Source organism: Triticum aestivum, chromosome 2D, assembly GCF_018294505.1.
Source record: "Triticum aestivum cultivar Chinese Spring chromosome 2D, IWGSC CS RefSeq v2.1, whole genome shotgun sequence".
Classification (NCBI taxonomy): domain Eukaryota; kingdom Viridiplantae; phylum Streptophyta; class Magnoliopsida; order Poales; family Poaceae; genus Triticum; species Triticum aestivum.
In genome coordinates, this window is record NC_057799.1 from 59,826,376 (window position 1) to 59,898,464 (window position 72,089).

At 47.2% G+C, this 72,089-nt stretch overlaps 1 non-coding gene and 1 pseudogene across 1 annotated transcript; both read left to right on the top strand.

Annotated features, from left to right (window-relative positions):
- Positions 1–20,640: 20,640 nt before the first annotated feature.
- On the top strand, positions 20,641–20,789 carry LOC123056393 (uncharacterized; annotated as a pseudogene).
- Positions 20,790–24,581: 3,792 nt separating this feature from the next.
- On the top strand, positions 24,582–24,742 carry LOC123056389 (U1 spliceosomal RNA). Its single transcript, XR_006426770.1, has one exon. It is a non-coding gene; the product is annotated as a U1 spliceosomal RNA (small nuclear RNA).
- The last annotated feature ends 47,347 nt before the right edge of the window (positions 24,743–72,089 follow it).

Genomic DNA, 72,089 nt, shown 5'->3' on the forward strand with positions numbered 1-72,089 from the left:
TCCATTTAATCTCAATGGCTCGCCGATCATTGGGCAAGTCAATCAAAGTCCATACTTTGTTCTCATACATGGATCTTATCTCAGATTTCATGGCCTCAAGCCATTTTGCGGAATCTGGGCTCACCATCGCTTCTTCATAGTTCGTAGGTTCGTCATGGTCTAGTAACATAACCTCCAGAACAGGATTACCGTACCACTCTGGTGCGGATCTTACTCTGGTTGACCTACGAGGTTCAGTAATAACTTGATATGAAGTTCCATGATCATCATCATTAACTTCCTCACTAATTGGTGTAGGAGTCACAGGAACAGATTTCTGTGATGAACTACTTTCCAATAAGGGAGCAGGTACAGTTACCTCATCAAGTTCTACTTTCCTCCCACTCACTTCTTTCGAGAGAAACTCCTTCTCTAGAAAGGATCCATACTAAGCAACGAATGTCTTGCCTTCGGATCTGTGATAGAAGGTGTACCCAACTGTCTCCTTTGGGTATCCTATGAAGACACATTTCTCCGATTTGGGTTTGAGCTTATCAGGATGAAACTTTTTCACATAAGCATCGCAACCCCAAACTTTAAGAAACGACAACTTTGGTTTCTTGCCAAACCACAGTTCATAAGGCGTCGTCTCAACGGATTTTGATGGTGCCCTATTTAACGTGAATGTAGCTGTCTCTAATGCATAACCCCAAAACGATAGTGGTAAATTGGTAAGAGACATCATAGATTGCACTATATCCAATAAAGTACGGTTATGACGTTCGGACACACCATTATGCTGTGGTGTTCCAGGTGGCGTGAGTAGTGAAACTATTTCACATTGTTTTAACTGAAGGCCAAACTCGTAACTCAAATACTCTTCTCTACGATCAGATCGTAGAAACTTTATTTTCTTGTTACGATGATTTTCCACTTCACTCTGAAATTCTTTGAACTTTTCAAATGTTTCAGACTTATGTTTCATTAAGTAGATATACCCATATCTGCTCAAATCATCTGTGAAGGTGAGAAAATAACGATATCCGCCACGAGCCTCAATATTCATCGGACCACATACATCTGTATGTATGATTTCCAACAAATCTGTTGCTCTCTCCATAGTTCCGGAGAACGGCGTTTTAGTCATCTTGCCCATGAGGCACGGTTCGCAAGCATCAAGTGATTCATAATCAAGTGATTCCAAAATCCCATCAGTATGGAGTTTCTTCATGCGCTTTACACCAATATGACCTAAACGGCAGTGCCACAAATAAGTTGCACTATCATTATTAACTTTGCATCTTTTGGCTTCAATATTATGATTATGTGTATCACTACGATCGAGATCCAACAAACCATTTTCGTTGGTGTGTATGACCATAGAAGGTTTTTATTCATGTAAACAGAACAACAATTGTTCTCTAACTTAAATGAATAACCGTATTGCAATAAACATGATCAAATCATATTCATGCTCAACGCAAACACCAAATAACACTTATTTAGTTTCAACACTAATCCCGAAAGTACAGGGAGTGTGCGATGATGATCATATCAATCTTGGAACTACTTCCAACACACATCGTCACCTCGCCTTTTACTAGTCTCTGTTTATTCTGCAACTCCCGTTTCGAGTTACTACTCTTAGCAACTGAACCAGTATCAAATACCGAGGGGTTGCTATAAACACTAGTAAAGTACACATCAATAACATGTATATCCAATATACCTTTGTTCACTTTGCCATCCTTCTTATCCACCAAATAGTTGGGGTAGTTCCGCTTCCAGTGACCAGTCCCTTTGCAGTAGAAGCACTTAGTCTCAGGCTTAGGACCAGACTTAGGCTTCTTCACTTGAGCAGCAACTTGCTTGCCGTTCTTCTTGAAGTTCCCCTTCTATCCCTTTGCCCTTTTCTTGAAACTAGTGGTCTTGTTAACCATCAACACTTGATGCTCTTTCTTGATTTCTACCTTCGTCGATTTCAGCATCACGAAGAGCTCGGGAATTACTTTCGTCATCCCTTGCATACTATAGTTCATCACGAAGTTCTACTAACTTGGTGATGGTGACTAGAGAATTCTGTCAATCACTATTTTATCTGGAAGATTAACTCCCACTTGATTCAAGCGATTGTAGTACCCAGACAATCTGAGCACATGCTCACTAGTTGAGCGATTCTCCTCCATCTTTTAGCTATAGAACTTGTTGGAGACTTCATATCTCTCAACTCGGGTATTTGCTTGAAATATTAACTTCAACTCCTGGAACATCTCATATGGTCCATGACGTTCAAAACGTCTTTGAAGTCCCGATTCTAAGCCGTTAAGCATGGTGCACTAAACTATCAAGTAGTCATCATATTGAGCTAGCCAAACGTTCATAACGTCTGCATCTGCTCCTGCAATAGGTCTGTCACCTAGCGGTGCATCAAGGACATAATTTTTCTGTGCAGCAATGAGGATAATCCTCAGATCACGGATCCAATCCGCATCTTTGCTACTAACATCTTTCAACATAATTTTTCTCTAGGAACATATCAAAAATAAACACAGGGAAGCAACAACGCGAGCTATTGATCTATAACATAATTTGCAAAATACTATCAGGACTAAGTTCATGATAAATTTAAGTTCAATTAATCATATTACTTAAGAACTCCCACTTAGATAGACATCCCTCTAATCCTCTAAGTGATCACGTGATCCATATCAACTAAACCATGTCCGATCATCACGTGAGATGGAGTAGTTTCAATGGTGAACATCACTATGTTGATCATATCTACTATATGATTCACGCTCGACCTTTCGGTCTCCGTGTTCCGAGGCCATATCTGTTATATGCTAGGCTCGTCAAGTTTAACCTGAGTATTCCGCGTGTGCAACTGTTTTGCACCCGTTGTATTTGAACGTAGAGCCTATCACACCCGATCATCACGTGGTGTCTCAGCACGAAGAACTTTCGCAACGGTGCATACTCAGGGAGAACACTTATACTTTGATAATTTAGTGAAGGATCATCTTATAATGCTACCGTCAAACAAAGCAAGATAAGATGCATAAAGGATTAACATCACATGCAATCAATATAAGTGATATGATATGGCCATCATCATCTTGTGCTTGTGATCTCCATCTCCGAAGCACCGTGCTTGTGATCTCCATCTCCGAAGCACCGTCATGATCACCATCGTCACCGGCGCGACACCTTGATCTCCATCGTAGCATCGTTGTCGTCTCGCCAACTTATTGCTTTTACGACTATCGCTACCGCTTAGTGATAAAGTAAAACTATTACATGGCGATTGCATCTCATACAATAAAGCGACAACCATATGGCTCCTGCCAGTTGCCGATAACTCGGTTACAAAACATGATCATCTCATACAACACATTATATCACATCATGTCTTGACCATATCACATCACAACATGCCCTGCAAAAACAAGTTAGACGTCCTCTACTTTGTTGTTGCATATTTTACGTGGCTGCTACGGGCTTAGCAAGAACCGTTCTTACCTACGCATCAAAACCACAACGATAGTTTGTCAAGTTGGTGCTGTTTTAACCTTCGCAAGGACCGGGCGTAGCCACACTCGGTTCAACTAAAGTGAGAGAGACAGACACCCGCCGGTCACCTTTAAGCAACGAGTGCTCGCAACGGTGAAACCAGTCTCGCGTAAGCGTACGCGTAATGTCGGTCCGGGCCGCTTCATCTCACAATACCGCTGAACCAAAGTATGACATGCTGGTAAGCAGTATGACTTATATCGCCCACAACTCACTTGTGTTCTACTCGTGCATAGCATCAACGCATAAAACCAGGCTCGGATACCACTGTTGGGGAACGTAGTAATTTCAAAAAAATTTCCTACGCACACGCAAGATCATGGTGATGCATAGCAACGAGAGGGGAGAGTGTTGTCCACGTACCCTCGTAGACCGACAGCGGAAGCGTTATCACAACGCGGTTGATGTAGTCGTACGTCTTCACGATCCGACCGATCAAGTACCGAACGTACGGCACCTCCGAGTTCTACACACGTTCAGCTCGATGACGTCCCTCGAACTCCGATCCAGCCGAGTGTTGAGGGAGAGTTTCGTCAGCACGACGGCGTGGTGACGATGATGATGTTCCACCGACGCAGGGCTTCGCCTAAGCTCCGCAACGGTATTATCGAGGTGTAATATGGTGGAGGGGGGCACCGCACACGGCTAAGAGATCTCAAGGATCAATTGTTGTGTCTCTGGGGTGCCCCCTGCCCCCGTATATAAAGGAGCAAGGGGGAGGCAGCCGGCCAAGGGGAGAGGCGCGCCATAGGGGGGAGTCCTACTCCCACCGGGAGTAGGACTCCTCCTTTCCTTGTGGGAGTAGGAGAAGGGAAGGGGGAAGGAGAAAGAAGGAAGGGTGCGCCCCCCTTCCCTAGTCCAATTCGGACCAGACCATGGGGAGGGGTGCGGCCACCTTTTGAGGCCTTTCTCTCCTTTCCCGTATGGCCCATTAAGGCCCAATACGAATTCCCGTAACTCTCCGGTACTCCGAAAAACACCCGAATCACTCGGAACCTTTCCGAAGTCCGAATATAGTCGTCCAATATATCGATCTTTACGTCTCGACCATTTCGAGACTCCTCGTCATATCCCCGATCTCATCCGGGACTCCGAACTCCTTCGGTACATCAAAACTCAATAAAACTGTCATCGTAACGTTAAGCGTGCGGACCCTACGGGTTCGAGAACTATGTAGACATGACCGAGACACGTCTCCGGTCAATAACCAATAGCGGGACCTGGATGCCCATATTGGCTCCCACATATTCTACGAAGATCTTTATCGGTCAGACCGCATAACAACATACGTTGTTCCCTTTGTCATCGGTATGTTACTTGCCCGAGATTTGATCGTCGGTATCTCGATACCTAGTTCAATCTCGTTACCGGCAAGTCTCTTTACTCGTTCCGTAACACATCATCCCGCAACTAACTCATTAGTCACAATGCTTGCAAGGCTTATAGTGATGTGCATTACCGAGTGGGCCCAGAGATACCTCTCCGACAATTGGAGTGACAAATCCTAATCTCGAAATACGCCAACCCAACAAGTACCTTTGGAGACACCTGTAGAGCACCTTTATAATCACCCATTTACGTTGTGACGTTTGGTAGCACACAAAGTGTTCCTCCGGTAAACGGGAGTTGCATAATCTCATAGTCATAGGAACATGTATAAGTCATGAAGAAAGCAATAGCAACATACTAAACGATCGAGTGCTAAGCTAACGGAATGGGTCAAGTCAATCACGTCATTCTCCTAATGAGGTGATCTCGTTAATCAAATGACAACTTATGTCTATGGCTAGGAAACATAACCATCTTTGATTAACGAGCTAGTCAAGTAGAGGCATACTAGTGACACTCTGTTTGTCTATGTATTCACACATGTATTATGTTTCCGGTTAATACAATTCTAGCATGAATAATAAACATTTATCATGATATAAGGAAATAAATAATACTTTATTATTGCCTCTAGGGCATATTTCCTTCAAGCTGTAGCTTCTGTTGATCATCGAAGTGCTCCACTCCCCCTTGAACAAGGACACGGACCTTGTTGCGGTTGGCATGCCCGTTGGCAGCAGCATGGAAGAAACGGCAGTTCTCATCACCTGAGACACACCATCGTAATTTAGCTCTCCTTCGCCATAAGGCAGATTGCCATTGTATTAACTAGTCGGCTTTGGCTACCGCGAACTTTCTCAAAACTGTCTCGAGCAAGGACAGAAGGCGTCGCTCCTCCACAGCATTGAGATAATCCACAACATCCTTATTGGTCAGCAAGTCCAAGCCCGCTCTGTTCCTTTTCCAGTGTCTGAGGGCGGCACGAACTCTTCTCATTTTGAAGTTGATAAGAGAGGCAGCAGAGGGGATCTGCCTAGTACCACGTCTCCAACTATTAGCAATGACAGCCCTGGTCTCCTCCATTTGAAGCCAATGATTCTCCATTCGGAAAAACCGACTCGGAGGCCTCAAAATGTCAAAGACCACAAGAACAGGCACATGATCCGAGGTGACAGAAGGAACCACCGAAGCCGAAGACTGGGCAAAAGCCAGGAGCCAGTGAGCATTCACAAGAACTCGGTCCAGCCGAACCAAAGTTGGATGTTCTCTCTTGTTAGACCAAGTGAAGCTGCGATTAGAAATCTCCACATCATCCAAACCATGACCTCTGATCCAGTCATTGAACAGTTCCATCATAGCCCAGTCCACCCGACCACGCGATTTTTCATCCTGGAATCGATACATGTTGAAATCGCCAAGAACCAACCAAGGTTCAGGCACTACCTGAACTGTGTTATCCACTGCTTCGAAGAAAGCTGGTCTCTCTTGGGCAACGCAAGGCGCGTACACTGTGGTTATAATGTAAGCAGAATTGGATGATGCAGAAGTCATCCTGACAGTTATATGGTACTTGGACGTAGCAAGCGTCTGTCCGGAAACAACGGACGAATCCCAGGCCATGAGCAGACCACCAGAGGAGCCGGAGGAGGGCAGGACGGCTTGCTGATCGAGATACGCAGGCAGGAAGCTGCGTAATTTCTTGGCAGCAAGGGCTTCTAGCTTAGTTTCCTGCAAACAAAGGATACTAGGGCGACAGGAGGTTATAACATCTCGAACCAAAGAACACTTATTCTCATCACCCAGGCCCCGAACATTCCAGTCAAGGATTTTCATGGATAAAGGTGCAAACTGCCCGTGCATAAGGAGTAGGAGGACCATCATGAGAGGAAATGAAATGCATATACTTCCGAACAAAGTAGCAGATAGCGAAAGAGCAACATACACGGTACAGACCGACAAAGCACAGGATCACCCTGATGCAGCAACATAGAGAGACACTAAACAGACACCAAGAACGACTCGAGCTAAGGTTAACAGCATGCAAAGGACTAGGCCTACTACGCATGCCGACGCTAACAACAGCTGAACACACTATCTTAAGCAGAGCATAATGCAACCTACACATCAGGAGCAGAAGCGTCGCCCATGGAGGAAGCAAAAGAAGCGTCGAAGGCCACAGCAGGGCCTGCGCTGGCCGAAGCAGAGGAAGAAGCTTCAGCAAATATGGCATCCGCATTAAGGTCACAACACTTGGTCAGCTGCTTGAGCTTGGCCCTGGTCAGCGGCCGTGGGGTTCTGGAGAACTGGAGGTCCAGGATGTCGGCGACTGGGACTACCTTGGCCTTCTTGCGACGGCTGATGGAGGAGCTTGGGCGCCGGCTGGAGCTGCCGGAGCATGCGGCAGAAACGGCGGCCTTCCTCTTGGAAGCGCGCTCCACTGAGCCGACGCGCACGCCATTGTACATCTGCAGGATACGAGGGCTGCGACGCGTGGCAGTGGGAGACGCCGCCTTCGTTGGGGCAGTGTGAGACGCCTCCTTGCCGGGGCAGCCGAGCCGTCGCCGACGGCGATGCCCGTCGCCTGGAGGGGCCAATCCGAGCCTGTGGCCGAGCCCACAGCGAGGGCCAGATCCACATTGGCCTGGCCAGCGGGAGGGGGGAAGGCTGTGGCACCGGCTGGAGCTGGGGCGCCAAGAAGCTGCAGCGTGGGAGGATAGGCGCGGAGATCTCTAGCAGCAGGCTGAGGTGGCGGCGTGCGGCAGGAGCAGAAGACCGCCGCCACATGAGCAGGGAGCGTGGCGCACGCTCCGTGCTTTAGGTTGGTGGAGACGACAGGAGAGCGGTCGCAGCTGAGCAGGCCCTCGCGGAGGGCAGGCGCATGTTTGAAGGGCCTGGAGCAGATGGGCCGGGTGGCAAGGACCTGATGGGCTTGGACACGCGCATGAGCAGGGAAATAGGCTTCGGAAGGAAGGATGTCACAGTTGGCAGCGAGCAGGGGCCCAACAGTGGGAAGCAGCCCGGGAGGCACGATGGGTTTAGGTGGGTGTAAGCTTTCGACAGACGGCAGGAGAGGCAGAGTGCGAGGGCACATCAAGCCGGCCTCATCGTGCGGCCAGAATTTAAAGAGAAGGGAGCGGCAGCTTTCCCACGCAATGAGCTCAGAGCCACTGCCCGGACCTAGATCGATCCCTCAGAAGAACGATAGCGGCTCAGCTCGAGCTTGAAGGAGAAGGTCATGGCGTTCGGGTCGAAGGAGACTTTAGCCCGAGGCAGGACGGCATCCACAGCCAGGATGATAGGGCTGAGACAACCCCGAGCCTCGTCCTCGTGCACGAGCTGCTCGATCGAGGGCAGGGTGAAGGTGGCCCCCTTGATGAGCTTGGGCTTGAAGGAGAGCTTGAGCATGGCCATGAAGTCGTCAACGGAGGCGATGTGGGGCTGCAGAAAGGCACGGTATGCCCGAGTAGCCGTGCCATCATCATCCTGAAGCTGCCCCGACGCCCGGCGGTCGCGCGGCTGCTGAGGAGCCTGCCGAAGCGCCGTCCTTGGGAGAGCGGGCGTAGCACTGGAGCTGCCACCCTCACCATCAAAGCGGCGGGCGGATGGAGGCTGCGGCGGTGCCAACGGGGCTCCAAGAGACCGGGCCACGTCCCAGATCTCGTTGATGAGCACGTCGGCGTAGGCGCCGGCGCCGTCGAAGCGATGAAAGGCGAGGTGGTGGGGGATATGCTGGAGCGCCTCCACCTTGACGAGCACGAAGACGCTAGAGAAATCATTGCCATGCAGGCATGCATGCTCCACCCGAAGGATGCTTGCAAAGCCGGCGACGGAGGCCACAACCCCGCGCCTGTTCCATAGCTCCAGAGGAAGCTTTTCCAGCGAAAGGTTGACGACGTGCCGGTAGGAGAAGGAGAAAGCGTTGTCCCCCGCCCCATGGTGCAGGAGACGGACCGTGTGGGAGCCGACGTAGATCGGGCTCGCACGAAAGGCCGTGGCTTGCTCCTCCTCCCGTTGGAACAAGGCGTATGTCGTGCCTACAGAAGACCCCGCGAAACAAACCGCCGCGATCCCGAGACGCTGGCGGAACACACGACGGAGCCATGGCAGGAACTTGGGCTTGGGGGGGGGGGGGATGTTGATGAGGCAAACTAGGGTGTGCTGATTAGGAACGAAGGGGAAGTGGACGTTAAGCGAGGTGGGCCATCCGCAAACAACCGGCTCCATTGGAGCGGCGGGAGCAGAGCTGACTGGGGAATGGAGAAAGGGGACAATGGCAGTCGAAGGAGAGGGGTCGGTGCTAGGCAGCGCGATGGGCTGCGACACAGGAGGGGAGCGGGTACTAATAGCCGCAGAGCTGGGCCTAGGGTTAGAGCAATAAACACAAATAGAGCATTGGAAGCTAAGGTGCCCAACCCGACGACACAGCCAGCAGACAGCGGGATCTCGACAATCCCGGCGTTTATGGCTAAGAGAGAGGCAGCGGAAGCAGCGCCGGTGTAAATCATTGGGTTTGCCATATCTAAAAAGCGGATTTGGCGCGGCACGCGAGCAGGGCCGGTCCTAAGATTTTAGGGGCCCGGGGCGAAGCTTAAGCTCGGGGCCCCTTAGAGCATGTCACCAAAACCGATTTCCTGGCCATTCCCCCCGCTTTCATTTGATCCCAAGATTAAATCTCACAGAAATTACAGACGAGGATGAAAAATTTGAAGCGCTGCCAAATCCAGCGCCCTCCAGAAAATCACGGACCGGTTTCTTTTCATTGATGAGCGCTTGCATCTGCTCTTGCAGAGAACAAACACTATCCAATCTAATCGGAAAAGCATCTATACATTGCAATTAGCACCGGAGGTAGAGACTTTTAGACAGATGTTGTAACTGTTAATTTTTATGTATTTCCCGTAAGCATCGTACAAAGACCTATGTCTTGGACGTGCCCTTAGTAATTGGAAATTAGAGCAAATCTATAAAAATACCTCGATAAAATCTTATTGATTCACGTTTAACTAGTAATGACAAACCCCGATGAGATCTATCCCTAATACCTAATCGATCTATCATCAATTACCTATTTCAGCAATGAAAACTAAATATTGATTATCGTTCATATTTTTTAGTAATTACAATGAAAAAATCGCTAGGGCATGGGTACCTGTTCAAGAATCAGCTTCTAATCTCTTGGTGGAGGGACCAGTGATGGGCATCTTTGGCTGAAGCTGTTTGCAGCCGTATGCGCGATTGGCATCCCTCGTCGCCTGCCGGTCAACTGTTTCTCGCGGTCATGACGCCTAAAAGGAGGAGGAGATGACGATCAGGGCGAGGCTGCGGCGTGACCGGCGAAAGGGCAGGGAAGCATCCTGTGGCAGCCGCCGACATCCGCGAGATCATAACTGATGCGTCACTAGCCACGGAATCGATCCACGATCGCTCCTATCTCTTTTTTTGAGACAAACGATCGCTCCTATCTGCTCCGCAAGGACTGGACATGCATTATAATCGTGTGTACCCATTAACTTGGGCCAAAATACACATTTTTCACCGCCACAGCAGGCCTACAACACACATATCCCTGGGTGGGGGCCCCTCCCTTTTGGGGGCCCGGGGCGGCCGCCCCCCCGGCCCCCCCAACCCCCCCATCAGGACCGGGCCTGCACGAGAGGGATTGCCTGGAGAAGGAGGAGATAGCAGAGCTTCTCTATAGGTTGCATGGCGAGGCGAGGAGGGTTTGGCGATTTGGGAGTCGTGCGGGAGGGCGAGAGGCGCAACGGGCCACGAGGATGCGACAAGCACGCAGCCCTGGCCCGCCGGGGATTGGGCAGAAGCCTGCGGCGCAGGCAGGCGGGATGGATTTAACGCATCCGGGCTGACAAGCACTTGATCACCGGACGCCGCATGCACAGGAGAGAGAGGGGAGGCGGGGGGCGAGCGTGCGAGCTCGTGCCAACCCTCCCGAAATCCTGGGCGCGAGGAGCGTGCATGGGGGTGGCAATCGATTGCATGGGATGGGGCCCGAGCACAGAGGGCAGCGCGGAGTTAGCCATCCATGCAGAAGAGTGGACGCGCGGGTGAGACAAAGATATAGCGGAAGAGGACAGGTTAGAAAGGGACATGCTGACACGGAGTAACCCGGACGTCCAGCATCCCCGGAGCACGATCTCCTTGGCAATGCATGCATGGGCAACTTGGAAGAAAAAACAACCACGCTGGCGCGGCCTGACAAGGTAGCCGTTAGCGAAGCCACCAAACCAGCTGACCAGGAGGGAGGCGAAAAAGTCTGGCGAGAGAGAGACGCCGTCGTTGAGCACGACGGCAAGAACGCCGGCGGGGCGGCTACGGCCCGCTACGACCTCGACAGTGGCGCAGCCATATTTGACAAGCATTTCATCCTGGAACCGCATTCCATCCATGGGGCGAGCGAAAAACAAGCAGATAGACCGACGTCACAGCAAAGCAGCGGCGCCACAAACTCTACGGCGGCAACCCGACCTAAGGCGACGACGCAGCAAGCAAGAGTGGAAATGGCGAGAGAGCCAAAGCATGCATCAAAAGCAACGGGCAGAACGCACCAAGACCAGAAAGAGAGAGAGAGAGAGGAAGGTCACGAGCCTGGGATGAAAGAGAAACCATCAACGAGGTGAGAGAGGCAAAACCCCAGCCAGGCGGCGAGGCACACCGTGACTGTTGTGGTCGCCGCAGCCGAAGCAGCATGCGGCGAGAAGGTGGACGCCGTGCCCGGGCGGGCGGCGGCCTATTGTGGTGGCCGCCGGCCCCGGAACGGTGGCCGGCGGGGTGTGCACTCGCCTCCTAGTACTCACCTCCGTGCTTCCTCCCCATGGATCGGCTTGGGTCCGTTCACTTTCTTCAGGTACTTTTCCAGGAAATCCAGTTCTATGTTTTTTGTTTGGCATGAACGAATGAAGTGATTACCTTGTACGGTTGTACCGGAGTATGATCGCAGCAGCTCAGCAGTGAGCATGCACCCTGCAGCAACAATTAGCTAGTTACTTTAACAAGCCCAATCTATATTTCATAAAATTTTCAACTGTTATCGGCTGAGTTTTACTTGCATTCAGAAATTGTTCTTTCTTCACTTTCCTACATGCAACAGCTTATCAATGTTGTATGCTTCGTCTCTTTGATTCACCGCATATTGTAATAGTACTGCAATATAATTGTCCATATACTTTTCACTGACTTGAAATGTAGGAGTACTTGTCTTACAGTATTTAGGATTTTTTTTTTGTAATTTAGGCTCAAATTCGGTGTTGTCCTTTTTGCACAGATTTGGCTTTGGTGCCGGTCAAATTTAACTGTTGTTACGCTAATGTTTTCTTAGGTTACTTGTATGTAGATTGTATTAGTATTAGTTTTTGCAGTGCAATGTAAGCTCTTTTTACAGTGCAAATATTGAAGATTTACATATTGTAGTACAGTATTAGTCTTTCTTGTCCAAATCGTAATGTTTCTCTGTACTTGTTAATCTTTTCAGTCTGAACTTATTCACTCGGTTCAGGATTTTTGTTTTGTAATAACATCATGGATGATGCATTTTTTTTATATTTGAGTGTAAGCTTTTTTTAGAAGTGTTGGCATACATGAACTACAGTGTCCAAGCAATTGTATTTTTGGTTGTATTTCAAGTGAAAACAACTTGAATTGCAGTTTTAGTTCTTTCTACTGAACTTGTCCGTCAGTCATGGAAAAAACAGCTATGATGGTCAGTAATCATCATGTAGACTTCAAGAACGCATCATCCTAATAGGAGCCCGTACAGTGACAGTCCCATAGGTTGCTGAGAGGTTGTCGAGAGGTGATTTTTAGGACCATGGTTCACCCGAACCTATGGTCCATGCCATAGGATGTATCACTCCCCACGTGTGGATCTGTGTCCTGTTTTGAATTCAAAATTTTGTGTTAAGCCCCCCTAACTAGTCAAAGCCATAGTTAACCCTGGTGCTTATGGGTGTGTTTAGTTGCTGTCACGGGTCCGACCCGTTCCCACAGCCGGTTAGTCAATGGAACCAGAACCCACCCGTCCCAGGAACGGAATATTCGCTCATTATGCGGAATGGAGGCATACCTCCAAATCGAGCGGACGACAGGGAATGAGCCCTCTTCCTCTCGCACACGCCTCTGCCCTATCCTCTAGCGACTCCCTTGTCTCAGCGCCGCCGCCCTCCCGCATCTCCCTCCCTCTCGATCTGCCACCTCCATTCCTCTCCGGCGCTGGCTTCACTCTCCTCCCCTCCGTCTCTCCTCCTTGATGGCGCGCAGCAGCAACTTGGCGGCGACCTAGCGGCGAGTGGAGATCAGGCAGCGGCAGGGCGGAAACTACACAGCGGGGCGGTGAGAGGCCATGGCGCGGGGACCTGCCGACGGCGGCATGGCGCACGGGGCGGTGCTGGTGACGCAGGCGCCGGCGCGGTGGAGCGACTGGAGGTAGTGCCCGCCGTGGCACGCCAACTCGCTGGAGAACGTCGTGCCGAAGAGCCTGCCCCGGCCGTCCGCGCACCGGAGGTACAACGACATCGCGGCCGCCGACAAGGCGCATGCTCCCGCGCCCGTGGCGTCGCCCAACGCCGTGCTTCCGTTCCTGGCGCTCCGCTCCAGCTCTGGCATGGGCTGCTAAAGCTAGGTGGTGTAAATTGTAATTAAGTGGGTGATTAGACTAGGTGATTAATTAGCTTACCTTCTAGAAGAAATAAGCTCTCATATTGGTAAGAGCTGGGAGTACATACGACCAACATATTGTTTTATATGTGATGATATTCTTCTATGCATTTCAATTCATTGCTCGAAAAGAGCTACTAGTAGTTAATTATTGTTTCTCTGGCTTATTATTGGCCACATGAACGACGCAGCAAAGAAGCCAATATTTCGATATGGTTGTATGACGGAGTATGATAACTTGGCATGTATGGATGTAGTGCACTTGGTTGCTTTTGGGTGTGATGGATGAAGTTGGCACCTTCTGTTGAAATTTATGTTTGATTGATGTCATATATGTTGTGATTCTTGTCAATACTAGTAAATGCGCACGTGCGACGCACGTGTAATCTTAAGATTTGTTCTTGTTTAGTATAATACGATCATGAACATGGGTGACCAAAATTCAAGCAATGCAAATGACATTAATAACGAAGCTTAACTGTTGAATGTGTGCATTGAAATCACCGATAGAAGAGTTTTATAAACTCCGTTAAGAAGCTTGATTTGGCTTGAGCTTGCTTTATCAAGTGTATACGGGGCTGCTTTTAGATTTTATCCTGTTTAGAAACCGAGGCAAACTGATTTAAGTGAAACAATTTATTAGCCGCCCCAAACATATCCCTTGAAGACAGATAGCACACTGATTGGATGCACACTAATCTATATATATCATATATGCCAAAACAAATAGCACACTGAATCAGTCTATCAAATCTGAAGCAACATGTCACTGAAAAAAGTAAGGTGAACGAAAGAAAGGAAAGATGAGAGACCTCCGGGCCGGCGGCTGCGTGTAGTGCGAGATGGGAAGTAGTTCTTTTTCATGGGCTGGCACATGTCTCTAGGTACTGTAGCACTTTTACACGCGTCTCTATGAGCATAATTTGTATATATATAAGAAAAAGAAGAATTCACTTGGACTATTGAAAAATATCAGGCCAAAAGAACCTTCACAAACTCGTTTCGCAGACTGTAAAACTTTTGTACAAGTTATACAACATATTCATTGATGTTAGTGAGAATCTGTACTGATGTCATGTCACAAACAATAATTTTCTAACAATTTTTTTGTTTTGTTTTGCCTGCGTGATCAGTAGGACATCAACCTATATAGGAAAAAGACAAAAAAAAGAGAAAAGGTTAAACGTGACATATCATGTAGCACAGTATTTAAGAGATGGGAGTTGTAGATATACCAGCGACTACAAACAATTATCTTCAAAGCTTGTGACAAGCCGATGTGTTTTAAAAATGTCCAGATCAAAATGGGATGTCCTTGTTGTGAATCAGTTGTGCGCGATTCCTTGAGCCTACTCAATGCATGTCTTGGGGGAGAATTGATGCACAAAACGATGCAATAAACAATGATGAACAGTGTTTGTATACATGCAATAATACTTTTTTACAACCTATGATGTAAGCATCAAGTAGGCTTATTTTAGCAATGTAGGGCATCTAATCTTCAGCAAGCTATTGGCACCATGCAATCTGTTCGTCATCTTGCGTAAACTGTTCCCGCCATGCACATATCTCAAAATATGTTGTCGGAAGATCAATGGCGTGGAGTGTAGGTTCGGGTGAACCATGGTCCAATACAACATTCTCGAGAGGTTATCGATCGGGCTTAACACATGTACACTAATCGTACTCGTAACCGTAACCGTAACACGATTCTTCATCAGGATCTTTCGCGGGTTTATCCATCGGCAGCTGGCACACCCGAAAGCCGGCGGCCGTGGCCGGCAGGTTCTTCCTCCGGAACGACTCGGCTCTCCACATCCCAACCTTGTGGCAGAGGTGGTCCGGCCAGAACTGGCTGCCGTCGTCGACGTGCATCTCCTCGAGCACCAACGCGTTCTCCGCGAGGAACTTGGCGAGCTGCGTCGGGAAGCAGTTGACCTCCTTGGCCTTGAACCGCAGCGTCACCTTCCGGAGGCTTGTCTGCAGGCAGCGGAACGCGCAGTTGTTGGTCAGAGGGTCCGGGAGCTCCGACACCCAGCCAAGCTCCACGGCCGACGACCTGCACGCGAGCCTCTCGAACCTCTCCATGGACTCATCGAAGGGCTCCTTGTACTCGTTCTCGTCCCAGTGGTCGCATCGCTTGCCCAACCTGAGCCGGAGCTACCACTGTCTTGCTGTTCTTGTGCAGCCAGTACTCTCCGTCTAGTTCGAGGAGCTTGAGGTTTGGGAACGTTGGCAGGATGACCCCGCCGTCCTTATCTTCGTCGTCGGCGACGATCGGACGATGTCTTCGATGCTCTGGAGGCGCACCTTGAGGGCCCTCGTGCTGGAGAAGTTTGCGATTATGCGCGATGGCGGCTCGTAACTCAAGGCCCAGCTATGGCTACTGTGATGGCGGCGAGCCACATCGAGATCGACTCACGCGAGCCCCGGTGCCGGCGATGTGAGCGAGAGCTTGACGGGGTATCCCTGGAACCGGAAGAAGCGGAGGCTCGGCATGTCGAGCTCGATGCCGCTGCAGCCAGCGGCGGATGCCTTGAACTCCTTCTCGTCGACAAAGGTCACGAGCACCAAGGCGGTGACCGTCGGGCATCGGAGGCGAAGTGGCAGCATGAAGTAGTCCCAGTCGTACAATCTCTCGCCAGAACCAGCCGCCTTCTGTCTGACGTTCACCAGAGCCAGGCTGGTGAGTGCCGGCGTGGCGTCGACCACGTCTTGGAGATACCCCTCCAAGAAAAAGCAGTTACGCAGCGTCAGATCTGTCAGGCACGGGAAAGCCAGGCCCGAGGACGGCGCCGTCGACGGCGGCTCGAGGTTGCAGTTCGTGAGCTCCAGCACCCGGAGCGTGACGGCGCACGGCAGGGATGCCAGTGGCGGGAAGTAACGGTCGTCGCTTGTGTGGCCCTTCGCGCAGCCGATGCTGAGCTCTTCCAGCCGCGCCACAGCAGGGTCGGCCAGGAGTTCGGCGACCCTGTGGTCCGGTTCGGCATCGTCCCCCTCCCTACGCCAGCTCTTGCTGATGTAGTAGGCTCCTTCCTCCAAGAAGAGCTTGAGTGTCTTGAGGCCCGCACCATGGCGGCGCCGGCGGGAGCCGCGGCGCGGCCGACGGAGCGATGCGAGGATGTCGTGGGCGTCTTCGAAGAAAGGCTCAAGCCTCCGAGTACAGTAGGGCCTGGTGTCGAGGTTGAGGAAGCTGGTCCGGTGCCACACGGATCGCCACCGGCGTGAGAGGAGGGCAGTGGCCGCGGCCTCGTGCGTTGGCGCGAAAGACAGGATGCGCGCGAGCACGTCGTTTGGGAGGGCTGAGAGACGGTCGGCGGCAGCCATTGTGGATGCGAACGTACGTTCGCGGGTTGGAGTCTTGGAGACTTGGAGCTCCATATTTATGGATGTGCACGTGGCCGATTCAGTCCGTTTGGGTTTTGGAACGGATACGCCGCGCGCCGACCTGCATTGCCGTTCATAATCCAGGTCGAGTCAGTTTGTGGTCCTAGCAGGCATTGTAGTATTATTATTCACGGAAAAAATAATTATACTACTACTATTACAACTTATGGTTCCTTCCAAAAGAAGAAGTACATCACGAGCTTAGCACCTTCTCTTGTTCAGAATTTCAGTGAAGGCTGGTTGAACAGAGATAAATATCTGGAAACAATTAGGACCGGTGTCTTGTGATGTTTTTGACTAAGTAATTTACAGACAAGATGATCGTGTCACTAAGAATATTTGAAATTGCCTCCAAAAGACAGATTGTGCAACCCAAAAATCATGAGAAAAATTACACAAAAATCATGGGTTATTATGTCAGATAAGAAATTAGTTGATACCCTAATTGATATAAACTCAATATCAATCAATCTGATTTTCCAATATTTGAGCCTTTATAGTATATTTAACTGTCCATGCGATGCCAGCGAGTTCACCGGGCTGCAATCACCTCTCCTTCGACTACGGTTAAGGTAATTGCCTGGTCTCCTCCATGCTATACCCCATGCTCTGTGGTTCTCGGCCGTCGTGCCGAGGCTATGCTGTGATCCTGGCCTTCAAGCCATGTTAATTTCTTTGGTAGGCTTTGGGTGATCATTTGGCCATACATTCTTTTGTGATAGTGGTTGTAGCAAATAAACAGTCTTCTATTTTGTTAAACTATGCAATAATCTCTTATTGTGGTTTTGCTTAGTCAGTTGAACAATGCCCTGTTATAGTTTTGTTCATTTGTTTTTGCACAACTAAGCGCTTTGATAAACTCTTCATTGTTGGACGTTCAACCATCTAATTCTAATCTGCCAACAGTGATATCAGGACCGATTTAAGTGTGATTGGCATCTATAAGATAAACATGTACCTTATATGTCCCTTCCACTGACATGTAATCGATAGGAATAATAGGTTTTCACTAAGTCTATCATCTGATTCTAACTTGCCAATGAGCATATTTTATTCCTTTCTTTTCCATTCCCTAGCCGCACGGGGTCGCCGGCGTAGCTCCTAGTGTTGTTGTTAATCCCCGAGCTCCCTACTTATCTCCTCTCTTGTGCGGCTCGGAGCTGTGGCAAGAACCAACCCGGTGAAATGGGTCATGAGGGTACCAACTACGGCGAGGACTAGTGTTGTCTTCGGTACTCTCTCTCTCTCCCTCTCTCTCTCTCTCTCTCTCTCTCTCTCTCTCTCTCTCTCTCTTCAATCTCATGCCATCTTGCTAGTGTAGGAATTGAGTACATGATTTGCTTCATTCTTTTTCCAGACCTTGACGATACCATGTACCCTGCATTGGCCTCGACGTCATGAAGAGCATCTAAGGTAGATAAACCAAACGAGTATAATCAACATATGTATGGCTTTTTTCTCAAATCTAAAACCGCTCCCATGAAGGCTGACAAGCCATCCTGTTCTTTCTATTTACTCTTTAGTTTGCAGCTTGAACAAGTGATCACAGGTTCAAACTGTTGTTGACTTTATGCGTGTATTGTGCTTCAGATGCAGGCAACATGTGGCCAATGTTTGACCCATTGTTTTGGTGTTGGTGCCATCGAGATTGAGGATGACGATGTGGTTGCCCCAAAAAGTCACCAGTCACCCGAAGGTTTGGCACCTTGATGTCGGCTCTTCTTTGAGGGCTGAGATTTTGAATCACCTTGATGACACCTACAGGAGAGAAGTACCCCCTGAGGGCTGTGATTTGAATCATCATATATTGTAAAATGGCAAGACTAGCCGGACCATGCAACTTGTATTTTTGTTTTCTGCTGAAGGGTTGGAGGTTTGTCGTATTTAACTCGTGTTGAAATCGATGTCGATTACTCCTTGTTTGTGTGTTTCCCCCAGTCGTGGACTTGCGAAGCAATGACATTCTTCAACCAGGGTGGCATGCCATGATTTATTGTATGATTTTCTCTTTATTTGTTTAATTTCCTGGTTTGTTCATTTGAAAAGGTGAACACCGATCATTCCAGCCGCAATGTTTGCAGCAGTTCATCATGCACAACCTGGGTTTCGCCTTCCCAAACCCATCCCCACGAGAAAATCGCAAGCCTGTCCCCGTCCCCGTCACCGTGCGCGAGGCTAGATTTTGCCCCGTCCCCTAAACCCATCGGGTTTTCTAAATCCATGGGGAAATCAGCATATTTAAGCAAACATAAGGACTGGAGCTCTACCACTTAGAACTAGAATTCTACCACTTGTGCTAAATGCTGATTCCAAGGCAACCGTGGTGACCGGAGTTGCAAAACGATCACGTGCTAGCAGCCTCAAAGTTGGATAGCATATTCCAGCAACTTTCCACCAATCTAACACACTGAATTTATCTGTAGACAATGGAACTAGCTCATCTTCCAGGTAACGGTCTAGCTCAAATTTTATCCTAAAAGATGTTGGTCATTTTCGAGCAACACGTTCATTGAAGAGTGGCATAAGGACTGGAGCTTGCAAAGAAGAGAATGAGTAAGATGGATGTCCGTGATCATCATCACTCTCGAGATTATACTCCTCAAATACGCTTATTATAGTATTTTGACGGGGATGGCGGGTTTCTGGTTCGGGTATTGTTGAAACAGGTTTGAACCCGTGAAACCTGTCGGGTTTTATATTTTACCCAACAACGGCCCTGCGGGGTTAAAAAGACGCCCATCCCCGTCCCTAATAGGGTAAAAACCCGCGAGGACGCGGGTTTCGGGGCCCATTACCATCTTGAGTCTGTACTGTGTTTAAAAGAAAAGGTTTGCGGTGGTTGATAAGTGGGCTTGTGTCGCTGACGCAACGGCCAACGTGAATTTTTTAGGGGTGCCAATGTGGATATTTTAGGGGCAATCCATCACCCGTGAACAGGAGGACCTCCTGGATACACTTGTGCTCCTATTCTCTGTTTAAATACGTGATTTTTTTTCAAATGCATTTTTTGAACATTTCATAAATACAAATTATAACATTGTTTTGAATGGCACATAACATTATCTTTGACTTACGGGACATTTTTTTGCATTGTATAAACATTTTTGAAGTACGTCGTACATTTGTTTGAAACACGTGCACAATTTTTAAATGTCACACACATTTTTTTAAGGCTATCGACATTTTTCAAAAATTAAGCTAACAAAAATTACGCATAAACATTTTCCTTTATTTACCAAAAAGAATAGGGAATTACAAACGCAAACAAAAGGTAAAAAAAGAAAACTGAGAGAGAATGCAGGCACGTGTTACGCCGAACATTTTCGTTTGTCGCTTTATTTTTCTGAGAACCGTTTGCCGCTTCTTTTCCCGTATTGGTACAACACAGGTCTCACGTGGTAAAAGTTGCTGGGCCTCCCGTAGCTGTAGGCGAGGTGATCGTACAACTCGCAGCATGTGAAGTATAGCCGGGCCCGTCATAGCTTGCCTGAAGGCATCTGTATCGCATTCTAGGGCTGCTTACGGCCCATGTTTTGGCCCGAACGGTGTTAACACGGGAGCCCACGCTCTGCAGACTTCGTCCACCAAGCCCACAGAGAGCAGCACATTAAACACAGATTACCACGTTGTTTAGTACCACATCGCTTGCTGAGAAGGTTGGAGCGGGAGAGCCAGCTATATAAGCAAGGCGGGGTGCATCCTTTGAACATAGTTACCTGGACGGGGTCAACGGCTGATCATTAAGAGCTGTGGCCTAGGTTAGTGGTCCACATTGCATTTGATGGATGCGCTGGCTTACCATCTCTCCAAGTGGGAGAGTGGATGTCATAATTTGTGATAGAGGGAGTACGCGTTTAAATTTTAAATTTATCTTATTTTAAAATTTAAAATGAAGAGTCAAGGTCTACATTGTCATTTGTTAATATATATTTTACCTTTGGTTATTCTTAATTTGAAAATTTGAATGCTTACCATTTATTCTTAATATATATTTGTCTTAGCTCCCTTGAAATGTTGAGCACTGCATGCTTGATTATCAACATGCTGTTCAGATTTACTTGCTTACCATTTATTCTTGATGTATTTCAGTTAAGTTTATAGCTGACAAAATGATAAACTACAATATCATCAGTACATGTAAGATTCAATAGGAGATAACGCCAGAACTAACATGTGAATTATTTCATCAAAGTGCTGCCTTCCAAGATAGATTATCCCTTTTTATTGGAACCTGAAAAAGGAAAACATTAGTACAACCTGCGCCCCTCCTTCGCCTGTAGAGATATAGGCACGTCCGTGGAATACTCTGTTTATAACTTGCAAAGTAAACACAACTGTTCACGCCATCTTTTATCTTGCTGACAACTGATCCTGTTACAGGTGCATCGTTCATTTTCTTCAGGTACTTTTCCATGAAATCCAGTTCTATGTTTTTTGTTTGGGATGAATGAATGAAGTGATTACTTTGTGACGGACTATGATCGCAGCAGCTCAGAAATGAGCATGTACCCTGCAGCAACAGTTAACTAGTTACTTTAACAAGCCCAATCTATGTTTTGTAAAAATTTCAACTGTTATTGGCTGAGTTTTACGTACATTCAGAAATGGTTCTTTCTTGACTTGCTACGTGCAGCAGCTTACCAATGTTGTATGCTTTGTTTCCTTGATTCACCCACATATTGTAATAGCACTAAAAATTATAATTTATGCAGCAATTTATTTTCTGATTTTAAAGATTTTTTATTTTCATTAAAATTTATATAATATTATTTATTTATTTATCAATTTGTTTTTTCAAACTAGATATTTTAATTTATAGTTGTATGATTTTTTCCTGGAAATTTTGGATTTTTTGCTAACATGGCTTGCTGACTGCATGGTCAATGGGTAATTGGGAGGGAGGGTTCAATCCTGGTCAGTTTTAAGAGTTTGGGGTTGATTCTTAAACGGTATCATAGTTGAGGGTTGTACATTAAACTGGGGCGAGAGTTGGGGTTAAAATATGCACTTCTCTTTTACCAAGTGTGTATCATAACAAAAATTGAAAGACCCCAAGAGCAATCTCCGTGTGCCCTGTGCTAATTCAATGATGTTGTGATTGAAGGGGCATGTTAGAAAGTATTGTACACATATATCGCATCTCCTACAAGCTTAAGCATGGCTACCTAGGTCAACACTTAGACCATCTGTAATTTTGCAGCGGCTGTTTAATCTTTTGAAGGTGCTCATAGGGATAAAGTACGTGTGTGTGTTTATATAGACGAGTGTATGTATGTATGTATGTATGTATGAGCGTCTGCATCTGTATCGTGTTTAATAACTGATTTGAAGCGGCTGAGAAGTGGGCCTGTGTCGCTGATGATGTGGCCAACGTGCATGTTTTAGTGCAATTCATCGACAGTGAATAGGAAGACCTCCTGGATACACGAGTGCTCCTATTCTCCGCTCTAAGCAGAGAATAGCATCGAATTAGTACACGGCACACAGAATGTGTCAGGCCCATATGGCCACATCCGCGCATGGTTACTTCCCTTTTTTTTATCTTGTTTTATTTGTATTCTGAAAAATGCTTTTTGTGTGAGTAATAAAGGAAATATAAAGTATATACTCAAAAGATTGTTTATCTAATTTTCTTAAATATGCATAGTTAAAAAAATTGTCCATGTGTTCCGAGAGGCAAGTTTATACATTTAGGCGAATTTTTTTGTGTTTAAAAAATATTTATTTATTTATTAAAAATAGCAGCATGTTAAAAAAATGTTCAGCAGTGTAAAAATGTTCGTGTAATTAAAAATATTCATGTGTTCGAAAGATGGTCGTGCATTTAGAAAGTGTTTTCTTGTTTAAAAAAATTATTTGTTTTATAGAAGTCCACACATTAAAAATATTTATGTATTTAGAAAAGGGAAAAGTCTAGAAATCGCAAAGAAAAGATAAACTTGATAGAGAACCAGCAAATGCGGTACAAACGCGAAAGAAACCCTAGGCATGTGCCTAACTTCAAAAATTGCCAGAATGTACAGGCTGACCTATGGAGGCTTCACATGGACGATTAGGCTATTATTTTCCGCCTTGGTCGGAGAATACGATTTGCCTAGAAGACACATAAACATATATAGAAAACATGGCTATAGCCGGGCGCGGTGGAGCACGCCATGCCGTCTAATACTCGGTTCTGATTGGCAAAGTAAACTCGACAGTTTTGCGACAATTCGATAATAAGCCGGGCCTCATATGCACCCGATGGACAGTAAAATAAATAAATAGAAGCGAAAAAATCTGATTTTTTTATTGTGCAAGATGCTCAATTGAGTGATGTTCGTGCAATTTTTTGGGGGTGTTTAGACATTCGAGGAGCTCGTGGCAAATAAGATAAGATCGGATGTGAACAGTGTTATTGTTAAAAGTTTCTTAGACACCCGAAATTTATCTTTTTTGCCACGTTCTCCTCAATTGTCCAAACTTCACCAAATTTTCCACGGGCCTCAAGCATAGGAACATCTTGCACAACAAAAATTCAGGATTTTTAGAAATTATTTTCTAATTTTTATGAATTTACTATTCATCCTCGGGCGCATCTGAGCCCGGGTGCCGAACCGCCGCTCCCGATGTTTTGCCACTATTCTCTATGGCAGTACGGTTTAGTAGACACAACAATGATCATGAAGATGATGACCCTTGCAGTTCAGCACGAAATATGATTAGATCTTATCAAGGGGCGCCATTCAACCTCTGTTTACAGCATAGCATTGACGGTGTAGAGGGTAGCTAGTTTCACCATCCTCCTTAGTAGCGAAGTCAATAAGAAACAATGTTGTGCTGAAGTACCCGACCAACAATTTCAGCTGACTGATTGCAATCTGCGTTCTTCTTCTCGCAAAAGAAAAAAAAAAGAAATCTGCGTCCTACAACATGCTTTATCAAACTACACAAAATGATGCATCTCGCCGTACACTGTAGGCTTGAGACGCTGTGATCGAATAGCCTGAGTTAGTGGTTCAATTTTTTATTATTATTCCCAGATTCAGTCAACAGATATCAAACTCCTCACCGTGTGTCATGGCTGGTTAAGCTAAGTACAAGATTAACCATGGGCTAGATGATAAAACTAAAGGAGGGGCTTAAGCGAGTAGCATCCTTACTACTACAACAACGAGATGGCCACTGGCATAATGAGGTGGTTCTTCACTTGCATTACAGATTCTGCAACAACGAGATGGTTTCGATGTCAGGGCAAAGCAAATATTAGTGAGTACTCCTACCAGTAAATTAGGGCTTCCTCGTATGCTTAGTGGTCAGATGGCCAGGCGAGTATGCTTGCTACTTGTTTTTTTTTTGAGACAAACTTGTTTTTTTTTTTGAGGGGTCAAACTTGTTTTTTTCTAGGCGTGAGCTTGTGCTTGCTTGCCTGAAGGCCTATGTACCGCATTATGGTCCTGCCCATGGCCCACGTTCTGGCCCAGACATGGCAGCCTCGTGATTACACGCGAGCCCACGCTCTGTGGACTTCGTCCACGAAGCCCACAGGGAGCAGCACATTAAACACAGATCACTACCCTTGTTTACCTTGTTTAGTACCACATCGCTTGTTGAGAAGGTTGGAGCGGGAGAGCGAGCTATATAAGCAAGGCGGGGTGCAACCTTTGAAGATACTTACCTGGACGGGGTCGACGGCTGATCAAGAAGAGTTGTGGCCTAAGCTAGTGGTCCACATTGCATTTGGTGGATGCGCTGGCTTACCATCTCCCCAAGTGGGAGAGTGGACGTCATAATTTATGGTAGAGGGGATACGCGTTCGCGCGGCCCCTGCCAAGTTTAATCAAAATTTTGAATTTGAATTATTTTAGATTTTTAAAATATAAAATTTGAAGAGTTGTGGGCTACACTATCCTTTTGGTAATATTTTTTTACCTTTGATTTGAATTATTCTCAACTTTAGTATTTGAATGGTAGTCTAATGTGCTCCCTTGAAATGTTGACACTGCATGCTTGATTATCTGCATGCAGTTCAGATGTCCTTGCTTACCATTTATTCTTGATGTATTGCAGTTAAGTTTATAGCTGACAAAATGATAAACTACAATATCACCAGTACATGTAAGATTCAATTGGAGACAGCGCCATAAGCCCTTGTAGGCGTTTTGTCGAACACCTTGCGGGCACCGAGCGGCAGCGAGTGCTCGGGCGCTGTTCGTCGGAGGACGGACGCGCGCGAGGGGCGGCGGGAGTAGAGGAGGGGGGGGGGGGGGGGGGGGCGGAGAAGCCGCCGCGGGGCGGGGATAGGCCGGGGAAGCGCCGGAACGGTCGCCGGGTGGCGTGGGCGGCGACGGCGGCGCGGCTGGATGGGGGGTGGTAGTTGCGAGCGAGCGCGCGGAAGCGGGCACAACAAATAAGCGGCGCGCGATTGAGTTTCGGCCCGCGCGCTGAACTACATATGCCGCGCGCGCTGTTTTTGGCGCCCGCTGGAGCAACTATACCGGTTGCGCGCGCGCTAAAACGGGCAATTTTGCAGCGCGGCGCTAGTTTAGCGCGGCTGTTGGAGATGCTCTAAGCGCTTTTTTACAGCGTTGACAAACATGAAATACAGTGTCCAAGCAATTGTATTTTTGAAAAGTACTTGAATTACAGTTTTAGTTCTTTTTCCTAACTTGTCTGTCAGTTTTAGTGCAGCCTGATCGTTGATGCCATGTGCTAGCTTGTCATGAAAAAACAGCTACGATGGTCGGTAATCATTATGTACAATTCAAGAACGCACCATCCTAATAGGAGCCATCACATTGTTCTCCATTAGACTCTTCCCCTGCCTTGCCCGCCACGCCCCTGATTAGAACCTCCCCCTGGGTTATCCAGCTGCAGCTGGCACACTCGAAACCCGGCGGCCGCGTCCGGCAGGTTCTTCAGCCGGAAAGACTCGTCTCTCCATCTCCTTGTGACAGAGGTGGTCCAGCCAGAACTGGCTCCCGTCGTTGACGTGCATCTCCTCGAGCACCATGGCGTTCTCCACTAGGAATTTGGCGAGCTGCGCCGGGAAGCAGTTAACCTCCTTGGCCTTGAACTGCAGCGTCACCTTCCGGAGGCTCGTCTGCAAGCAGCGGAACGCGCAGTCGTTGGTCAGGGCGTCCGGGAGCTCCGAGACCCCGCCGAGGTCCACGGCCGACGACATGGATGCGAGCCTCTCGAACCGGACCATGGACTCGCTGAAGGGACCCCCGACCGTGTCCTCGTGCTTGCGGTCGTACCAGTAGTTGTAGTACCGCATGGCCAACCTGAGCCGGAGCTCGGACATCACCAGGCAGGAGCGGAGAATCCTCGCCGTTGCCACCGCCGTGTTGCTGTCCATGTACTGGTACTCTCCGTCTAGTTCGAGGAGCTTCAGGTTCGGGAATGTTGGCAGGATGATTCCCGCGTCCTCATCCTCGTCGGCGACGATGTCCTCGATGCACTCGAGGCGCACCTTGAGGGCTCTCGTGCTGGAGAAGCTTGCCGTCATGCGGGACAGCGGCTCGTAATTCAAGATCTCGCAGCCACCCTGATGGCGGTGATCCACATCGAAATCGACTCGCGCGAGCCCCGGCGCTGGCGATGTGAGCGAGAGCTTGACGGGGTATCCCTTGAACCGGAAGAAACGGAGGCTGGGCATGTCGAGCTCGATTCCGCTGCCACCAGCGGCGGACGCCTTGATCGCCTTCTTGTCGACATAGGTCACGAGCACCAAGGCGTTGATCGTCAGGCATCGGAGGCGGAGTGGCAGCATGAAGTAGTCCGGCTCGTAGAATCTCTGGTTAGAACCCGGCAGCTTCACCGCCCTTTGACTGACGTTCACCAGCGTCAGGCTGGTGAGCGCCGGCGCGGCGTCGACCATGTCCTGGAGATACCCATCCAAGAAAAAGCAGTTACGCAGCGTCAGAACCGTCCCGCACGGGAAAGCCTGGCCCGGGGATGGCGGCTCGAGGTTGCAGCGCGTGAGCTCCAGCACCCGGAGCTTGGCGGCGCAGGCAGGGAGGCCAGCGGCGGGAAGTAACGGTGCTCTCTTTCATGGCCCTGCCCGCAGCCGATGGTGAGCTCTTCCAGCCGCGCAACAACAGGGTCGGCGAGGAGTTTGGTGACCCTGCTGTTGGGTTCGGCATCGTCCCCCTTCCTACGCAGGCTCTTGCTGATGTAGTAGGCTTCTTTGTCCAGGAAGAGCGTGAGCCTCTTGAGGCCCTCGCCGTGGAGCGCGGCGAGGATGGCGTGGGCGTCACGGAAGAAGGACTGGAGCCTCGAAGGGTAGAAGGAGCATAGTCCCTCGCTCTGCTTCTGCGTAAGGCCTGCTGTCAAGGTTGACGGCGCTCGTCCGGCGCCACAGCGATCGCCACCGGCGCGAAAGGAGGGCGGTGGCCGCGGCCTCGTTCGTCGGCGCCAAGGACAAGATGCGCACCAGCACGTCGTCTGGGAGGGTAGAGAGACGGTCGGCGGCGGCCATTGTGGATGCGAACGCCGTGGCTTGGAGTATAGGAGTACGATATTTATGGATCTATAGCTTAGCGCCGGTCGAGTACGTTAGGGCTTTGGTGTGGATACGCCGCGACCCGACCTTCATTTGCGTGCAGAATCCAGAATTTTTAGGTGCAGTCGGTTTGTGCATGCATGCTACAGTACTGCCTGTTTATATTGTTTTTTTTTTCGATGTTGTTTATATTGTTTGTTTATATACACGCAGAGTAGTTTATAGTGTCTGTTTATATTTACGGGTAAATGTTTATATTTACTTTGTTATACTTTTCTTAAGAAAAGAAATTTATTTGTTATATTTAAATGTATGTTAGGGTATCTTCAACACGGACCCTCAAAACACCTGCATCAGTCCGGACCGACCTATCCGCACATTGCGCACACATTCTGTCAACCAACACGGTATCCTACCGGTCCGCAGAAAAATAGTCTGCATGTCTTCAACGCGACGACAACTTGATGGTGTTTTTTCGCCGGGGAGGGAGGGGGCAGTTGCATATCTACACCATTTCTAATTTTCTGCGTTCATTTTTTTTCTATTGCGTTTTAGCTTTTCTAGATAGCGGTATTTTGTTTCTAAAGTGCCACCCACACCCAGTCGCCTCATGTGCAACTATACATGTTGTACCCCATACGCAACTGTGTTAAAAGAAACTGTAGGCGAAGTAGTGTGCGGGCTGGGGGGTTGAGGTGCTTGGGCGGCCAGGTATATGGGTTTGTTATTGAATTTTTATTCCCTTTTTATACTATTTTTCTCTCTCTATTTTATTTGTGTGTTTTTGATTTATGTGTTATTTCTTTTTCTAAATAGTGATGTTTGGGAAATTTATATTTTAAATATAACGCCACTTGGTTTGCCTAAGGCTCAGTCGATGGCATTTTTCATTTCTTTAACTTTATGTTTTTTCTCTGCCACTGAGAATAATATCACAAATACAACCCTTGAGAGAAATGACATTTTTCTCCAACTGTATGTTCATTCTTAACTCGCAACTACCCTGACGACCTTGTATGCTACCTGGCGGCAGCCAGTTGTGTTCACCCTCGACATGTAACTACATTTTTCTTTTCATTATTTCCTTTTATTTCTTTATTTTATACCCGCACAAAAACAACAAACATGCTAACATGATATTCTAAAACCATTTTCACTAGAAATAGGCTTTCGCTCCGCTTTATAAATAAAGTGACCATCATAAATCATATTTTTTTACTCGGCATAATTCTTTTTGCGGCTTTTCATCCAATCGTCTATATTTTTTGTTGCCCTGTTGATGCTTTTCTTGTTGGAGGAATTGAAAGATGGTTATTGTAGGGCCTGGGAAGGATGCCTTCCCATTCCGTCTATGATAATTCAATGCATCCACCTGTAGATATGTGATGATAATTCAATGCATCGACTAGACAAGCCTCGGTTTATATAATGCACCAGAGGCCTAGGATTTAGAAGAGTCTTCGTCTTGTGCGTCAAGTCTTGTGGAATCTTCTTTGTATACGTCATGGGCTGCCAGAAGTGACCTAGTAATGAACCGCCATGGAGTCCTTTGCCCGTCCCTTCTCGGGAGACAACATGGTGAGTACTGATACGTCTCCAACGTATTTATAATTTTTGATTGTTTCATGCTATTATATTATCTGTTTTGAATGTTTAATGGACTTTAATATGCTCTTTTATATTATTTTTAGGACTAACCTATTAACCGGAGGCCCATTGCCAGTTTTTATTTTTTTTTTGCCTATTTTAGAGTTTTACAGAAAAGGAATACCAAACGGAACGAAACCTTCGCGAGGATATTTCTTGGACCGAAAGGAAACCAGGAGACTTAGAGTTGAAGTCTGGAACGCCACCAGGAAGCCACGAGGCAGGAGGGCGCGCCTAAGGGGGTAGTGTAACGCCCGGATAATTAGGCTACAGTAAACCTCTGTTAAAGATGCCACATCACCACGGTTACTGTTGATAAACTCGCGTTAGTTCAAAACGATTCAAATTCAAATTTAAAATATAGGCAAACAGTAAATGATTTCAAACATAAAAACTAAAATGTTCTTATTGTGGCAAATAATTCATAGGATATATTGGTGGAGAGACCAAACTTTGATAAAATGTTTTAGGGCTCTAAAGTAATCAAAACAGCAGCAAAAACAATTAATTTAATGCCTTTTATAAAGTTATAATAATATAACTAATTTAATAATGTGCCAAAATAATTGTGGCAGTGGACTAATTAGTAATACTAATTTAGGTGCTCATTTGGCATTTTATAAAACTAAAATAAAAGGAAGTTGAGGTGGAAACATTAAAGAAATAAAATAATAAAAATAAGAAAACAGAAAAGTCTTTAAAAAAAGAGGAAGAAAAGTGAGAGAGGCCCCCTGCCGCTCCTGGGCCACGGCCCCCCGAACCGGCCCAGCCGGCGCTCCCTTATCCCCTCACCCCGACAGAAACCCTAGCCCCACTCGCCCACTCCCCCCCGCACGACGCCCACTCCCCTCGCTCCTCTCCTCCCCACTTGCCTGTTCTGGATCGGGGCACGAACCCGCCGACGCCACGACGCCGTTGCCGTTCACGGTCGCCGGGGCCGCCCCCTCGTCTACCTCCACCTCGTTGGACGCCTCGTCATCCTCCTCCCCAAGCGCCATTCACTGGAGCTCCTCTGCCTCATCCCCATCGTCAGATCTGCGCCGCCGCCCGTCCCCGTCCTCCTCCTCGTCACTCGCTGCCTAGTCCCTACGCATCGCCGTGAGCTTCCTTCCTTCTCCCCTGCTTTCGTCGCCGTAGGCCGAGCCCCTGGCCGCGCCCACTGCCGCCCTGTCGCCGCACACCTTGGCCACCGTCCGCGCCCGGACACGCCCCTGCACCGCGGTCGCCGCTTCCGACTGCGTGCGCCGCGCGCCCCTGGCGCATCCATGCCACGCGCCCCTGGCGCATCCATGCCACGCGCCCCGCCGCGCCTCTTCTTCCCCCCACCGCTCTGCTGCTGCGGCTCACCGCCGCCCCGCGCTCCTCCGCCCGAGCATCGCCTCGCAGCTCGCCACCGCTTCGCACTCCGCCTCGCCCCGACCAACGCTGTCGCAGAGCTTCTCGTCGCGGGCCGTGCCCGCCGTTTCCCAGCACTGTCCGCCGGGCCTCGTTGCTGCCGCATCCGGTGCCCGGTGCCGGTGCCCATCTGCACCGCTCGACCCTCTCCTGGGTCGGGTCAGGTGCTCGCATCGCCCAGCGCCCGAATCCCCCGTGCCCGTAACCGTTATGGCCTTTGGCCCATTGACAGTCGGGGCCCACGCCCCAGAATGTTTTAGAAGAAAATAAATAAATAATAAAAATAAATTTAATTAATTAATTAATTAAGTTAATTAATCCTATTTAATTAATCTAATTAACCTGTTAGTTTATTTAAACAGTAGTTAGTTTAACCTAAACTCTAATTAACCTAACAGTGTATGACAGGTGGGTCCCACTGGGCCCACACGTCAGTTTGACCAGTCAACACCTCTATTGACTGCTGACGTCATGCTGATGTCATGATGATGTCAGCAAACACTATTCTGGATAATGTTGAATTAAATTAATTAAATAAATTCTAAAAATGATTTAAAACTTTAGAAAATCATATAAAATAAACCGTAACTCAGATGAAAATGTTTTCTACATGAAAGTTGCTCAGAACGACGAGACAAATCCGGATACGCAGCCCGTTCGTCCGCCACACATCCCTAGCATAGCAAACACGCAACTTTCCCCCTCCGGTTCATCTGTCCGAAAACGCGAAACACCGGGAATACTTTCCCGGATGTTTCCCCCTTTGCCGGTATCACTTACTACCACGTTAGGGCTTACCTAGCACCCCGTTTTGCCTCGTTATGTTTTGTGATGCTTTGTTTGCTCCGTATTTACTGTTTCTTCCCCCCCTCTTCTTCTCCGGTAGACCCCGAGACCGGCGCTGATGCCACCGAGTACGACTACGTCACCGACGTCCCTTCTCCCTGTACAATAGAGCTTCCAGGCAAGCCCCTCCCTCGATCACCATATATCGCCTATTCCTTCTCTATACTGCTTGCATTAGAGTAGTGTAGCATGTTACTGCTTTCGGTTAATCCTATACTGATGCATAGCCTGTCATTGTTGCTACAGTTGTTACCCTTACCTGCTATCCTACTGCTTAGTATAGGATGCTAGTGTTCCATCAGTGGCCCCACACTCTTGTCCGTCTGCCATGCTATACTACTGGGCCGTGATCACTTCGGGAGGTGATCACGGGTATATACTATATACTTTATATACATGACACATGTGGTGACTAAAGTCGGGTCGGCTCGTTGAGTACCCGCAAGTGATTCTGGTGAGGGGGCTGAAAGGACAGGTCGCTCCATCCCGGTAGAGGTGGGCCTGGGTTCCTGACGGCCCCCAACTGTTACTTTATGGTGGAGCGACAGGGCAGGTTGAGACCACCTAGGGGAGAGGTGGGCCTGGCCCTGGTCGGCGTTCGCGGATACTTAACACGCTTAACGAGATCTTGGTATTTGATCCGAGTCTGGCCATTTGGTCTATACGCACTAACCAACTACGCGGGAACAGTTATGGGCACTCGACGTCGTGGTATCAGCCGAAGCTCTTCTTGACGTCAGCGACTGAGTGGCGCGCGCCGCATTGGACCGTAAGCTCGCGCTTGTATTAAGGGGGCTAGGTCTGCTTCCGGCCGCGTACGCAACGTGCAGGTGTGCAATGGGCGATGGGCCCAGACCCCTGCGCGCATAGGGTTTAGACCGGCGTGCCGACCTCTCTGTTGAGCCTAGGTGGGGCTACGACGTGTTGATCTTCCGAGGCCGGGCATGACCCAGGAAAGTGTGTCCGGCCAAATGGGATCAAGCGTGTTGGGTTATGTGGTGCACCCCTGCAGGGAAGTTTATCTATTCGAATAGCCGTATCCCTCGGTAAAAGGACGACCCGGAGTTGTACCTTGACCTTATGACAACTAGAACTGGATACTTAATAAAACACACCCTTCTAAGTGCCAGATATAACCCGGTGATCGCTCTCTAACAGGGCGACGAGGAGGGGATCGCCGGGTAGGATTATGCTATGCGATGCTACTTGGTGAACTTACCATCTACTCTCTTCTACATGCTGCAAGATGGAGGTGGCCAGAAGCGTAGTCTTCGACAAGATTAGCTATCCCCCTCTTATTCTGCCATTCTGCAGTTCAGTCCACTGATATGGCCCTTTACACATATACCCATGCATATGTAGTGTAGCTCCTTGCTTGCGAGTACTTTGGATGAGTACTCACGGTTGCTTTTCTCCCTCTTTTCCCCTTTCTATACCTGGTTGTCGCAACCAGATGCTGAAGTCCAGGAGCTAGAGATCCCGAGGATGATTCTACATGGATTTTGGCTTCGAGGAGTAGTTAGGAGGTCCCAGGCAGGAGGCCTTGCCTTTTCGATCGTTGCTACTTTTGTGCTAGCCTTCTTAAGGCAAACTTGTTTAACTTATGTCTGTACTCAGATATTGTTGCTTCCGCTGACTCGTCTATGATTGAGCACTTGTATTCGAGCCCTCGAGGCCCCTGGCTTGTATTATGATGCTTGTATGACTTATTTATGTTTTAGAGTTGTGTTGTGATATCTTCCCGTGAGTCCCTGATCTTGATCGTACACGTTTGCGTGCATGATTAGTGCATGGTCAAATCGGGGGCGTCACAGGTAGGCGCGCCCCCACCCTCGTGGGCCCCTCGTAGCTCCACCGACGTACTTCTTTCGCATATATATACTCTTATACCCTAGAAACATTAGGGGCATCCACAAAACCACTTTTCCACCGCCACAACCTTCTGTACTCGTGAGATCCCATCTTGGGGCCTTTTCCGGCGATCTGCCGGAGGGGGAATCGATCACGGAGGCCTTCTACATCAACACCATTGCCTCTCCGATGAAGCGTCAGAAGTTTACCACAGATCTTCGGGTCTATAGTTATTAGCTAGATGGCTTGTTCTCTCTCTTTGATTCTCAATACAAAGTTCTCCTCGATGTTCTTGGAGATCTATTCGATGTAATACTCTTTTGCGGTGTGTTTGCCGAGATCCGATGAATTGTGGGTCTATGAACTTGATTATCTATGAACATTATTTGGTTCTTCTCGGAATTCTTATATGCATGATTTGATATCTTTGCAAGTCTTTTTGAATTATCGGTTTAGTTTGGCCTACTAGATTGATCTTTCTTGCAATGGGAAAAGTGCTTGGCTTTGGGTTCAATCTTGCGGTGTCCTTTCCCAGTGACAGTAGGGGCAGCAAGGCACATATTGTATTGTTGCCATCGAGGATAAAAAGATGGGGTTTATATCATATTGCTTGAGTTTATCCCTCTACATCATGCCATCTTGCTTAATGCGTTACTCCGTTCTTATGAACTTAATACTCTAGTTGCATGCTGGATAGCGGTCGATGTGTGGAGTAATAGTAGTAGATGCAGAATCGTTTCGGTCTACTTGACATGAACTTGATGCCTATATTCATGATCATTGCCTTAAATATCTTCATAACTATGCGCTTTTCTATCAATTGCTCGGCAGTAATTTGTTCACCCACCGTAATACATGCTATCTCGAGAGAAGCCACTAGTGAAACCTATGGTCCCCGGTCTCTTTCTTATTACCTTGAATCACTTTTATTTACATCGCATCTTGTTTACTATTTTGCAATCTTTACTTTCCAATCTATACAACAAAAATACCAAAAATATTTACTTTACTATCTCTATCAGATCTCACTTTTGCGAGTGACCGTGAAGGGATTGACAACCCCTTTATCGCGTTGGTTGCAAGGTTCTTGATTGTTTGTGCAGGTACTAGGTGACTTGAGCGTTGTCTCCTACTGGATTGATACCTTGGTTCTAAAAAACTAAGGGAAATACTTACGCTACTTTGCTGCATCACCCTTTCCTCTTCAAGGGAAAACCAACGCATGCTCAAGAGGTAGCAAGAAGGATTTCTAGCGCCGTTGCCGGGGAGATCTACGCCAAGTCAAGACATACCAAGTACCCATCATAAACTCTCCTCCCTCGCATTATATTATTTGCCATTCGCCTCTCGTTTTCCTCTCCCCACTTCTAAAACGATTTTCGAAAACCTTTGCCTTTTCTTTGCCCTCCTTCCGTTCGATCTTGTGTTACCATGTGCCTTCTTTTTGCTTGCATCTTCACTTGCTAAAAGTTTATGGATCCTCATCCCCTTGCTAATCTTTTTAAGAGATCCAATTATGATGAACCCATTTCTTGTGATTTGAGTGCACTAGATTATCTCTATGAGGTTTTGCTTGAAATTCGTGAATCTGAAAATTGTGATAAAGAAATTTATGAAGAGATTCACGATAGCTCCTTGAATAAAAAGCATGATTGCAATGATTTTACTATAAATTCTCTTAATGTCAATTTTGCTAATAATATGCAAAACCCTAAGCTTGGGGATGCTAGTTTTGCTATGTCTACTACTTGTTGCAATGGTCATGATTGGGGTGATTCTTCTTATGATCATGAAAATTTATTTAAGCCCCATGATGAATATGAGATTGATAATATTGTTTGCAATAATATTGAAAGTGGGTTCGGAAGAGTGTCAAATTTAGATCCCGCATATTTGGAGAATGATCAATCTTATGAATTTTTTGATCTTCCGAGGCTGGGCATGACCCAAGAAAGTGTGTCCGGCCAAATGGGATCAAGCGTGTTGGGTTATGTGGTGCACCCCTGCAGGGAAGTTTATCTATTCGAATAGCCGTGTCCCTCGGTAAAAGGACGACCCAGAGTTGTACCTTGACCTTATGACAACTAGAACTGGATACTTAATAAAACACACCCTTCCAAGTGCCAGATATAACCCGGTGATCGCTCTCTAACAGGGCGACGAGGAGGGGATCGCCGGGTAGGATTATGCTATGCGATGCTACTTGGTGAACTTACCATCTACTCTCTTCTACATGCTGCAAGATGGAGGTGGCCAGAAGCGTAGTCTTCAACAGGATTAGCTATCCCCCTCTTATTCTGGCATTCTGCAGTTCAGTCCACTGATATGGCCCTTTACACATATACCCATGCATATGTAGTGTAGCTCCTTGCTTGCGAGTACTTTGGATGAGTACTCACGGTTGCTTTTCTCCCTCTTTTCCCCTTTCTATACTTGGTTGTCGCAACCAGATGCTGGAGTCCAGGAGCTAGAGATCCCGAGGATGATTCTACATGGAGTTCGGCTTCGAGGAGTAGTTAGGAGGTCCCAGGCAGGAGGCCTTGCCTTTTCGATCGTTGCTACTTTTGTGCTAGCCTTCTTAAGGCAAACTTGTTTAACTTATGTCTGTACTCAGATATTGTTGCTTCTGCTGACTCGTCTATGATCGAGCACTTGTCTTCTGCACAAGTTGGTATCAGAGCCGACTGCCTGTAGGAATCCCCCTTTCCAACTCCTTGGCCGAAGTTGAGTCTAGTCAGTGAAAACTGTTTTACTAACATGGCTGTGTGGCTTACGGGCCCACGTCGCCATTGGGTGGTAGTAGGATCTTTTATTCCTCAACCTATATTCTGGGACTCTGACCTCTCTTCTATTCGGGTAAGTGAATTTTTGCTAAATCTAACATTAGGATCTCGTTATCACTTTCACCCGGAGAGCCCCTTATTGCTGATGATCGTCTGCTGCACGTGAAGACCCTGAAGATACTCTCCGCTGATAACCCGAGAACTTGTGTTCATCGCTTTTGCAATTCCCTTTCATCGGTAAACTCCTATGGATAACCACGTATACTCGCTATTCATACAATGTTTCCCGGTTGATCTTGTTACTACAAGATACCCCGTAATTCTCTCTGTTGTTACGAGAATCCTTTGAGCTTACTACCTTGCTGTTCTTTGTCACCTGAATACCCCTACGGATAATTCTCGCACTTACCGAGTATCCGCTCATCCCCAGTTGATTCAAGTATTTCACAAAAGTGTTCAAAATATCATTCGATCTTCCGAAAATCTTCAGGAGCCTTTTTGCTCTTGAAATTCTTGCTTACTTGCATTATGATTAATCTTAAGTCTTGTAATCTTATTGGCATCTCTTGTCATTATCATTTTGAGTCCGTTGATTCAATATGTTGTGAATTCTCGCAGTCCTCAATCAGATCCTAGAATTCTTCCTTCTGGCTCAAACGTCATTTTAAACATGAGCTGGTATCGACCAATCAAATTGCCATCGATTGTACCCCTAAGGCTATTCAACTTATCCATCCTTAATCAGAGCGTTTGCTTCTGATCCCTTGATTTGGAAATCATAATTCCTTTGCATTTGAGCTTTGAGTTAGCCAGTTGTTTCTATAATCTGATCCCCTTGCATTCTGTCACGCCCAATATGCGACCCTATCCTAAAGGAACTCGAAGGTCCCACCAAGGATAGAACCGCATATTGAAACGCTTTTGCAAGGTGGATATCATTACATCAACATTACATAATATATGGGGATACATACAAGGCATACAAATGCCGCAAGAATACATCAATACATCATACACAAGATCAACATCCGACTACGGATGAAACACAAACAGAAGCTCAAACGACATCCACCCTGCTAGCCCAGGCTGCCGACCTGGAACCTATCCCCTGATCGAAGAAGAAGCAGAAGAAGAACTCCAAAACAAGAAACATCGCTCTCGCGTCATGGCCATCGCAAAACCTGTACCTGCAACTGGTGTTGTAGTAATCTGTGAGCCACGAGGACTCAGCAATCCCATTACCATGGGTATCAAGACTAGCAAAGCTTAAAGGGGTATGGAAATGATAAGTGGTGAGGTTGCAGCAGCGACTAAGCATGTATGGTGGCTAACTTACGCAAATAAGAGCGAGAAGAGAAGCAAAGGAACAGTCGTGAACTAGCCATGATCAAGAAGTGATCCTGAACTCCTACTTACGTCAAACATAACCCAGAAACCGTGTTCACTTCCCGGACTCCGCCGAGAAGAGACCATCACGGCTACACACGCGGTTGATGCGTTTTAATTAAGGTCAAGTGTTAAGTTCTCTACAACCGGATATTAACAAATTCCCATCTACCACATAACCGCGGGCACGGCTTTCGAAAGATAATACCCTGCAGGGGTGTCCCAACTTAGCCCATTATAAGCTCTCACGGTCAACGAAGGATATTCCTTCTCCCAGGAAGACCCGATCAGTCTCGGAATCCCGGTTACAAGACATTTCGACGATGGTAAAACAAAACCAGCAAAGCCGCCCGAATGTGCCGACAAATCCTGATAGGAGCTGCACATATCTCGTTCTCAGGGCACACCGGATTGTCCAAGCTTCCGGTAGGCCAGCCCAGAGTTGCCCCTGGTGGCCACCGGCGACTGACAGGTTGGACCAACACTCGGAGGATCACTGGCCCGGGGGGGGGTAAATAAAGATGACCCTCGAGAGCGCGACTCCCAAGGGAAAAAAAGGCTAGGTGAGGCAAATGTAAAACCAAGGTTGGGCCTTGCTGGAAGAGTTTTATTCAAAGCGAACTGTCAAGGGGGTCCCATAAATCACCCAACCGTGTGAGGGACGCAAAATCAAGGAACATAACACCGGTAGGACGGAAACTAGGGCGGCAAGAGTGGAACAAAACACCAGGCATAAGGCCGAGCCTTCCACCCTTTACCAAGTATATAGATGCATTAATAATATAAGAGATATTGTGATATCCCAACATAAACATAATCCAACATGGAGCAATCTTCATCTTCACCTGCAGCTAGCAACGCTATAAGAGGGGCTGAGCAAAGCGGTAACATAGCCAAACAACGGTTTGCTAGGAAGGGTGACAAAGGTTAGAGGTTCATGGCAATTGGGAGGCTTGAAAGGCAAGTGAATAGGTAGCGCAGCAAAGCGATAGAACGAAGCAACTAGCATAGCAATGATAGTAATGAGATCCAAGGTGACGGTCATCTTGCCTGAAATCCCGCTAGGAAGAAGAACAAGTCCATGAAGAAGATGAAGCCACGAAGACGAACGAATCCTCACGATCGCAACGACACGGGAACTATCGAGAAGAAGCACACAACAAGGTAAACACACCACACATGAACAAGGCATGATGCTCAACCAAGAATGATGCATGACAAAGCTATATGAAGCTACACACGGCAAGAGATGATGCATACAAGAACAACACATCAAGGCAAGTTTAAATGAGGCCGGAAACAACATATAACAATTCCGGTAAGTCCTCATATGCAAATTTCGAAATTGGTACAGAACTGAACAAGCATTAAGTTGAAGTTTTTAAACAGCAAGTTAAAGAGCACCATGATGATCTACACGAAATTCTAGTCAAATTACATATAAAGTTCATTAGATTCGGAGCTACGACCTAGAAGATATGAGCAAAACAAATTAAACATGTCATTGATGCAAAATGCATACAAACATCAAGCAAACACATCAAGGCATGGATGCAACATGATAATATGAGACTACATACAAAACTACGCAAGTTTCATATAGAGCATGCTCAAAACGGAGTTCGGTGCAACACATACACTCCAAACAAGACATAGCAACCATCTGTCCAAAACAGCAACTATGCAACTAGCAAGCATCAAAAAAATATGCTACAGAAGCTCAACATGAAAACAAAAGGCATGGACATGATTTACAGGTAAAGCACAACAAAACATGAACACTGAGCTATCTCCAGAAATCACTAGAACAAGCTCAAAAAGACATGGCAAGATTGCAAATAATAACAGGTTCACAGACTTAGCAGAAATTACTGGGCATGACAGAAACAGCATCAGGTAGCAATGTTCAGAGCACGAAATCAACATGCTACAGGAACTGATCATAGCAAACAAAGGCATGGCATGAATCTACTCAATGCATATAACAAATGTCCCTTACTGACTATAAGCCAAAGAGGACCAGAAGATACGATGGCAACCATGTAAACATAGCAAGTTTCGTTATCAGGTTCCAGACTGCAGAAAACAGAGCATGGCAGAAACAATAATATGAAGGCATGTTGGTGAGCTTGATGCACTCACCACAAAGCAATGCATGACAAAACAAGCATACATACAGTAAGATGACATGTTTATGAAACTATTCATGGCAAGAGCAAATACATAGCATATATGGATCAACTACAATAAGCTTGGCAAAATTGAATAACACGTAAACGATCTGCCAGGAACATTTTATAGCAAAAGTAGAGCAAGATTGAGTCATGCTATAGCACCCCATAATTGCAAACAAGGGCAGGAATGGATCAATTACAACAATATCTAAAAACAATCCTTACTGAACATCTCCAAAATATGCATGGATCTCTCTGTAGCATCAAGTTTACATGGCAACAAAATAACAGCAGACAGACAGAAATTACCGTCTCTGAAATCAGAAACATTATGGGGCCTAGTTTGCATGCTTGTGCTAGTCACCACAGAGATCACAAAAATACATGGCATACACCTCTATAAAGATGGCATGGCATACAACAAAACACATGTAGAGCTCATGCCCATAAGATGCACAGATTAAATGCAACAAAAATAACAAATCACCAAGTTCTGATAAGTAACAGCAGGTAACAGCAACTAGCACTCTTGCAACGATGATTTGGACAACAAGATGGTCTCTAAGGAACATGGTGCAATGGAACAAAATGTAGAGCATCACAAGACGAACAATTTGACATATTACACGCGCGAAACGGAGCTATATGCAGAGAGTTATGACATGATGAACAGATGCACTTATTGTAAGAATCACAGGACTTGGCAAAATTGAAGGGGGTCTCGGGGTCAACCTCTGGCGTTGACTAGATCCGATCGGGACGAGGGAGCTCGGGATCGGGCCGGAGTTGGGGCTGCCGCCGGCGGAGGGAGTCGGGGCCGGAGGAGAGGGTCGGCGGGGAGGCAGCACCGGCGGCGACGAGGTCCGGCGGGCGCGGGGGCTCGGGCGCCCGCGGGAGGCGGCGGCGCGGCGACCCGGGGGCGAGGCAGACGGGCGGACGGCGGCGGCGAACGGGGCACGGCGGCGAGGCAGCGGCTGGCACGCGCGGGCGCGGGCGGAGGGAGGCGAGGGCGCGCTCGGGCGGCGGCGTCGGCGCGCGGGCCGGGCGGGCCAGACGGCGGAGGTGGCGGGGAGTGCCACGTGGCGGGCGGCCACTGGTCCGGGGCGGCGGCGCGAAGCGTCCGGCGGTGGGCGGACATGTCCGGCGCGGAGAGGAGAAGATTTTTAGGGTTTGGACTACGGGATTTCGGGGGGAGTGACATATTTATAGGTAGAGGGAGCTAGGAGAGTCCAAACGGGGTGCGGTTTTCGCCCACGCGATTGTGATCGAACGACCAAGAGCATGGCGGAGACTTAGTGGGGTTTTGGGGCTGTTTGAAGGGGGGTTTTGCTGCAACACACAAACGGACTTTGCGGTTACCCGGTTAACCGTTGGAGTACCAAACGACCTCCAAATGGAACGAAACTTGACCGGTGGTCTAACGGTGGTATACCAAGGCCACTTGACAAGCCTCGGTCCATTCCGAGAATGTTTGACACCCGCTCACGAAAAGAAGACAAGAGGGGTGAGCCGGAGGAGTTGGGAGTGCCGGATTGCAAAACGGACAACGGGGAAAATGCTCGGATGCATGAGACGAACTCGTATGCAAATGCGATGCACATGATGACATGATATGAGATGCATGACAGGAACAAAAATGCAACACGCAAGCAGATGACAAGGCAAGGACGGCGAATAACTGGCAGACACCTGGCGCATCGGATCCGGGGCGTTACACATTCTTTCTTCCTCTAGTTGAGTACCGATGCTCACATCTGATCCCTTGTGGACCACCAAATCCTTTGTTAGATTATTATCCGACAGTGCCCTCATATTTAATCACCTTGTGAGTTCTTTCCCTGATACATAATGCCTTTAGTAAATTGTATCCTCTCGTTTTGACACCCATGCTCTACTATCGAGCTTGAGTTATTTACCCCTGAAGCTTGTGGTATATGTTTCCACGATGCCCCGATGGGTTGAACCTATGCCTTTCATAATATGTGTGAACTCGAAAGTTTTCATGAGTCATACTCTTCTGGTATTTTGCCAGATAAAAAATTTCAACACTGCAACTTCATCAAACGCGAGAAGTGAATGAAAGGTTATGCATTGAAGAAGTGGGAGTCGACCTTGAACTTTGCGTTCATGCCCATGGACACGATGTAGATCTTATCATTAAAGCTTTTCTTAAATTAATTATTCCCTTGGTATAAGTTCATCTTATATCTGGGATCTGGCATTTTGCAATCGTGGTTCCAACCATGTTCTCTTTTAAATACCATTTCTCGTGCAAGTTTAAGCACTTGTCTTCTGCAGAACAATACCCAGTCCAACCTCTATTCTGATCTGTCGTCGAGTATTACCCCCTTGTATCTCGAGATTATCACGGAACTGCATAACTTCTTATGAGTTCTCCATCAAGTATTACATTCTCATTGATTCCAATTTTTCACGGGCTCCGAGTTATTAAACACTCAAGGACATCGATAACTGAATCGAGTCCGTATCAAACAACTATTAGTAATCTCCTTTGCTTACGAGTTCGTACTCGATCACGTCATCCCTAGCCTGCTCGGCTATGTCATTATCGTGCCGATTTTAACTGTGCTACCCGGTCCTTCCCAGCGCACAAATTTCGACAGTGAGCTAATGTTGCGTCGATCTTCCTCGTCATATCACTTCTCCTTGAACAGCAAACTTGATTTCGAGTTTGTGTCCTACCCGTGGTTCCAATAACCTTTTGCTTTCATCATTCCTTTGACTTGATGTCATCGTCGATCAATTACATCTTCTTGAAAACCTCTCGACAAATTTGTCGTGATCATTGTCAACAGTTTGACTTCTTCCAAGTTGTGTGTCGAAATTCAGGATGAGAAATACCATCCTTGCCCCTCGATGAATTGTGTTATCATCGACAACATTCTTGCCTCCCCCAACACAAACTTGTTCATGTTTTGTGTTATACCTTGAGATCCTTGCTATCCAGCATTTGTTCTTGTTTACTTTGGAGTATTACCATCCTTTATATCAAGAATGTCTTGAGAATTTCACCACCCTTTAAGAATTCTTGATATAGTAATACATCTTGCCGTCTACATTCAGTTCTTGGTCCCCATGTTGATTTTAACCGAAGTACCCACAAATGAACTGTGATGTGTAAAATTCAAAACTTCCAGCAACCCTATTGCTTGTAAGTAAATGAACGATAGTTTCATTCATTGTGTATTGGTTATCGAATCACCATTCTAACATTGATCATGCTACCTAAGCCCATATTCGGGTGCACCTTTCAACCAATGTTTAATTTTGTATGTTTTCCTCGAGCATACATCATTAAGTCATTCGATCTAGCTAATGTTATCTCCTTGCTCACATAGTTGTGGAAATCCATCTTTTGGAAATCTCAATGGATTGTCGCTGAGTCAATCAGTCACCTCCTCACCTCTCCTTGACTTAATGATGAACCCTTGTTCGGAACTCGCTTCCATAGTTCATCTCCCGAGAATTTTCGATGTCGTTTCGACAATTTGTGTTGCACCTTTCTTCTCAGGCATCCTGAATCTGAGTTATCCTAACACCGATCAGATCTGAATCTCGGTCAGATATGATGGTTGGAACATATTCCCAAGAGTTATAACGTTGGTCTTTATACAACCCGGTAAGGTGGTGTCTTTGCTTAGCACCCCTAGCCAGAGGACCTATTGTTATAAGTTTTCCCTTTTTTAGCAAGGTTAGCTATTCTTCCATGAGGAAATTGTAAGATTTACTCTATAAGTTGTTCCTGATGGATCCTTTGTGTATCCATAGCCTGATCTGACCTAATGACCATGTCAATGCTATCTCGAAGCATGTCTGTGGCACTCCGATCTTCAATAAAAACATTTGAAGCACAATGCTAAATTTTCGTTATCAATTATTCAAACACCGTTCTTTGGGTAATGTCATGAACTTCCTCTTCCCTAACCTAAATGGTTCTCTTCTAACCATTGTCCTTGGGAAGGATATACCCCCTGAAATATGTGTTTAAACACATTTTCCATTCCATTGTTCTGTTTACTCTGATAATCATATTTTCCTTTCCATTGGTTGGCTTAACGTTTCTGGTGATCATTACGATCTAAGCAGTATTAGTTCCCTGCTTGTGCAAACACCTCGGTGTGCAACTCTGTCAGTAAGACCCTGTTACTATTGTTGGTGACATTCCGGTAACCACCGATGGACGAGAACTTTGCGTATTGGTCCGCCTCGTTTCAACGAGCAGGAAAATGGTTCTCTTTGTCCCTCGCCCTTGGTATCAACGTTGTTGCCAACATAACTGACAGGCTACCCTCTGACATGCCTTGCTTGCATGATCACGCAAGACGTCTCCGCCCTTCCTACTTTTAACCCACATGGTGGGCCCATAACCCACAGTTCCACACGATCGAAACCTGACTCTCCTATACAACCCTGTTTCTAATGGTTATTCCCCATGCTTGGCTTCGTATTTAATTCATGGGCCACCTTCCTAGTCATCTATTCTGGTATCAGGCGCAATACTATTTCTCGTTGCTCTGGACCCCTTTCACACTTTGTTCAGGTATCGAACGACTGTCTACCCGCTTAAACTTCTCATGGTACCTTCTTACTGGCTCTCGATATCTTCTTAAGTTTCAATTCGAGAGTTACTTTCCGCCACCTTCCCCGATGTTATTGACCAGTTAGTCAACCTTGCAGAGGTCTGTTCTTCCGGAATAACCACCCTTATTCTTTCGTAAGTACGATGGAGTTCTCGAAGAAAGGATGCCGACTTCATCGTGATGATCTGAAGCAGAGAAATAAGGACATCAACGAAGCGGGTCAACTACTTCAGGGAGAGCAAAAATGAATGAGAAGATCCATTAGGATGTCGTAACCAAATCTTTCCCCCTTGCTCTACCCCTTAAATCTCGGGACGAGATTTCTTGTAGTGGAGGAGAATTGTAACGCCCGGATAATTAGGCTACAGTAAACCTCTGTTAAAGATGCCACGTCACCACGGTTACTGTTGATAAACTCGCGTTAGTTCAAAATGATTCAAATTCAAATTTAAAATATAGGCAAACAGTAAATGTTTTCAAACATAAAAACTAAAATGTTCTTATTGTGGCAAATAATTCATAGGATATATTGGTGGAGAGACCAAACTTTGATAAAATGTTTTAGGGCTCTAAAGTAATTAAAACAGCAGCAAAAACAATTAATTTAATGCCTTTTATAAAGTTATAATAATATAACTAATTTAATAATGTGCCAAAATAATTATGGCAGTGGACTAATTAGTAATACTAATTTAGGTGCTCATTTGGCATTTTATAAAACTAAAATAAAAGGAAGTTGAGGTGGAAACAGTAAAGAAATAAAATAATAAAAATAAGAAAACAGAAAAGTCTTTAAAAAAAGGAAGAAAAGTGAGAGAGGCCCCCTGCCGCTCCTGGGCCACGGCCCACCGAACCGGCCCAGCCGGCGCTCCCTTATCCCCTCACCCCAACAGAAACCCTAGCCCCACTCGCCCACTCCCCCCCGCACGACGCCCACTCCCCTCGCTCCTCTCCTCCCCACTCGCCTGTTCTGGATCGGGGCACGAACCTGCCGACGCCACGACGCCGTTGCCGTTCACGGTCGCCGGGGCCGCCCCCTCGTCTACCTCCACCTCGTCGGACGCCTCGTCATCCTCATCCCCGAGCGCCATTCACCGGAGCTCCTCTGCCTCATCCCCATCGTCGGATCTGCGCCGCCGCCCGTCCCCGTCCTCCTCCTCGTCACTTGCTGCCTAGTCCATAAGCATCGCCGTGAGCTTCCTCCCTTCTCCCCTGCTTTCGTCTCCGTAGGCCGAGCCCCTGGCCGCGCCCACTGCCACCCTGTCGCCGCACACCTTGGCCACTGTCCGCGCCCGGACACGCCCCTGCACCGCGGTCACCGCTTCCGACTGCGTGCGCCGCGCGCCCCTGGCGCATCCATGCCACGCGCCCCGCCGTGCCTCTTCTTCCCCCCCACCGCTCTGCTGCTGCGGCTCACTGCCGCCCCGCGCTCCTCCGCCCGAGCATCGCCTCGCAGTGCGCCACCGCTCCGCACTCCGCCTCGCCCCGACCAACGCTGTCGCAGAGCTTCTCATCGCAGGCCGTGCCCTCCGTTTCCCAGCACTGTCCGCCGGGCCTCGTCGCTGCCGCATCCGGTGCCCGGTGCCGGCGCCCATCTGCAGCGCTCGACCCTCTCCTGGGTCGGGTCAGGTGCTCGCATCGCCCAGCGCCCGAATCCCCCGTGCCCGTAACCGTTATGGCCTTTGGCCCATTGACAGTCGGGGCCCACGCCCCAGAACGTTTTAGAAGAAAATAAATAAATAATAAAAATAAATTTAATTATTTAAGTTAATTAATCCTATTTAATTAATCTAATTAACCTGTTAGTTTATTTAAACAGTAGTTAGTTTAACCTAAACTCTAATTAACCTAACAGTGTATGACAGGTGGGTCCCACTGGGCCCACATGTCAGTTTGACCAGTCAAGACCTCTGTTGACTGCTGACGTCATGATGACGTCAGCAAACACTATTCTGGATAATGTTGAATTAAATTAATTAAATAAATTCTAAAAATGATTTAAAACTTTAGAAAATCATATAAAATAAACCGTAACTCAGATGAAAATGTTTTCTACATGAAAGTTGCTCAGAACGACGAGACAAATCCGGATACGTAGCCCGTTCGTCCGCCACACATCCCTAGCATAGCAAACACGCAACTTTCCCCCTCCGGTTCATGTGTCCGAAAACGCGAAACACCGGGAATACTTTCCCGGATGTTTCCCCCTTCGCCGGTATCACTTACTACCACGTTAGGGCTTACCTAGCACCCCGTTTTGCCTCGTTATGTTTTGTGATGCTTTGTTTGCTCCGTATTTACTGTTTCTTCCCCCCTCTTCTTCTCCGGTAGACCCCGAGACCGGCGCTGATGCCACCGAGTACGACTACGTCACCGACGTCCCTTCTCCCTGTACAACAGAGCTTCCAGGCAAGCCCCCCCTCGATCACCAGATATCGCCTATTCCTTCTCTATACTGCTTGCATTAGAGTAGTGTAGCATGTTACTGCTTTCGGTTAATCCTATACTGATGCATAGCCTGTCATTGTTGCTACAGTTGTTACCCTTACCTGCTATCCTACTGCTTAGTATAGGATGCTAGTGTTCCATCAGTGGCCCTACACTCTTGTCCGTCTGCCATGCTATACTACTGGGCCGTGATCACTTCGGGAGGTGATCACGGGTATATACTATATACTTTATATACATGACACATGTGGTGACTAAAGTCGGGTCGGCTCGTTGAGTACCCGCAAGTGATTCTGGTGAGGGGGCTGAAAGGACAGGTCGCTCCATCCCGGTAGAGGTGGGCCTGGGTTCCTGACGGCCCCCAACTGTTACTTTATGGTGGAGCGACAGGGCAGGTTGAGACCACCTAGGGGAGAGGTGGGCCTGGCCCTGGTCGGCGTTCGCGGATACTTAACACGCTTAACGAGATCTTGGTATTTGATCTGAGTCTGGCCATTTGGTCTATACGCACTAACCAACTACGCGGGAACAGTTATGGGCACTCGACGTCGTGGTATCAGCCGAAGCTCTTCTTGACGTCAGCGACTGAGTGGCGCGCGCCGCATTGGACCGTAAGCTCGCGCTTGTATTAAGGCGGCTAGGTCTGCTTCCGGCCGCGTACGCAACGTGCAGGTGTGCAATGGGCGATGGGCCCAGACCCCTGCGCGCATAGGGTTTAGACCGGCGTGGTGACCTCTCTGTTGAGCCTAGGTGGGGCTGCGACGTGTTGATCTTCCGAGGCCGGGCATGACCCAGGAAAGTGTGTCCGGCCAAATGGGATCAAGCGTGTTGGGTTATGTGGTGCACCCCCGCAGGGAAGTTTATCTATTCGAATAGCCGTGTCCCTCGGTAAAAGGACGACCCGGAGATGTACCTTGACCTTATGACAACTAGAACTGGATACTTAATAAAACACACCCTTCTAAGTGCCAGATATAACCCGGTGATCGCTCTCTAACAGGGCGACGAGGAGGGGATCGCCGGGTAGGATTATGCTATGCGATGCTACTTGGTGAACTTACCATCTACTCTCTTCTACATGCTGCAAGATGGAGGTGGCCAGAAGCGTAGTCTTCGACAGGATTAGCTATCCCCCTCTTATTCTGGCATTCTGCAGTTCAGTCCACTGATATGGCCCTTTACACATATACCCATGCATATGTAGTGTAGCTCCTTGCTTGTGAGTACTTTGGATGAGTACTCACGGTTGGTTTTCTCCCTCTTTTCCCCTTTCTATACCTGGTTGTCGCAACCAGATGCTGGAGTCCAGGAGCTAGAGATCCCGAGGATGATTCTACATGGAGTTCGGCTTCGAGGAGTAGTTAGGAGGTGCCAGGCAGGAGGCCTTTCCTTTTCGATCGTTGCTACTTTTGTGCTAGCCTTCTTAAGGCAAACTTGTTTAACTTATGTCTGTACTCAGATATTGTTGCTTCCGCTGACTCGTCTATGATTGAGCACTTGTATTCGAGCCCTCGAGGCCCCTAGCTTGTATTATGATGCTTCTATGACTTATTTATGTTTTAGAGTTGTGTTGTGATATCTTCCCGTGAGTCCCTGATCTTGATCGTACACGTTTGCGTGCATGATTAGTGCATGGTCAAATCGGGGGCGTCACAGGTAGGCGCGCCCCCACCCTCGTGGGCCCCTCGTAGCTCCACCGACGTACTTCTTTCGCATATATATACTCTTATACCCTAGAAACATCAGGGGCATCCACAAAACCACTTTTCCACCGCCACAACCTTCTGTACCCGTGAGATCCCATCTTGGGGCCTTTTCCGGCGATCTGCCGGAGGGGGAATCGATCACGGAGGCCTTCTACATCAACACCATTGCCTCTCCGATGAAGCGTCAGAAGTTTACCACAGATCTTCGGGTCTATTGTTATTAGCTAGATGGCTTGTTCTCTCTCTTTGATTCTCAATACAAAGTTCTCCTCGATGTTCTTGGAGATCTATTCGATGTAATACTCTTTTGCGGTGTGTTTGCCGAGATCCGATGAATTGTGGGTCTATGAACTTGATTATCTATGAACATTATTTGGTTCTTCTCGGAATTCTTATATGCATGATTTGATATCTTTGCAAGTCTTTTTGAATTATCGGTTTAGTTTGGCCTACTAGATTGATCTTTCTTGCAATGGGAAAAGTGCTTGGCTTTGGGTTCAATCTTGCGGTGTCCTTTCCCAGTGACAGTAGGGGCAGCAAGGCACGTATTGTATTGTTGCCATCGAGGATAAAAAGATGGGGTTTATATCATATTGCTTGAGTTTATCCCTCTACATCATGCCATCTTGCTTAATGTGTTACTCCGTTCTTATGAACTTAATACTCTAGTTGCATGCTGGATAGCGGTCGATGTGTGGAGTAATAGTAGTAGATGCAGAATCGTTTCGGTCTACTTGACACGAACTTGATGCCTATATTCATGATCATTGCCTTAAATATCTTCATAACTATGCGCTTTTCTATCAATTGCTCGGCAGTAATTTGTTCACCCACCGTAATACATGCTATCTCGAGAGAAGCCACTAGTGAAACCTATGGTCCCCGGTCTCTTTCTTATTATCTTGAATCACTTTTATTTACATCGCATCTTGTTTACTATTTTGCAATCTTTACTTTCCAATCTATACAACAAAAATACCAAAAATATTTACTTTACTATCTCTATCAGATCTCACTTTTGCGAGTGACCGTGAAGGGATTGACAACCCCTTTATCGCGTTGGTTGCAAGGTTCTTGATTGTTTGTGCAGGTACTAGGTGACTTGAGCGTTGTCTCCTACTGGATTGATACCTTGGTTCTAAAAAACTGAGGGAAATACTTACGCTACTTTGCTGCATCACCCTTTCCTCTTCAAGGGAAAACCAACGCATGCTTAAGAGGTAGCAAGAAGGATTTCTGGCGCCGTTGCCGGGGAGATCTACGCCAAGTCAAGACATACCAAGTACCCATCATAAACTCTCCTCCCTCGCATTATATTATTTGCCATTCGCCTCTCGTTTTTCTCTCCCCACTTCTAAAACGATTTTCGAAAACCTTTGCCTTTCCTTTGCCCTCCTTCCGTTCGATCTTGTGTTACCATGTGCCTTCTTTTTGCTTGCATCTTCACTTGCTAAAAGTTTATGGATCCTCATCCCCTTGCTAATCTTTTTAAGAGATCCAATTATGATGAACCCATTTCTTGTGATTTGAGTGCACTAGATTATCTCTATGAGGTTTTGCTTGAAATTCGTGAATCTGAAAATTGTGATGAAGAAATTTACGAAGAGATTCACGATAGCTCCTTGAATAAAAAGCATGATTGCAATGATTTTACTATAAATTCTCTTAATGTCAATTTTGCTAATAATATGCAAAACCCTAAGCTTGGGGATGCTAGTTTTGCTATGTCTACTACTTGTTGCAATGATCATGATTGGGGTGATTCTTCTTATGATCGTGAAAATTTATTTAAGCCCCATGATGAATATGAGATTGATAATATTGTTTGCAATAATATTGAAAGTGGGTTCAGAAGAGTGTCAAATTTAGATCCCGCATATTTGGAGAATGTTCAATCTTATGATTTTTTTGATAAAAGTGGGTTTGGAGAGGTCATACTTTAGTTAATGTTAATCCCACTATTTTGGAAGAGTGTCAACTTCACATGCATGTGGATCATGTTGAGAATATATTATGTGATAGCTATATTGTTTAATTTGCTTATGATGCTACATGTAATTATTATGAGAGAGAAAAATATGGTTGTAGAAATTTTTATCTTACTAAATTATCTCTCGTCATGTTGAGACTGCTATCGTCTCTTTCTTCTTCCTTGCATATGCTAATTTTTGCTTGCTATGATAATTTGTTTGCCTATAAGATGCCTATGCATAGGAAGTATGTTAGACTTGGATATGTTTTTCACATGCTATATGATGCTCTCTTTGTGCTTCAATACTTGTCTTTCATGTGAGCATCATCGAAATTATCAATGCCTAGCTAGGGGCGTTAAACGATAGCGCTTGTTGGGAGGCAACCCAATTTTATTTTTTTCTTTGCTTTTTGTTCCTGTTTAGTAATAAATAATTCATCTAGCCTCTGGTTAGATGTGGTTTTGTGTTTTAATTAGTGTTTGTGCCAAGTAATACATTTAGGATAGCCTACGGTGATAATTAATTTGATCTTGCTAAAAAACAGAAACTTTTGCGCGCATGAAAATAATTTTCATAAATCACAGGAACGTGATTTTCAGTTGATTCTTTTTGCAGAAGATTAATAAAAACATTTCTTAGGACTTCCAAATTTCTCTGGATTTTTGGAGTTACAGAAGTATTCGAAAGCTACAGATTTCTACAGACTGTTCTGTTTTTTACAGATTGTGTTTTTCGTGTGTTGTTTGCTTATTTTGATGAATCTATGAGTAGTATCGGGGGTATGAACCATAGAGAAGTTAGAATACAGTAGGTTTAACACCAATATAAATAAAGAATAAGTTCATTACAGTACCTTAAAGTGGTGATTTATTTTCTTATACTAACGGAGCTCATGAGATTTTCTGTTGAAGTTTTGTGTTGTGAAGTTTTCATGTTTTTGGGTAAAGAATTGATGGATTTTGGAATAAGGAGTGGCAAGAGCCTAAGCTTGGGGATGCCCAAGGCACCTCAAGGTAAAATTCAAGGACAACCAAAAGCCTAAGCTTGGGGATGCCCCGGAAGGCATCCCCTCTTTCGTCTTCATCTATCGGTAACTTTACTTGAGGCTATATTTTTATTCACCACATGATATGTGTTTTGCTTGGAGCGTCTTGTATGATTTGAGTCTTTGCTTTTTAGTTTACCACAATCATCCTTGCTGTACACACCTTTTGCAAGAGACACGCATGAATCGGATATGATCTGGGGCGCGCGGATCCCCTCCGTGTGCAGTTCTTCAGCTGGCTGCTGGTCCAGAGGCGTATACACACTACATCTTGCTACGCAAGTGCATCGTTGCCGCGACGGAAGCCGGCTGCCCACTGTGCGCTGCGCCCCTGGAAACGGCCGATCACATGCTCTTCGCCTGCCCGTTCGTGGGTGCCTTCTGGAACAAGCTGGGCGTCGACACTGATGGAGTCAGGGTGTGCGGGCTGCCTCGCCTTGCCACCGCGGTGGGCGCGGTGACCGAATCGGCAATGGAGTTCGCTCTACTGTGCTGCTGGCAACTCTGGAAGCACAGGAACGCTGTGGTCCTCCAGCGACAGCAGCCGTCTCTGCAGCGTGTGCTTGGATGCTGCCGTGAGGACGCCGCACTTTGGCGTGGTCGGCTTCCCGAGAGTCGGAGGGGTCATGTAGAAACTTGGCTACATGCCCTCTCCGTCTAGCTAGTGTGTGCCCGTAAAAACCCTCCCTCCCTCCTCCCTTTTTCGATGTGTACACGGTCATCTGTAAAACACTTCCCTGGGGTTCTCCCCTGATCATCAAATATATTCAGGTGGGGGAACCCCACCCCCCCCCCCCAAAAGTGGGAACAATACTGATGCAGCATTCCTAGCAGACACGGGTCGAAGCTGGGCCGGAATAGAGGCACGAAATGATAAGGGACTTGTGTACTACTCTGCATGTAAGGTGATGAACCCCAGCAAAACAGTTGAAGAGGCCGAGGGTTAGGCTATTCTGCTCGGCCTAACGGCACTGGCGAGGCTGTACAATGGACCGATCATGATTGAGACTGACAATACACTAATAGCAACTGAACTGAGAAGCAACGAAACCTGCTGCTCTGAATGCTTTTGGATTGTCAATGAAATAAAAAATGCATGGCATACATTCAGTTCAATCCAAGTCAGGACAGTCAAGAGGGAGCAGAACCGGCTAGCACATGAGCTAGCAGCCAGAGCTAGGCGGCATGAAGACCGCCTGATGATCGCGGACGTGCCGGGGAAGCTCCGTCCGTTGATGCTATCTGAATGCACCGAGTAATTTCTTTGGCTGTATTTTCGGTAGTTTTCCTCAAAAAAAAATTATTGTCGCGAGGGGCAGGCAAGCCCGCCTTACAAAACGCTAGAATTTATCAGTTTCATTCCATATGCATAATTCTAGGGTTACAATGAAGAGGTGACCAAACTACTCGCTGGCTAAAAGACTGTACGTGCTGCCGTGTAGGAAGTTAATCATCTACGTACGCCAAGAAAGCACCGTACAGTCCCATAGGTTGCTGAGAGGTTGTCGATCGGGCTTAACACATGTACACTAATCGTAATCGTAACCGTTACAATCTGCAGTATCTTTCACGTTAGAATTTCACACGGGTTTATCCATCAGCAGCTGGCACACCCGAAAGCCGGCGGCCGTGTCCGGCAGGTTCTTCCTCCGGAATGACTCGGCTCTCCACATCCCAACCTTGTGGCACAGGTGGTCCGTCCAGAACTGGTTGCCGTCCTCGACGTGCATTTCCTCGAGCACCATGGCGTTCTCCGCGAGGAACTTGGCGAGCTGCACCGGGAAGCAGTTCACCTCCTTGGCCTTGAACGGCAACGTCACGTTCCGGAGGCTCGTCTGCAGACAGCAGAACGCGCAGTTGTTGGTCAAGGGGTCCGGGAGCTCCGACACCCCGCCGAGGTCCACGGCCGACGACCTGCACGCGAGCCTCTCAAACCTGTCCATGGACTCGCCGAAGGGCCCCCTGACTGGGTCCTCGTGCTTGCGGTCATACCAGTAGTTGTACCGCATGGCCAACCTGAGCCGGAGCTCAGACATCACCGGGCAGGAGCGGAGCAGCCTCGCCGTTGCTGCCGCCGTGTCGTTGTTCATGTACTGGTACTCTCCGTCTAGTTCCAGGAGCTTCAAGTTCGGGAACATTGGCAGGATGACCCCGCGAAATTATAAAATAGCACAGCTGCACCCGGGCCCTCTCTCTCTAGCCATCCATTTTGCGCATCGCGATTCGTGCAAACACATTTCTCTTTTTTTTTTCTCTCACATAAAACATATTTTGAACTTCAAACCTTTGCAGCGTAGCAAAGTTTTCTATCTAGAATCTAGGATAAATCTTTCAGATTTTTTTGTCAAATATAAATATACAAAAAATGATATTTTAATTAAAAAACCATTTTTTGTATATTTATGTTTGACAAAAAATGCTGAAAGATTTATCCTAGATTCTAGATGGAAAGCTTTGCCACGCTGCAAAGGTTTGAACTTCAAGACATCTTTTATGTGAGAGAAACAAAAAAGAGAAATTTTCATACGAAAAGTTAGTTGTGTTGCACAGATCTTAAAGCAATATTGGACAACCAGGATACCAGGGCCGGGGTGCAGCTGTTCTAAAAATCCACGTCCGGATGACCCCGGCGTCCCCATCCTCGTCGGCCACGATGTCCTCGATGCACCCGAGACGCACCTTGAGGGCTCTCGTGCTGGAGAAGCTGGCGATCATGCCGGACAACGGTTCGTAATTCAAGATCTCACAGCCACCCTGATGGCGGTGAGCCACATCGAAATCGACTCGCGCGAGCCCCGGCGCCGGCGATGTGAGCGAGAGCTGAATGGGGTATCCCTGGAACCAGAAGAAGCGGAGGTTGGGCATGTCGGGTTCGATGCCACTACCGCCAGCGGCGGACGCCTTGATCTCCTTCTTGGCGACATAGGTCACGAGTACCAAGGCGTTGACCGTCGGGTATCGGAGGCGGAATGGCAGCATGAAGTACTCCAAGTTGTAGAATCTCTCGTCAGAACCCGGTGGCTTCGCCGCCCTTTGCTTGACGTTCACCAGGGTTAGGCTGGTGAGCGCCGGTGCGGCGTCGAACATGTCCCGAAGATACCCCTCCAAGAAAAACAGTTACGCAGCGTCAGATTTGTCAGACACGGGAAAGCCAGGCCTGGGTGAGGGAGTCCTGGATTAGGGGGTACTCGGACAACCGGACTATATACTTTGGCCGGACTGTTGGACTATGAAGATACAAGATTGAAGACTTCATCCCGTGTCCGGGTGGGACTCTCCTTGGCGTGGAAGGCAAGCTTGGCAATTCGGATGTGTAGATCTCCTCCCTTGTAACCGACTCTGTGTAACCCTAGCCCCCTCCGGTGTCTATATAAACCGGAGGGTTTAGTCCGTAGGACAACGACAATCATAATCATAGGCTAGCTTCTAGGGTTTAGCCTCTACGATCTCGTGGTAGATCAACTCTTGTAATACTCATATCATCAAGATCAATCAAGCAGGAAGTTGGGTATTACCTCCATCGAGAGGGCCCGAACCTGGGTAAACATTGTGTCCCCCGCCTCCTGTTACCATCCGCCTTAGACGCACAGTTCGGGACCCCCTACCCGAGATCCGCCGGTTTTGACACCGACATTGGTGCTTTCATTGAGAGTTCCACTGTGCCGTCACCATAAGGCTTGATGGCTCCTTCGATCATCGGTAACGATGCAATCCAGGGTGAGGTTTTTCTCCCTGGACGGATCTTCGTATTCGGCGGCTTCGCACTGCGGGCCAACTCGCTTGGCCATCTGGAGCAGATCAAGAGCTACGCCCCGGCCATCAGGTCAGGTTTGGAAGCTTGAACTATACTGCCGACATCCGCGGAGACTTGATCTTCGACGGATTCGAACCCATGTCAGGTGCGCCGCACAGTCACGATGAGCATGACTTAGCTCCGTCGTCGGACGGTGTTCGGGAGATCACACCTGTAGCTACTCCGGCCCTCAAGCCGGAGCAGATCGCGCTGTCCGAGGATGGGTGGATGGACCCCGCCACGGGGGCCGCACACTCAGCGGCGATAGAGCCGAATATTGACTTCACGTCCTATGAAACCTGTGTTGCCGGACACTTGGATTCGTCCCCGGCCACGGGCTCTGAACCGCCTGCGTCCATTCCTATCGAATCTGATTGGGCACCGATCATGGGGTTTTCCTCCGCGGATATCTTTCAGCACTCGCCCCTGGGCGACGTGCTAAACTCATTAAGGTCTCTCTCCTTGTCAGAAGACCCTTGGCCGAACTATGTCCGGCGTGAGTGGGAAGCGGACGACGAACAAATTCGTTACCCACCCACCACCCACTTAATAGCCATTGTCGATGACTTAACTGACATGCTCGTTTTCGGCTCCGAAGACATCGACGGTATGGACGACGATGCAGGAGACGAACAGGAACCACCGCCCACAGGGCGCTGGACTGCCACCTCATCATATGATATATACATGGTGGACAGCCCCAAAGAAAGCGATGGCAATAAGGCAACGGAGGATAATCCCCCCGAGAAGCAATCTAAGCACCGGCGTCATCGACGCCGCTCTAAGCCCCGCCATAGCAAAAGTAGCGATACCGGCACAAGAGATAATAACATTGCAGATAGTGCCGAAGACGAAGACAACCCCCTCCAGCCAGGGTTCGAGTGGGAGGATGGGCAAACTAGCCCTAAGGAACAGGCAGCAGACGGAGAATCAGAGGATGACAATTACATGCCTCTCTCCGAAAACGAGGTGAGCCTCGGCGACGAAGAATTTATCGTGCCCGAGGATCCCGTCGAGCAGGAGCGCTTCAAGCGCCGGCTTATAGCCACAACAAAAAGCCTGAAGAAAAAGCAACAACAGCTTCAAGCTGACCAAGATCTGCTAGCGGATAGATGGACTGAGGTCCTGGCGGCCGAGGAATACGAACTCGAGCGCCCAACCAAAAGTTACCCAAAGCGCAGGTTGCTACCCCAACTCGAGGAAGAAGCATTAAAGCCCACGCTTCCAGCGTATGATGCGGCTGACCGGCCACCTCGTGGCCGAGATAAAGCGGCATATCAGGCCGAAGTCCAGCCCGCACCCCGTCGCCAGTTAAACAAAAATACCAAGTCCCAGGGTGACACGCAGGACCTGCGAGACGTATTGGAAAACAAAGCAGGACATGCAAGATCGATCTACGGATCACGGGGGCGCGCCCCAACGCGTGACGACGATCGTCACGCCGGATATACTAAAAGCAAATCCGGCCGGGCCGAATATAGCAGAAAGACTCGTATGAACTGCGTCGTGACATAGCCCGGCACAGAGGCGCCGCACACCCCCTATGCTTCACTGATGAAGTGATGGATCACGAATTCCCAGAAAGGTTTAAACCCGTGAACATTGAATCATACGATGGTACTACAGACCCCGCGGTATGGATAGAGGATTTCTTCCTCCACGTTCACATGGCCCACGGGGATGATCTACACTCCATAAAGTATCTCCCACTAAAACTCAAAGGGTGTGACAGCCTGATTTTTGCCCTCTCTGATTTGCCTGATTTTCATCTGGCCTTATTTTGAAATTTGGAGTTTTTGAATATTTTCATATGGATTTAAACACTTGGGTACCCTTGGCTTTCACCCAAGTGCATCATTCCCCTCTCTAATCATCATTCCCCTTCTGATCCACCTCAAAATAATCTTGGGAATATTTTTCTTAAAATAAAAATATTCATTTTTCCTCTCTAAAACCCTAGCTAGTTCAATGAGCTCCAAAGCAACCCTAATTTTTCTTGCCCACAAAAATCTGAGAAAATTCACAAATATTCTTTGACCCCTAGGGCACCTTCCTGAGCAAAAATATTTCATCATTGTTTGGAATATTTTTGCTACAGAAAATATTTTCTGTTCTGGACAGAAATGGTGGTTTCTACATCAACTACCATTTTACTTGCTCCATTGTGCCTGAGTTTTCTTGTGCATCATCACCTTAGTAGATGATGGCTAGCCTCCAAAGCACAGCCCCCAACTCCCAGCCATTTGACCTCAGTAACCTCTCAAAGTTACTGATCAGAAACTTACCTGGCTTGTAAAATCTTCTCTACAGCATCTGGAGCCAAACCAAAGCGTGGTAATCTTCAAAACTACCACGAACAACAAGCCAGACTTGATTTTTGGACGTTGGTCGGCCTGAGGGAAGAGTTCACGCGGTGACCACGCGTGTCCATGATGCCAGCATGCGTGTCGACGCGCTCTGGGTGCCGCCGAGCGCTCTGTTCGCGCGTGCTCGCTTCCCCCGTCTGCCCGAGCGTGCCAAACTTTGCCACCATCCTCGTCTCAACGCCATTAAGTCCCCCCTGGCGCTCGCCGACACCGGAGCTCGCCACAGCGAGCACGGGCGCGGTCCGGCCAACGCCACAGTGCGCTCTGCACTGTGCTCGTCGCCTTCCTCTTGATCCTGTGTTAATCCCCGTTCGCCCACAGTCCCCGCGTGAGCTGCGTCGCCTTCTCCCCCTCTCACTGACGCCGCTCGTCGCCGGGCGCAGCGTCCAGGTGTTGCCGGCGGAGCCTCGATCCACCCCTGACCCTCGCCTATAAAAGGAGCCACCCCCAGCCTCCTCGAGCACCATTCTCCACTCCCACACACTCCACAAGCGTGTAGATAGCCGTAGCCCGGCCGGGCAGGCCGCGGGCCGCCGTCCCCGAGCTCGAGCTCGCCGGCGATCCCCTCGGGTCGTCGCGGTAGCTCCAGCCCCTCCCAGGCCAGTGCGAACCTTCCAGGGCCTCCGCCTCTCTCCAGTGAAGCCATCCCGTCCCCTTGGAGCCCCTGAAGTTGCCTCTGCTCGCCGTCTTCCTCATCTCCGGCGACCACCGCTCTCTGCCTCCGCTTGCGAGGTCGATTCCGACGCCGTCCGACCACCCCTAGCTACGCTACGGGTACGGGTAGGTGCGCCTCCGTCCTCTCTCTCAAACCCTCCCTCTCGTTTTGTCCAAGGAGCCCTCGTCGCCGGCGAGAGCTCCGGCAAAGCCGCGACCCCCTCTGTTTCCTTCTTCCCCTCCACCTCACCTGACTAGCGGGACCCGCTAGTCAGCAACTCTGTACGCGCGCGAAGCGGTATGAGTGGTTGCGCCCTGAGGCTTTACGCCTTTGACGTCACACCCTAGTCTGTTTATTTAAATTCAAATTCATTTAATTTCCAGAGTGCTTCAAACAGCTATAACTCTTCAACCATAAGCAAATGAATTGATTCTTTTTGCATTATGTTCTTTGCAAAGAAATCTAGCAGCTCACCAAAGATCAGATTTTTCTGAGCTGTCTAGAATTTCTGGTGATTTTCAAAAGTGTTCTTGATATTTTCTTCTTGTGCTTAAAATTATTTTCAGAGGGTGAGGCTTGTCTTGAGGATCAGCAGAAGGCTTGTGAACCTCATCTGCACTAAGGCAAGCCACAACAACATTTTCATGGTGTCATTTCAATATTTATGATTTTCTTACTTGAATGAAATGATTAATCCATGCATTGAAATAACTATTATGTTATTTATATTCTGTTAAGTGTTCGTTAGTTATTATGCTTGATTTACAGAATGTTGGAACTAGCTTAGTTGGTAAAGCAAAGTTAAGATCTACTTGTGGTAATGATAAAATGATTTGTTATGCATATGAGTAATTACTTAAAGTTATTTTCTTGCACAACTAAAATAGTAAAATTTGATAGAAAATATTATGTTAAGTGCTTGTTTAGCCATTTTACTTGACTTACAGAATGTTTGAACCTAACTTGGTTGGTAAAGAAATTAGGATTTGCTTGTGGTGATGATAGTATAATTTTTGCTATGCATATGAGAAATTAATCGAAGTTATTTTCTTGCATGAGAAAATAATAAAACTTGTTACAAAATATCTTGTTAAAGTGAGAGTTACCCTGACCAGGAAAGTAATATAAGTTGTTGATGTTTATGCTTAGTGTGAATATGGTTGACATCAGTCATTCTCGTTAATATGTGATGCATGTGTAGTATTGCATTTCATGGCATGCAATGACACCGGTCATTTTCATTTTAAGTTGAACCTGAATATAACTCAACTTGAATATATCGTTGACTGGGTCATGGTGCCGCTGAATCGAGTTTTTTCCCAGTGCAACCACATTTGCCTTTGTGGGAAGGCCTTGATTCGGTCCATTGACATGCCTCTGGTCGGTGCCTCCAACTAGGGAAGGTTATGGCATGCTTACCCTGGCCCGGTAAGCAGGCATAATCTTGTGTGCCCGTTGTTGAGATTATGGTACCGGGTCCCCGAGTGGGATCGTTTTGGCCACGACGGTGGTCGTTGTGTCTTTGGTAGACACGGGGCCACCCAGGACTAGCCCGTTGGGATTGGGTCGGAGTGGCCGGGAGAGTGTCATGGCAATGGAGGGGTTTCGTCGGAATGCCGTTGGTCCACCCGAATGGGAGTGCGAGGCCATGGGTTCCGTGGTGTGGGTACAGTGTGCTACCTCTGCAGAGTGTATAATCTATCGATAGCCGAGTCCACGGTCACGGACGCCTCGTAGTAGGTCCCACCATGAGTCAACGTTTAATAAACTTGCACACTAAGTTATGAACTTTGCATTGTTGATAATGGCGGAAAGGCCATCGAGATGTTCGAGACCAAATATTGGTCGTGGTTGTGATCGCCGTAAGGATCACGAGTTACTCTGGTCAAGACCACGATGGTGGTTTGTTTGTGATCCGAGAACGATCACGGTTGGTAAGTCGGTCCCGAGGGACGTTTATCACAAGAGCATGATCACAGCATGTTGGAACATTATTGCATTATTAATTGGTTAATTATCATGATATTGCTTGTCATTATGATTATGCCTGTTGTGAGCTTGCAAGTACATTCAATGTACTGACCTGGCGTGTCATGCCAGATTTCAGGAAAGTCTCGTTGGAAAGGAGTGCTGCTCGAGTCTAGATCGTGTCCACCTCGCTGTCCCTGTGCTATGGAGTTTCCGCTACGACGTTGTTCCGCTGCCGCATAGTTGTTATGATCGAGGCCCCTTTATGTTCACTAAATAATGAACATATTGTTCAGCCGCACCGTGTGTGCCGCTTGGCTTCGACCCCTGTTGTAATATAAACTCTGATCCGCTAGCATCAATAAAGCGGTTGTTTTCTGTACCAAGATGTTGTGTGTTGCCAGAAGACACGGTCTCTGGGCTGGCAATGCATGGTAAACCGGTCGCTCTGAGCCGTGGTGCCAAAACGCTTGGTATCAGAGCCGCGCTGACTCTAGGCCACACTAGACTACAACATGTTAGTTGGACGTTAGATACGAGTTTAAGTTGAGTGCCGGTAGCAATTGTAGCTGGTTCTTGCATTGCATGCACTTGCTTTATATTTTTTTATGCTAACCTGCTAATGGTTGTGAGTGTAGATGGCTCCGGTGCCGTATCCGTGCCAGTTGCAGCTGATGCCGTACACGTCACCGCACCTCCTTCGCAACGTGTGGCGTCGGCTGTACCCCCTCGGAGACGATCCAGTCCATCGTGTGTACCGGGAGCGTCTAGCTGATTCAGTGTATGAGTATCACGCAGTGGTTACTCTGCGCACTAGTTTTGATTCCAGCTCTTACACTCGTACTTCTCGGAGCGGTTACGCCTCTACCGCTTCTCAGGCTGTCCAGTTTGCTGCATTCGAGGTCCTTGTCGAGCTTCGCTACAACGAGGTCCGAATGCAGAACCACCCAGGTTTCTATTACTACCCTTCTCTGCACGACAATGGTCGTGTCTGTTTCCCTATCATTGATCCGGAGTCTGATAGTGTTGCTAGCCACCTTGCTCGTTATGTCACTGGTAGCTATCTTATGACCCACGAGCTGGCTCGAGAGCTGACTCGTGCCCGTACTGCTTTAGCCGCTGCTTTAGTCACTACTAGATCTACCACTACTCCATCCTCTGTGGGATTTACTCCTTATATTCCAGCCAGTTCTAGTTCCCCTATTTCGCCGGTTACTCCTCCGAGTAGCACGGGCGTCTCCGCCGTGAATCCTCTCAGTACTCCTGCCAAGTGGGTTTCACTTCTCACTACTCCTGTAGCTCCGATGATTCACCCTACCCCTGCCCCTGAGGGAGAGCCCTTGAGGCAGCGTCGTCATGTTACCTTTAACCCGGAGGTTTCCGTTAACCTCGTCAGTTCAGGATCCGAGTCCGCTTCAGGGGAGGACACCGCAGCACCAGTAGAGCAGTAGTACCTCTGAGTATTCGCAGTCGTCCGGATGATGTACGGATGTAGTCGTATGAGTCATGATGTTTCGTTGCATGTATGAGAGTAGTTGAACCTGGCATGTTGTTTATCTTACATGTATGAGTCTATGTATAATTATGTTGAGACTTTATTCGCCGTATTTTCTTCGCTCTTTTGTTTTCTTCCGGGATTTGTTGTTGGCTTTTCCCCAAATTTATTCTTGGATGTTTCTCATCTTGATTGCGTTGTATTGGAAAAAATCCACAATAGGATGACGCGGGGAGGCAGCAGTAGCAACGTTCGTGAGGGAACTCCTGTTCGTCGTTCCGCAGGACAGCAGGACATTCTCCCGAGCCGTACGTTCCTCCACCGCCTCCACCGCCCTCCATCGAGCAAATTCTGCGTATGTTTGAGGAAAGAATGAACAATGATCTGATTGAAATATTAAGAAGTGTGCAAGCTATGGTTGGACAGAACGGAAATAAGAACGGTCATTACTAAAAGCTGTCAGATTTACAAAGGACCAAGCCACCCAGTTTCAGTCAGATTGTTGACCCATTGGATGCAGACGATTGGTTGCGTACCATTGAGAAAAAGCTTGAGATTGCTCGTACTGAAGAAAATGATAAAGTTCCATTTGCAACTCATTACCTTGAAGGCACTGCTGCCATATGGTGGGAAAATGCAAAAGCCATGTGGCCTGTTCATGAAGAAATCACCTGGGAAAAATTTAAGGATCAGTTCCGGAAATATCATATCCCTACTGGAGTTATGAAGACTAAGCAGCGTGAATTTCTTGCACTCATCCAAGGAAGTCAGTCGGTGGGTGAATATTTGCAAAAATTCAATCATCTGGCCCGTTACTCCCTTTATGACGTGGCCACCGAAGAAAGGAAGATTGAAAGATTTCTTGGAGGCTTAAATCCGCAACTCCGGTGTACTCTCAGTATGTTTGATTTCCCAGACTTTCAAACTCTGGTGAACAAGGCTTTCATTGCTGAATGGGAGCACAAGCTTATATCAGATAATAAGCCTGTTAACAACGACAACAAGCGTAAGTTTGAGCCAAAGAAGGATGGGCAACCAGTGCAAAAGGCTCGTACCTGGCAGCAACTTAGGTGGAATACAAGCCCAATTGGCAACAGAATGTTAACAAGACCACCACTCAAGTCAAGAATGTCGTGACCAACCCAGTGCACGAGGAGCGTCAGCGCAATAATTCTTGCTTCAGTTGTGGGTAGAACGGACATTATGCCAGACAGTGCCCCAAGAACAACAAGGCGAATGCCCCATTCAGACCACAAGTCAACTTTATAGAATCATGCCCGACCAGCAAAACTTTACTGGGCACGTGCATCATCTCTCAGCCGTCGAAGCCCAAGAGAACCCCGAAGTCGTCATTTGTATGTTTTCTGTTAATGACATACCTGCCGCAATTTTATTTGACTCTGAGGCTTCCCATTCTTTTATTTCTCGGAGTTTTGCTGCCCAAAACAAATTTCCTTGTACGCTTTTGGGCAAAAATATGCTGGTACAAACCCCGGGATCTTTAATCAAGAGCAATCTGGTCTGCCGTGATCTGGAAATCAATATCAACGGAGTCTACTTTCCAACATCTCTGATAATTATTGAGTCTGAAAAGTTGGATATTATATTGGGTATGAATTGGTGGACCCAATATCAAGTTTGCATAAACTGCGCATCACGGGAAGTCACTTTGACCAGTCTGAATGGGCAGACTACCAAATTCTATGCTCGCAAGAATATACCCAAGCAAGAATTGGTTTTCACCACTGTTGCTGAGTTGAAATTAATTCCTGTGGTCAGCGAGTACCCTGATGTATTTCCAGAAGAACTGCCAGGCATGCCACCAGATCGAGAGCTGGAATTTGCAATAGATCTTGTGCCCGGAACTGCACCGTTATACAAGAAGTATTACCAGATGCCCTCATCAGAATTAGTGGAGCTAAAGAAACAGCTTGATGAATTGCTCCAGTAAGGATATATTCGTCCCAGCTCTTCACCATGGGGATCACCTGCTATTTTCGTGGACAAAAAGGATGGCAGCCTCCGCATGTGCGTAGATTACCGCCAGCTGAATGAGGTCACCATCAAAAATAAATATCCGCTGCCAAGGATTGATGATCTGTTTGATCAGCTCAGTGGGGCTAAAGTATTCTCTAAGATCGATTTACGAACCGGATATCATCAGCTCAAGATTAAAAAGGAAGATATTCCTAAGACCGCATTCACTACTCGGTACGGTCTTTATGAATATACAGTGATGTCCTTTGGTCTCACCAATGCCCCTGCTTTCTTCATGCATATGATGAACAAAGTATTCATGGATTCCTCGACAAATTCGTGGTAGTCTTCATCGATGACATCCTCATTTACTCCAAGGGTGAAGAAGAGCACAAGGATCACCTCCGAGCAGTGCTACAACGACTCCGCGACCATCAGCTATACGCCAAATTCAGTAAATGCGAATTTTGGCTCAAGCAAGTTGGGTTTCTCGGGCATGTACTATCCGCCGAAGTTATAGCCGTGGACCCGAGCAAACTAAAGGATGTGCTCGATTGGTTGCCGCCCACGACCGTGACGCAGATCCGGAGTTTTCTCGGATTAGCTGGATATTACCGTCGTTTCATTGAAGGGTTTTCCAAGATTGCTAAACCCATGACGGAGCTGCTCAAAAAGGATAAGAAGTTTGAATGGACGGAGGACTGTGAGAAAAGTTTCAATGAGCTAAAGATACGGCTGACAACCGCACCTGTATTGACTCTTCCAGACATTTATCGCAGTTTTGATGTGTATTGTGACGCCTCCAGGCAAGGCCTTGGTTGCATACTTATGCAAGACAGCAAGGTAGTAGCATATGCATCGCGACAGCTATGACCCCACGAGGGAAATCATCCTACTCATGATTTGGAATTGGCTGTGGTGGTTCATGCGCTAAAAATTTGGAGACACTACCTTATTGGAAAAAGGTGCCAAATTTTTACCGATCACAAAAGTCTTAAATACATATTTACTCAGCCGGATTTAAATCTCCGCCAACGAAGATGGCTAGAGTTGGTCAAGGATTATGATCTTGGAATAAATTACCACCCGGGTAAGGCCAACGTGGTTGCCGATGCACTCAGTTGAAAGCCTGTCAGCTTAAATGTCATATTGAAATCCTTGCCTCCCAAACTCCAAGAGGAGATCGCTGAGCTCAACCTGGTCATAGTGGATGCTGGCCTCGCTAATATTTTGGAAGTTACCCCCACACTTGAGGAAGAGATCCGCAAGGCCCAGCCAGCTAACATCAAGCTGCAAAAACATGCCAAGAGCCCGATGGCAGAGCAGACCCCAGATTTCTCCAAGGACAAATTCGGTACCCTCCGATTCCGTGGACGGATTTGTGTACCCAATCAGCCAGACATAAGGAGGAAAATCCTGTCGGCACACGAATCCTCATATTCCATTCACCCGGGACGTACAAAAATGTATGAGGACCTTAGACAAATATTCTGGTGGGATGGAATGAAGAAAGACATTGCATATTTTGTGGCCTGTTGCGACATATGTAACAAGGTGAAGGCAGAGCATCAGAAGCCAGTCGAACTCCTCCAACCGCTGCCGGTTTCGCAATGGAAATGGGATGACGTTTGTATGGATTTCATTACGGGATTGCCTAAGACTCAGCGAGGCAATGATGCAATCTGGGTCATAGTGGACACCTTAACCAAGGTTGCTCACTTCATTCCGATCAGCACCAGATATCGAGCAAATCTACTTGCATAGCTGTATGTATCCAGAATAGTCAGTCTGCATGGAGTACCCCGAACTATCACTTCCGACCGAGGTTCCCTGTTTACCTCCGCTTTTTGGTCACGTCTCCATCAAGCCTTGGGGACAACGCTGAAATATAGTACTGCTTATCATCCTCAGACGGATGGACAGACAGAGCGGGTAAATCAAATACTCGAAGATATGTTGCGAGCCTGTGCTTTAGCCCAAGGACCTAAATGGGAAGACTGCTTGCCATATGCCGAGTTTTCTTATAACAATAGCTCCAGACCAGTCTAAAGATGTCACCGTATGAAGCTCTGTATGGCCGTAAGTGTCGCACTCCTTTAAATTGGTCTCAAACTGGAGATAGCCGTATCTTCGGAACAGATCTCATGATGGAAGCTGAGAAACAAGTTAAAGAAATCAGGGACAGATTGCAATTGGCCAAATCTCAACAAAAGAGTTACTATGATGCAAAGCACCGGCAGATCAGTTTTGAACCCGGAGAACACGTATACCTCCGAGTCACTCCTATGAAAGGAGTCAAGAGATTTCAGACTCGTGGAAAGTTGGCACCTAGATTTATTGGTCCATTCCCGGTTATGTCCCGAGTGGGTACTGTTGCATACCAGTTGGAACTACCCGCTGAATTGGCAAACGTGCATAACATGTTTCATATTTCACAATTAAGACGTTGCATATCCCCGCCTGAGAAAAGGACTGCTATGGCTGAGGTAGAATTGGCAAATGATTTGACCTATGAAGAAAGACCGTTTAGAATTTTGGATCAAATGGAAAGGGTCACTCGTAGTAAAGTAAGAAAATTCTACAAAGTTCAGTGGGAGCATCACACAGAGTCAGAATCAACTTGGGAGCGGGAAGAATTTTTACAGTCACATTATCCAGAGTGGTTTTCCCAAGCAACCGAATCTCCAGGACGAGATTCATTCTAAGTGGGGGTGGTTTGTGACAGCCTGATTTTTGCCCTCTCTTATTTGCCTGATTTTCATTTGGCTTTATTTTGAAATTTGGAGTTTCTGAATCTTTTCATATGGACTTAAACAATTGGGTACCCTTGGCTTTCACCCAAGTGCATCATTCCCCTCTCTAATCATCATTCCCCTTCTGATCCACCTCAAAATAATCTTGGGAATATTTTCTTAAATGAAAAATATTCATTTTTCCTCTCTAAAACCCTTGCTAGTTCAATGAGCTCCAAAGCAACCCTAATTTTTCTTGCCCGCAAAAATCTCAGAAAATTCACAAATATTCTTTGACCCCTAGGGCACCTTCCTGAGCAAAAATATTTCATCACTTTTTGGAATATTTTTGCTACAGAAAATATTTTCTGTTCTGGACAGAAATGGTGGTTTCTACAGCAACTACCATTTTACTTGCTCCATTGTGCCTGAGTTTTCTTGTGCATCATCACCTTAGTAGATGATGGCTAGCCTCCAAAGCACAGCCCCCAACTCCCAGCCATTTGACCTCAGTAACCTCTCAAAGTTACTGATCAGAAACTTACTTGGCTTGTAAAATCTTCTCTACTGCATCTGGAGCCAAACCAAAGCGTGGTAATCTTCAAAACTACCACGAACAACAAGCCAGACATGATTTTTGGACGTTGGTCGGCCTGAGGGAAGAGTTCAAGCGGTGACCACGCGTGTCCACGATGCCAGCATGCGCGTCGACGCGCTCTGGGTGCCGCCGGGCGCTCTGTTCGCGCGTGCTCGCTTCCCCCGTCTGCCCGAGCGTGCCAAACTTCGCCACCATCCTCGTCTCAATGCCATTAACTCCCCCTGGCGCTCGCCGACGCCGGACCTCGCCGCAGCGAGCACGGACGCGGTCCGGCCAACGCCACAGTGCGCTCTGCACTGTGCTCGTCGCCTTCCTCTTGATCCTGCGTTCGTCCCGGTTCGCCCACAGTCCCCTCGTGAGCTGCGTCGCCTTCTCCCCCTCTCACTGACGCCGCTCGTCGCCGGGCGCAGCATCCAGGTGTCGCCGGCGGAGCCCCAATCCACCCCCGACGCTCGCCTATAAAATGAGCCACCCCCAGCCTCCTCGAGCACCATCCTCCACTCCCACACACTCCACAAGCGTGTAGATAGTCGAAGCCCGGCCGGGCAGGCCGCGGGCCGCCGTCCCCGAGCTCAAGCTCGCCGGCGATCCCCTCGGGTCATCGCAGTAGCTCCAGCCCCTCTCAGGCCAGGGCGAACCTTCCAGGCCTCCGCCTCTCTCCGGTGAAGCCATCCCGTCGCCTTGGAGCCCGTGAAGTTGCCTCTGCTCGCCGTCTTCCTCATCTCCGGCGACCACCGCTCTCTGCCTCCGCTTGCGAGGTCGATTCCGACGCCGTCCAACCACTCCTAGCTACGCTACGGGTACGGGAAGGTGCGCCTCCGTCCCCTCTCTCAAGCCCCCCCTCTCGTTTTGGCCAAGGAGCCCTCGTCGCCGGCGAGAGCTCCGGCGAAGCCACGACCCCCTCTGTTTCCTTCTCCCCCTCCACCTCACCTGACTAGCGGGCCCCGCTAGTCAGCCACTCTGTACGCGCGTGAAGCGGTACGAGTAGTGGCGCCCCTGAGGCTTTACGCCTTCGACGTCACCCCCTAGTCTATTTATTTAAATTCAAATTCAATTAATTTCCAGAGAGCTTCAAACAGTTATAACTCTTCAACAATAAGTCCAAATGAATTGATTCTTTTTGCATTATGTTCTTTGCAAAGAAATCTAGCAGCTCACCAAAGATGAGATTTTTCTGAGCTGTCTGGAATTTCTGGTGATTTTCAGTAGTGTTCTTGATATTTTCTTCTTGTGCTTAAAATTATTTTCAGAGGGTGAGGCTTGTCTTGAGGATCACCAGAATTCTTGTGAACCTCATCTGCACTAAGGCAAGCCACAACAACATTTTCATGGTGTCATTTCAATATTTATGATTTTCTTACTTGAATGAAATGATTAATCCATGTATTTAAATAACTATTATGTTATTTATATTCTGTTAAGTGTTTGTTAGTTATTATGCTTGATTTACAAAATGTGGGAACTACCTTAGTTGGTAAAGCAAAGTTAAGATCTACTTGTGGTAATTTTAAAATGATTTGTTATGCATTTGAGTAATTACTTAAAGTTATTTTCTTGCACAACTAAAATAGTAAAATTTGATCGAAAATATTCTGTTAAGTGCTTGTTTAGCCATTTTACTTGACTTACAGAATGTTTGAACCTAACTTGGTTGGTAAAAGAAATTAGGATTTGCTTGTGGTGATGATAGTATAATTTTTGCTATGCATATGAGAAATTAATCGAAGTTATTTTAATAAAACTTGTTACAAAATATCTTGTTAAAGTGAGAGTTACCCTGACCAGGAAAGTAAAATAAGTTGTTGATGTTTATGCTTAGTGTGAATATGGTTGACATCAGTCATTCTCGTTAATATGTGATGCATGTGTAGTATTGCATTTCATGCCATGCAATGACACCGGTCATTTTCATTTTAAGTTGAACGTGAATATAACTTAACTTGAATATATTGTTGACTGGGTCATGGTGCCGCTGAATCAAGTTTTTTTCCCAGTGCAACCAAATTTGCCTTTGTGGGAAGGCCTTGATTCGGTCCATTGACATGCCTCTGGTCGGTGCCTCCAACTAGGGAAGGTTATGGCATGCTTACCCTGGCCTGGTAAGCAGGCATAATCTTGTGTGCCCGTTGTTGGGATTATGTTACCGGGTCTCCGAGTGGGATCGTTTTGGCCACGACGGTGGTCGTTGTGTCTTTGGTAGACACGGGGCCACCCAGGACTAGCCCGTTGGGATTGGGTCGGAGTGGCCGGGAGAGTGTCATGGCAATGGAGGGGTTTCGTCGGAATGCCGTTGGTCCACCCGAATGGGAGTGCGAGGCCATGGGTCCCGTGGTGTGGGTACAATGTGCTACCTCTGCAGAGTGTATAATCTATCGATAGCCGAGTCCACGGTCATGGACGCCTCGTAGTAGGTCCCACCATGAGTCAACGTTTAATAAACTTGCACACTAAGATATGAACTTTGCATTGTTGATGATGGCAGAAAGGCCATCGAGATGTTCGAGACCAAATATTGGTCGTGGTTGTGATCGCCGTAAGGATCACAAGTTACTCTGGTCAAGACCACGATGGTGGTTTGTTTGTGATCCGAGAATGATCACGGTTGGTAAGTCGGTCCCGAGGGACGTTTATCACAAGAGCACGATCACAACATGTTGGAACATTATTGCAATATTAATTGGTTAATTATCATGATATTGCTTGTCATTATGATTATGCCTGTTGTGAGCTTGCAAGTACATTCAATGTACTGACCTGGCGTGTCATGCCAGATTTCAGGAATGACTCATTGGAAAGGAGTGCTGCTCGAGTCTAGATCGTGTCCACATCGGTGTCCCTGTGCTATGGAGTTTCCGCTACGACGTTGTTCCGCTGCCGTGTAGTTGTTATGATCGAGGCCCCTTTATGTTCCCAGTTTTACCTTTCTGCACTTCTTCTCAGCATCTCTTTGAATATGTGATACGTCTCCAACGTACTATAATTTTTTATTGTTTCATGCTGTTATATTATCATTCTTGGATGTTTTACAATCATTTTATAGCAAATTTATGTCATTTTTTGGGACTAACCTATTGACGTAGTGCCCAGTGCCAGTTGCTGTTTTTTGCTTGTTTTTTACTTCACAGGAAATCAATACCAAATGGAGTCCAAACGCAGCAAAGCATTTTGGTGATTTTTTCTGGACCAGAAGACACACGATGGGCCAAGAAAGTACCTGAGGGGGGCTCCGAGGGGATCACAACCCACCAGGGCGCGCCTGGGGGCCTAGGTGTGCCCAAGTGGGTTGTGCCCACCTCGGACGCCTCCGCACCACCTCTTTGCTCTATAAATACCCCAATATTCCAGAAACCCTAGGGGAGTCGACGAAAATCAATTCCAGGCGCCGCAAGTTCCAGAAACCACAGATCCTATCTAGACACCATCACGGAGGGGTTCATCATCCTCATTGGTGCCTCTCCTATGATGCGTGAGTAGTTCATTGTAGACCTTCGGGGCCGTAGTTAGTAGCTAGATGGCTTCCTCTCTCTCTCTCTCTCTCTCGATTCTCAATACAATGGTCTCTTGGAGATCTATTTGATGTAACTCTTTTTTGCCTTGTGTTTGTTGGGATCCGATGAACTTTGGGTTTATGACCAAATCTACGTTTTTATCCATGAAAGTGATTTGAGTCTTTTGATCTCTTATATGCATGATTAATTATAGCCTCTAATTCTTCTTTGAATCTTTAGTTTAGTTAGGCCGACTAGATCGAATTTTCTTGCCATGGGAAGAGGTGCTTTGTGATGGGTTCGATCTTACGGTGCTTAATCCCAGTGACAGAAGGGGAACCGACACATATGTATCGTTGCCATTAAGGATAACAAGATGGGGTCTATTTCTACATAAATAGATCTTGTCTACATCATGTCATCATTCTTATTGCGTTACTCCGTTTTTCATGAACTTAATACACTAGATGCATGCTGGATAGCAGTCGATGTGTGGAGTAATGGTAGTAGATGCAGGCAGGAGTCGGTCTACTAATATTGGACGTGATGCCTATATAATGATCATTGCCTGGATATCGTCATGATTATTTGAAGTTCTATCAGTTGCCCAACAGTAATTTGTTTACCCACCGTATGCTATTTTTATCGAGAGAAGCCACTAGTGAAACCTACGGATCCCGGGTCTATTTTCTCATCATATACTTTCAGATCTATTTTGCTATTTGCCTTTTTATTTATTTGCAACTTTTATTTTCAGATCTATTAATACAAAAAAACAAAAATACTTTGCTGCACTTTATTTTATTCACGATCTATTTATTCAATATATTACAACTTCTCTCATCCACTTGCCAATTTCTGGCGCCGTTACCCGAAAGGGACTGACAACCCCTTTAACACGTCAGATTGCAAGTATTTGTTCTTTGTGTGCAGGAGCTGTTTACGTGGTGTTGCATGGTTCTCCTACTGGTTCGATAACCTTGGTCTCATCGTTGAGGGAAATACCTACCGTTGCTGTGCTGCATCGTCCCTTCCTCTTTGGGGAAATACCGACGTAGTTCAACCAACATCAAAAGGAATTTCTGGCGCCGTTGCCAGGGAGACATCATCAACATCTACTAGGTTCCTAATCACAAATCTCATCTCCTTGCAATTTACATTATTTGCCATTTGCCTCTCGTTTTGCTCTCCCGCACTTCACAAAATTTTTCCGTTTCATTCGCCCTCTTTTTCGTTCGCCGTTTTCTCATTCGATCTTTTGTTCGCTTGTGTTGCCATGTGCCTTCTATATGCTTGCATCTTCGCATTCTATAAATCTATTGATATGGATACCCATCCACTTGCTAATCTTTTTAAAAGATCCAATCATGATGAAACAATTGCTAGTGAGTTGAGTGCACTAGATTATCTTTATGAAGTTTTGCTTGAAATTCATGAATCTGAAAATTGTGATGAAGAAATTTACGAAGTGATTCATGATAGCTCCTTGAATGAAAAGGATGATTGTAATGATTTTACTATAAATTCTATAAATGTCGATTGTGCTAATAATATGCAAAACCACAAGATTGGGGATGCTAATTTTGATATGTCCACTACTTATTGCAATGATCATGATTGGGGTGATTTTTCTTGTGATCTTAAAAAATTATTTAAGCCTCGTGATGAATATGTTTGCGATAATATTGAAAGTGGGTTTGGAAGAGTGTCAACTTTAGCTAAAAATAATACCGCATATTTGGAG